Genomic DNA, 58084 nt, shown 5'->3' with positions numbered 1-58084 from the left:
ATAGTCAGTGTGATGTACCTTCCAAATAACCAATGTTTTGGGGATTTTGTTTTGTTTTTCTAAAATTGTTTTTGAAGAGAAGCCATAGTGCATCACATGGACATCAGAGTATCTCAGCTCAAATTCCAGTTTTGCCACCTATGTGCTGTGGGACACTGGACAGGTCTCCTGTTCTCCCAAAGTCTCCCTTTCCCCATTGGAAAAATAAAAGATAACAATCTCTGTCTTCCTTTTAGGAGGTTAAATGTGAAAAAGTGTGTGTGTTTTCTTAGCTAATTACATATATATGTTTGGTCATTCAAGATATGAGTCATGTTAGCTATTTCATGTCTAGGCAGCACACTAAAATATTTTAAAAGGCTTTCATTATCCAGGAAAGTATCTCAGTGTTTGAGGAAGCATTATAGGATCAACATTATTTTATATATAAGGAATACTACTAGGAGTATCATCAAAGTCATAAATTCTAACTGATCATCAATCTAAGAATTCAGAATGTTGAATAATTTTTGATCAAATAATTTACTTCGTTGTTTCTCACATTTGGCTAAACATTGAAAACATGTGGGTTGTTTAAAAAAGCCAAAGCAGTACTAGAGTCCTAGCCCAGACTAGTTAAACCAGAATCTCTAGTGTGGGTCTTAAAAATGAGAGCCAGAAAAAAAAACACGTCGGTTTTATATTTTTCAATGAGCCAAAGTCCATTCAGAAGAGGGAGTAGAGTCTATCTAGCTGACTGGTTATTTATGTGTTAATGAGTCATAAGTGAATTAGCAGGGAGTGTTATAAAAGCCTTGGAGTGCAAGCTCACAGTTCTCTTGGTAAGAAGAGAAGGCTGCAATGGACCCAGCTGTGGTTCTGGTGCTCTGTCTCTCCAGTTTGCTTCTCCTCTTCCTTTGGAGACAGAGCCCTGGGAGAGGGAAGCTTCCTCCTGGCCCCACTCCTCTCCCAATTATTGGAAATATCCTGCAGGTGGATGTTAAGAACATTGGCAAATCCTTAACCAATGTAAGTATGCTTTATGCTCCTTTCATGACTTGCAAAAGGTGAATAATTAACACTTATACTTTTTAAGAAAAATTTTATGTTCAATTAATAAATGATAATAATATATAAAGGGTAAAACACTATGTTTTGAAACACTGGAATGATCAAATCAGGGTAAACACATTCATCATCTCCAACATTTATCATTTCTTTGTAGTGAGAGCAGTTAAAAATCCTCTCTTTTATGTATTTTCAAATATACAATATATTATTATTATTAATTATAGTCACTTTGCTGTCCAGTAGAACGCCAGAACTTATTACTCGTATATAACTGTAACTTTGTACCTGTTGTCCAACATCTTCCCTTTTCTCTTCCACCTCCACCCTTCTGGCCTCTGGTCCCCACCATCCTGATCTCTACTTCTATGAGTGCAACTTTTTAGATGTCACATATAAGTGAGATCATACAGTATTTTTTCTCTCTGTACCTGGTTTATTTACTAAACATAATGTCCTCTAGATTCATCCATGTTGTCACAAATGAAAGAATTTCATTTTTATTTTTTAAGGGTAAAGAGTATTTGTTTATATATACCACATTAAAAAATTGTTTGTTGATAGACACTTAGATTTTTTCCATATCTTGGCTATTGTGAATGATGCTGCAATAAACATGGGCATGCAGACATCTCTTTGACATACTGATTTCAATTCCTTTGGATATACACCCAGTAGTGGGATTGCTAGTTCATCTGGTAGTTCTAATTTTAGGTTTTTTGAGGAAACTTCATACTGTTTGCCCAACTGCATGTACTATTTACATTACCATCAATAGTGTATAAGGGTTCCCTTTTTTTCACATTTGCCAACATCTGTTATCTTTTATCTTTTTTATATATAATAGCCAATCTAAGAGATGTGAGACAATATCTCACTGTGGTTTTAATTTGCATTTCTCTGATGATTAAAGTTTTTGTGCATTTAAAAAATATATCTGTTGGCCATTTGTATGTCTTCTTTTGAGAAATGTCCATTCAAGTCATTTGACTATTTTAAATACGGCCATTTGTTTTCTTTTATAGAATAGTTTTAGTTTCTATATATTTTGAAGATTAGCCCCTTATCTGAAGTGTGATTTACAAATATTTTCTCCCAATGCATTGATTTACTCTATTGTTTCCTTTGCTGTGCAGAAGCTTTTTATCTTGGTGGAATCCCATTTGTATATTTTTGCTTTCATTGCCTGTGCTTTTGGGGTAATCTCTAAAAGATATCTGCACAGACCAATGTCATGGAGTTTTCTCTCTATGTTCCTCTAGTCATTTCTTAGTTTCAGGTCTTATGGTTAAGTCTGGCCTTAAACATAATCTATTTTGTGTTGGTTCTTGTAAAAGGGGTGAATAAGTGTCCATTCTCATACTTTTGCATATGGATATCGAACTTTTTCAATACCATATATTGAAGAGACTGTTCTTTCCTCATTATATGTTCTTGGTACTTTTGTCAAAAACCAATTGACTGAAGAGTTTATTTCAGTGAGTTTATTTCTGGGCCCTCTATTCTATTCTTTTGGTCTATGTGTCTGTTTTTATGCAAAGACCATGTTGTTTGAATCACTATAGCTTTGTAATATATTTTGAAATCCTGTAGAGTGATGCCTCCCTCCAGCTTTATTCTTTTTGGTCAAGATTGCTTTGAATATTTGGGGTCTTTTGTGGTTCTGTACAAATTTTAGGATTTTTTTTTTTCTATTTCTGTGAAGAATAAGATTGGGATTTTCATAGGGATTGCATTGAGTCTGTATGTTGCTTTGGGTAGTGTGGACATTTTAAGAATATTAGTTCTGGCCAGGCACGATGGCTCACGCCTGCAATCCTAGCACTCTGGGAGGCCTAGGAGGGTGAATCACTCAAGGTCAAGAGTTTGAAACCAGCCTGAGCAAGAGCAAGACCCCGTCTCTACTAAAAATAGAAAGAAATTACTGGGACAGCTAAAAGTACATGGAAAAAAATTGCCGGGTATGGTGCTACATGCCTGTATTCCCAGCTACTTGGGAGGCTGAGGCAGAAGGATTGCTTGAGCCCAGGAGTTTGAGGTTGCTGTGAGCGAGGCTGACACCACAGCACTCTAACCAGGGCAACAAAATGAGACTCTGTCTCAAAAAAAAAGAGGGGGGGGATACCTTTGCATTTATTTGTGTCATCTTCAATTTCTTTAATCAATGTTTTATAGTCTTCAGTATACATATCTTTCACTTTCTTAGTTAAATTTATTTCTAAGTATTTTTTGATGTTACTGTAATGTATTGTTTTGTTAATTTCTTTTCAGACAGTTTTTTGTTAGTGTATAGAAATGCTACTGATTTTTGCACCTTTATGTCGATCCTGTAACTTACTGATTTCTTTATCAGTTGAGGCAGCCTTTTGATGGAGTCTTTAGGATTTTCTCTATATAAGATCATGTTGTCAGCAAACAGACAATTTCACTTCATCCTTTCCAATATGGATATATTCAATTTTCTTTCTCTTGTTTAATTGCTCTGGCTAGAACTTCCAGTACTCTGTTTAACAGAAGTATTGAGAGGGGATATCCTTGTCTTCCTGATCTTACAGAAAAAGCTTTTAGGTTTTCACCATTAAGTATGATGTTAGCATGGACTTGTTGTATATGGCTTTTATAGTATAAGGGAACATTCCTTCTATATTGCTAGAGGCAAATTATTAAAATATGTTATGGTAAAGCAAATATCCACTGTGGAGTATTTTTTTGGGGGTATGTCATTGTCATAAATGGTGGAATGAGATAATGCATTTGGCAACAGAGAAGCTTTTGAGTTGTAAGTTAGAGTCAAAATAATAAAGTGCTGCTGCCCTTCTTCGTTTCAGTCATTTGCTATGATTTTTTTTTGCCTGAAGGTAAATAGTAATGGAGGTGTTTTGTGGTTTGAGATTTTATTCAAGAAGTCAGCTACTGTATGTGCTGTATATTTCATTTAGATTATCCATGAAAATTAAACTTCTCCAAGGCATCAAATCATGCCTTATGTCAAGGAAATATCTATGAATTCATGATAAACATATATGAATGAAAGAAAGAATTAATTATTCAGGGATGGCTGGGTAGTACTGGTATACTTTTGGCCTGGTCATAAAGCTGCTGTCTGTGACCTAAGCATGTATATAACGTGGAAGAAATTCTTCTTCCATGAGGTACTACACGTCCTGGGACTGCCTGTGTGGTACCTGCTCTCTTTCTGTGGTGATCATACCAGAGGATCTGAAGTGGGCTTGGCAATAGAATCACTTGAGGTGATTTTTAAAAATGTACATTTGTAGTATTTATCACAGGACTCCTGACTCAGAATCCTTGTGGGAAGAGCTTTGGTATTAGTCCTAAAGCATGTCCCAGCAGCTGAGTACTGGCCCAACTGTGAACAGGGTGATAAATTGATCAGGCATCAGAGGTTGACTAAGCAAGGTTCGAATTTGGATCTTCTATTTATTAGTTTTGGGAAACTGGAAATGAATTTGAAATTCTTTAAAACTCCATCTCTCTTATGTGTAAAACAGAGTAACTAAACCAAGTTTGAGGTGTCGATGTGATGAGTAAGTGTAATAATCTGTGTACTAATTGCCTGGGCCATTGCCTGGCACATCAGAGTTGCTCTATATGTGCAGCTATAACAATCACCATCATATTTATCAATTTATATATTAAAGCCAAAAATATTTACATCTGTGTTGGAGAGAATAAAAATATCAACAATATGCTGATAATATCAATCTGAATCATATACAATATATAGACCAAATACTGACTTCTTTTGTTACTATTTGAATCTCCTTTCCTATTTTCAGTTCTCAAAAGTCTATGGCCCGGTGTTTACTGTGTACTTTGGCATGAAGCCCGCTGTGGTGTTACATGGATATGAAGCAGTGAAGGAAGCCCTGATTGATCATGGAGAGGAGTTTTCTGGAAGAGGCCATTTCCCAGTGGCTGAAAGAATTAATAAAGGGCTTGGTAGGTGGGCCTGTGCCTGAGTCAGCAGTGGTAAAGGGGGTGGGGAGGATGGACAACAGTCTTGTAGAGCTCCTAGGCAGAGCTTGGCCTCCCACATGGCTGTGGAGTGTCAGCTCCCTCTTCCTTACCTGGGAATTCCCTCTTAGTTTCTGTTTCCCATTCTGGTAGGAATCATTTTCAGCAATGGAGATAGATGGAAGGAGATCAGGCGCTTCACCCTCATGACCCTGCGGAATTTCGGGATGGGGAAGAGGAGAATTGAGGAATGTGTTCAAGAGGAGGCCCGCTGCCTTGTCGAGGAGTTGAGAAAAACCAAGGGTGGGTGACTTTTTTTTGCCTATAAAAGTTTTTAAAATTAATTTAAATTTTTTTATTGATACATAGTATTTTTACATATTTGTGGGGGTACATGTGATATTTTGTTACATGCATAGACTGTTTAATAATCTAGTCAGGGTATTTAGGATATCCATCACTGTGAGCATTTATCATTTTATGTGCTGAGAACATCTCAAGACCTTTCTTCTACCCATTTTGAAATATACAATACACTGAACTTAACTGACTGACCCTTGCCCTCTTATCAGGCATGAAACAAATGACATATGCTTTACCTTAATTAGTCTATATTTGCACGGTCAGCTTCACTGACATGTCTAGGGCCTTCTTCCAAGGCCTGTGACTACAATTTCCACCAGTAATGATGCTTATCTATGGTTTTAAGTGCCCGGGCATCTTTAGTGCCGCTCGCATCAATTGTAATTTCCATGTTAAACAATTATTTGAAAACTATCAGCTGGCATTATTTAATGTCACTATTTACTATATTGTTTTATATGTTTTCAGAAAATATATGCCCTAGCATAATCCTGTAAATTACACAAATACCAAGTTATAAAATGATTTATTTCTAAATATCAACTCTTTTTTCTGTTTTTGAGACAACGTCTTGCTCTGTCACCCAAGGTTGGCTGTGGTGACATGACCATAGCTCACTGCAGCCTCGAACTCCTGGGCTCAAGCAGAGACTGGGTCTAGTTATGTTGCCCAGGCTGGTCTTGAACTTCTGGCCTCAAGTAGTCCTCCTGCCTTGGCCTTCTAAAGTGGTAGAATTACAGGCATGTGCCACTATATCTGGATTCAAGTATTATCATAACTCTTTCCCCTGCCTTCCCTAATTGTAAATTGGCTCAGTATTCAGCTTTCGTTATGTTCTTCTCCGTTTTTATTTATGTATATTAATCATGTTTTTTATTTCCTATATTTCATGATGCTTTCACATCTTGGGGACCTTGTGGACCCAGGAAGGGACTTCCCCTGCCAGAGTTAGCTACTTCCTAGATATAGCAAATATCTTGTCTGCAGCATACCTTTGATTTATAAACCAATGTGTTCAGAGGCCACACCCCCATCCACTTCCTTTATCAAACTCTCACACAGCCAGACAATATAATTGTCCCGTGTTATCCATGGCGGATTGGTTCTAGGTCTTCCTGCAGGTACCAAAATCCATGAATGCTGAAGTCCCTTGTATAAAATGATGTAGTATGTGCATATAACTCATGCGTATTCTCTTTGTTAGATCTGGAGACAAGAGGGAGACACATGAAGCATGAGCTGTAGCAAAATGCTGTTTATTTTGAGCATCTGGCTGAAGATGGGTGGAGGCCAAAAGAGTGTCCACCCTGAGGGAGGGGAAAGCCTTGGGTTTGATAGAGGGATTTTCTGGGGGCAGTGAGCAGCACCTGCAGAGATAGGGAAGGAGGCTAGCTTCATCCTTATCAGGAGGAATAGGAAGGCTGCGTTGCTGCAGCTGTCTGTGGTCCTGCAGCTGTCTGTGGTTGAAGTTAGCTTCACAACCTTGGACTCTCCAGACTCCTGCGGCTTTTGTTTCACAGGCTTTAGAGTCACGATCTAAGTATTACGTCCTATGCATACTTTTCAGGTTCCCATTCTAAGTAAACCTAGCACTCTTATATGCTTCAAATCATCTCTAGACTACTTATAATACCTGATAGAATTTAAAAGTTATGTAACTAATTGTTACCCTGTATTGTTTAGAGAATATTGACGGGGAAAAAATGTCTGTGTAGTCTGTACATGTTGAGTACAGATGCTTTTTTATTCCCAAATACTTTTCTTCTACGATTGGTTGAATCCAGAGATGCGGAACTCATAGACAGGAGAGCTGATTGTATTGTCCTTGCCCTAAATTACCCCAGGGCCAGTGCTAGACAGCTAGGGAGGGACTACCCCATGAGTCCATAGCCACTGAAATTATTCAAACTATCCATTCCTAAACTTACTTGAGTACCTACCCTATTTCTCTCGCTCCTTCCCCTGAAAACCTCAATAAAGGCTCCAACCCACAGTTCCTTTTGCTCCTGCATCCTGACCAACCCTGGGGCTTCCCTGTTCCCATGCCCCACAGTGGTGTGGGTGCCTCTCCTCTTGGAACTATGAGAAACACGCTATCTTTTCAAGGGCAGTCTGTTCAAGGGCAGCCTGTTTTGTTGACCTCACCATATCTGAATAAACACAAAATCCTGGGTGAATTTTATTTATTTTTATTTTAAAAATTTTTTTAAATTTCAGAATATTACAGGTGTACAAACACTTTGGTACATATATTGCCTTTGCACCACCCAAGTCAGAGCTACCAATGTGCCCATGTCTCAGATGGTGTGCACTGAACCTATTAGGTGTGAATTTACCCATCTTGTCCTCCCTGCCCCCACTTGCCCAACACTGGATAAATGTTACTTCCATATGTGCATATAAGTGATCAATTAGAACCAATTTAATGGTGAGTACATGTGGTGCTTGTTTTTCCATTCTTGGGGTACTTCATTTAAGAGAATGGGTTCCAGCTCCACACAGGATAATACAAGAGGTGCTAGATCACCATTGTTTTTTGTGGCAGAGTAGTACTCCATGGTATACATATAACACACTTTATTAATCCACTCGTGTATTGATGGGCACTTGGGTTTTTTCCACATCTTTGCAACTGTGAATTGTGCTGCTACAAACATTCAAGTACAGATGTCTTTATTATAGAATGTCTTTTTTTCTTTTGGGTAAATACCTAGGAGTGGGATTGCTGGATCAAATGGTAGTTCTACTTTTAGTTCTTTGAGGTATCTCCATATTACTCTCCCTAGAGTTTGTACTACTTTGCAGTCCCACCAACAGTGTATGAGTGTTCCTATCTCTCCTGTGACTTTTAAAACAATTGAATTTAAAATAAGTTTTATGGCAATTATTAACCTTCCCCTGCAAGTTCAACTCACCTATGAAGTGCTTGTCACAATGAGTCTGATTTCCAGCTTAGATTCCAAATTACTCTGTTTTTATTATCTTTCCCAAGCAAAGAGAAAAGAAAGATGGAAAACCAGGTTTTTCCTATGAGTCATGCACATGCCCATACCCTAAGAAATCTCAAATTTATAATCTCCTACCTTGCTGGCTAGAATAAAAGGTTTTCTGAAAGCCTAGTGCCCTGGCATGTTTTGGCTAAAAAGGGGTCTGGCCTAAGAGCAGTTAACTAAACAGGCTTCCTACTATTTAATTCCCAATAGTTACTATACAACACTTTTGATTCAAGTCAAGTCAGTCTTAATTACATTTATGATACTCTGATACATAAAGTTTATTAAAGATTTGATTATAACAATATGGTTTAAAAATTGCCCATAAATTGCTTATTTTCTTTATCTGTGAAATGATGGAATTGACCTACATGATGATCAAATGTAAAAATTTATAATAACATGGTATTTCTTGATGGCTAGATAGAACAATAACCCAGAATTCAATAAAGGGTAGGTTTTGTCCAGATAAATTAAATGTAGGGCCTGGTAATGCCACTTCTTAGAGCTGAAAATTCTTTTTTTTTTTCTTTCCATATTGAAATAAGGAAATAAAAATTTTCCATTTATCAATTTAACCTATTTTGTTTGTAATTTAAGTCTGAAATGAAGATTGTTTATTTTACTTTGATTTTTGCAAACAAATCTATCTTCTCATTTGTGTTCATTTGTGTTAGCTTTTTTTCTCATATAACATGGATGGCTTTTTCTTTTTTACATTTGTTCCATCAAATACCTGAATTTCTCATATCTTTTTCTCTTTAGTCTTCCCATCTGCTGGTTCTACACAGTTTCTTCAATTATTCATTGTATTAATATATAAAATATTCCCAAGTACTTAAGCATTATATTTCCTTCCTTCCTATATCAATGCTTAATTGTGTACAAGTTTTCTAGATAAACATGATTCTGCACTGAGGACTTGCATTATTAGGTGCTTTTAAACATGGCTTCTTCATTTTTTTTTCTTTTGTCCTCCAAAGTAACAGGCACCTTGGATCAGAATTGTGTATAGAAAGGCAGTAATGGAAATGGAGAATTTGGAAAACCATTATTAAATGGGATAGGAAGGAATGATTAATTCAGGTTCACAGGAAAAGTGATGTGCTAATTTTAAGTATGCTCAAGTTTTTGCTGATAAGGGAATTTCTAGGTAGACATTGCTTTATAGATTCTAAAATTACAATTACCTGTTATTGAAGTGTTTTGTATGTATATTTTAATGGTATTTGAAAAATGTTTTCAATTCTTTAGCCTCACCATGTGATCCTCTATTTATCCTGAGCTTTGCTCCCTGCAATGTGATCTGCTCCATTATATTCCGGAATCGTTTTGATTATGTAGATCAGACTCTTCTTAACATGATGGAAAAATTCGATGAAAACCACAGGATTATGAGCTCCCCATGGTTACAGGTGAGGTCAACAGCCTCTCTTCTGAACACATTACTTACATTTTTCTCTGACAAGTCCAAAATTCTATATGGACCAAGCCATGAAGTAACTGTGTGAAAATTGTACATTTTAGATAATATAATGTGGTGACTCTGTAAATCAGATTCTTCTCACTCCTTAGGGTTTTTTTTCTTTCTTTTTGAAGGCTCTAGCTGTTACTTTAGTTTTCTTTCTGAGCTATTGTTGTAAAGTATGTATTCTTTATTTGTATGGTCTCTGAAGTCTCTTTTTCCTTAGCTTATGGTCAGCTAGTTGTGAAAGAAATTTTCTTGAATGTGAACAGCCAAAATAAAAGGATAGATAGATATAAAGACAGAGAGAGAGAGAGAAAGAAATAGAGATGGAAAGATGTAAGGAAGGAAGTAAAGAAAGAAACAAAAATGGAGTTAGAGAAGGAAGGAAGTGAGGAAGGAAGGAAGGAGGGAGGAAAACACTTCCAGATTAGCTGTGTTCTGGAGCACTCCTTGTTACAGCTTCCACTTGTTGCTGAAGCTGAGTCTGGATTTCAGCCAGAGGTGAAAGTTTACAGTCTTCTCAGGTCTTTTGTTAGCCTAGATCCTGCCCTGGTCATGTCTGTGGCTTTCTAACTTTCTCAGTATATGTGCACACTTTTGAATGTCTCAATTTTGGAAGATACTGTCTCCCCAGCTTTTGTTTCCACGGTTTTAGTGCTCTATGGTGTGTTTCAGTTGTAATCTTTTTTGTTCCAGGTGGGTGTGGGTTGTCCATTTGCATTACAAGGTTTTTGAGAAATGCCCACTGCTTTTCCCTCCTGAGTAAATTCTGAATCAGTTGAAACAAAGGCAAGTGCCTTATATTAGTCCTTCAGGTAGTCCTCAGACATGTTAGACACAAACAGAATTCTTTACAAGTAAGGTCTACTCTGGTTCCTTTGGAACCAGCATGCTAGATCCCACACTGGGACAGGAGTTGCCCTTGTCCAGACCACTTCCAAGCCAGTGAGGGAGGTAGGACAGGGAAAATACAATTATGACCAAACTACCTTACCATTTTTAGGTTTCCTTTTTTATGATTCAGCTTTCTCTTAGTTGCTTAAATCTTTGACTGTTTTCCAGAGTTCTGTCAAAGTTGATTCTATTTTTCCTTGATTTTTTGGGATGTTTTTGTGGAGAAACAGGCTCTTGGAACTTGTATGCTGTGTCTTTTTTGCTGATATCACTCTGTGAAGTGAATGGTTGAATGCCACAGTCCTGTCTAGATCTTCACATCACAAAGTGAACGCCTGTGATAGATAGCAGATGTCTTTATTTTACAGATGAAAAAACAAATGCCTGAGTATAGAGCTGGAATTGGCTAGTGGTTTTTCCTCCAAACCTCAAAACCCGGTTTCCAGGCAGTGCTTTGGTGACTCCCAAAAGCATGCCCATGGTTCTCAATGGAGATCCAAGGCCCTTGTTAAAAAGCTTCCGTTACCCACGGGGTTGTCCCCCAGTCAACACCTAGTGACCTCTTCATCATATTACTGGGCAGAAGTATCCTGACTTAGCGTGTCAAGGGGGGATAATGTTTGGCAGCACAGAGGTAGCCAGGAAACTTTGTGTGGCATAGGGGGTATTTGATGCTTCAGCTAGGATCCTAGTTGACAAGGTAACCAGGGTTAGAATGATAAAATGATTGCATTTGGGGGTTATGAAACATAAAAATTTTCCCTGTGCTGAGCTGGTATGTCTTGTCTTTCTCTCTGCCTGAGAGATAATTATGGGATTTTACAGAAGTAACCTAACTGTTCTGGTACACAGTTACTTATCCACAAAATGCTGAATTGGTGTTTCATAGTATCTTTGCACCCTTTCCAGTTTTAAAATAGTGATTCTCTTACTGAGGCTGCTTGCTAGTAGCAGAAATAGCAGGGAGTGACTTTGTGTTCTATTTCAGGTTACTGAAACTTCTTTAACCTCTGTCCTCACCTATAAAATATGAATCATAGCAATTCATGCCATTCTAAATTTCAAGCTGTAGGGAAGAAATAATGTAAAAAATAAGAGAAGTGACATAAAGATGCTTTAATACTCTAAAAATAGCATATGAATACAGAAAATTATAATCATCTTTGATTCTCTGGTCACAATTTTCTCCTTTAAATCTATCACCATAGAGGATTACTTTTATGTACAATCAAATGCTTCTCCTAAACAGGAAAACCATTTTTTTAATCTCGGTTTTAAACCAGCAGTTAACATATGCTATATATGTCTTCAATATATGTTAATAATTTAATGTTAATAATTTAATAATATGTTAATATGTTAATAATTTTTTTAATCTTTAAGGTCTGCAATAATTTTCCTGCTCTCATTGATTATCTCCCAGGAAGTCATAATAAATTATTTAAAAATTTTGCTTATGTTAAAAGTTATGTTTTGGAGAAAATAAAAGAACATCAAGAATCCCTGGACATGAACAATCCTCAAGACTTCATTGATTATTTCCTGATCAAAATGGAACAGGTGAAATGTTATTTGTTTGCCTGCATTTTGAGGTTCATTGAGCAGTCTATCCTGGTTGGGTATGCTTAAATCATCAGGCAAGAAAGGCTTAACAAGCACTTTGAGTACCTATTGTGTGTATAGGTTTGTACTAAGCATCATGGAAGATTTAAAATTAAATTGTTGAGCAATTAGAATAGATAGGTACTGTTTTTAGGTACTAATTATCTTAAGAAAGACAGAATGCACACCTCAGGTGAAGTGAAAATACAAATAAATTAGCAAATACAAAATATGTAGCCATAAAATGTTCACATCACACAGTGTGTGGGAGAGTGAGAAGGAAGGGTTTAAAGAAGGCAGTAGGTGGGCCTCCTGTACATGCTGAGGTTTGATGTAGATCTTTAGATATTTGCAGTGAACAGCAGGGTAGTGGATTTCAGCTGGGAAGAATGGCGTGATGAGAGGTTCAGGGCTGTGTGGTGGCAAAGAGATGGAGGAGAGAAGCCCCACTGAGTGGAACCAAAGATGAAATTGAGTAGTACGGAGTTGGAGGTTGCATTATAGAGCTATTTCACTTATTTGGTTAAGTTTATTCTTAGGTATTTTATTTTATTTGTAGCTTTTGTAAATGGGATTACTTTCTTGGTTTCTTTTTCAGATTCTTTACTGTTGGCGTGTAGAAATGCTATTGATTTTTGTATCCTGATTTTGTATCCTGCAACTTTACTGAATTTGTTTATTGGTTCTAATAGTTTTTTTGAGGTGTCTTTAGGTTTCTGAAGTTTAGATGGAAGGTCATATCATCTGCAAACAGGAATAATTTGACTTCTTCCTTCTCAATTTGGATGCCCTTTATTTCTCTCTCTTGTCTGATGGATGGCTCTAGCTAAAACTTAGAGTACTATGTTGAATGACAATGGTGAAAGTGATCATCCTGTTTTTTTCTAGATCTTAGAGGAAAGGCTGTCAGTTTTTCTCCATTCAGTATGATACTCTGTGGGTCTGTCATGTAACTTTTATCATGTTCAGGTCAGTTCCTTCTACACCCAGTTTTTTGAGAGTTTTTATCATGAAGGGATGTTGAATTTTAATGAATGCTTTTCCAGCATCAATTGAAATGGTCATATGGTTTTTGTTTTTCTTTCTGTCGATATGATATATCACATCTATTAATTTGTGTATGTTGACTCATCCTTGCATCCCTGGGATGAATACCACTTGATCACGATAAATAATCTTTTTAATGTGTTGTTGAATTCTTTTTGCTAGTATTTTCTTGAGGATTTTTGTGTCTATGTTCCTCAGATATATTGGCCTATAGCTTTCCTTTTTTGTTGTGTCTTTGTCTGGTTTTGGTGTCCTAGTGACACAGGCCTCGAAGAATGAGTTTGGGAGTTTGGGAGTATTCCCTCCTCCTCACTTTTTTGGAATAGTTTAAGTAGGATTGGTACTAGTTCTCTGAATGCTTGGTAGAATCCAGCAGTGAAGCTATCGGGTCTTGGACTTTTCTTCGATTGGAGACTTTTTATTACTGCCTCTATCTCATTACTTGTTACTGGTTTATTCAGGTTTTGGATTTCTTCCTGGTTCAATCTCGGTAGATTGTATATGTCTAGGAATTTATTCATTTCTTCTAGGTTTTCCATATAGTTGCTCGTAGTAGTCTCTAATGATCCTTTTGATTTCTGCAGTATCAGTTGCAATGTCGTCTGTTTATCTCTAATTTTATTTATTTGGGTCTTCTCTCTCTTTTTCTTAGTCTGGCCAAAGGTATGTTTCTTTCTTTTCAAAAAAACAACTTCTTTCATTAATCTTTTGTATTTTTTTAGTTTTAGTTTCATTTATCTGCTCTGATCTTATTTCTTTTCTATAAATTTTGAGTGTGGTTTGCTCTTATTTTTCTAGTTCTTTGAGATATATTGTTACATTGTTTATCTGAAACTTTTCTACTTTTTTCATGCATGCATTTATTGTTATAAACTTTCCTCTATTACTGCCTTTCCTGTATCCCATAGGTTTTGATATATTATGGTTTCATTTTCATTTGTTTTGAGAAATCTTTAAATTTCTTTGTTAATCTCGTCATTGACTCATTTGTCATGCAGGAGTATATTGTTTAATTTCCATGTGTTTGTATAGTTTCCGTTGTTCCTCTTGTTATTGATTTCTGGTTTTATTTCATTGTGGTCAGATAAAATATTTGGTATGACTTCAGTTTTTTTGAATATTTTAACAGTTGTTTTGTGGCCTAACCTATGGTCTGTCCTTGACAATAATCCATGAGCTGAGAAGAAGAACGTGTATTCTGCAGGTGTTGGTTGAAACATTCTCTAAATATCTATTAGGTCCATTTAGTCTACAGTGCAGATTAAGTCCAATGTTTCATTGTTGATTTTCTGTCTGGATGATCTGTTCAATGCTGACAGTGAAGTGTTGAGTTCTCCAACAATTACTATATTGGGGTATATCTCTCTCTTTAACTATAATAATATTTGCTTATATATCTGGGTGCTTCAGTGTTGGGTGCAAATGTATTTAGAATTGTTATATCCCCCTGCTGAATTGACCCCTTTATCACTGTATAATGGCCTTCTCTGTTTCCTCCTAGAGTATTTGTCTTGAAGTCTATTTTATCTGATAGAAGTAGAGCGACTCCTGCTATTTTGTTTCTTTTATGGTTTCCATTTGTATGGAATATCTTTCGATCTCTTATTTTCAATCTATGTGTGTCTTCATATATGAAGTGTGCTTCTTGCAGACAACATATAGGTGGCTTTTTTTTTTTTTTAGTCCATCTGCCACTCTATGTCTTTCTATTGGAAAGTTTAGTTCATTCACATTCAATGTTATTATTGATAGGTAAGGACTTTCTCCTGTCTTATTGTTATTTGATTTCTGGTTGTTTTGTGGTTTCTCTCTTTTTTCCTTCCTTCCTGTTTTCCTTTGTTAAAACTGATTTTCTCTGGTAGTGTGTTTTAATTTCTTACTTTTTATTTTTGTGTATCTGTTGTAGGTATTTTGATTTGAGTTTACCATGAAGCTTGCAAAAAAGACTTTATAACCAATTATTTATTTATTTATTTATTATTTATTTAAACACATGACAACTCTGCTTACAAACAAATAAACAACGAGAAATCTATCAGAAATTCTACCCTTTATGCCACCTTTCCTTTTAATTTTTTCTTCTTCCCATCCATATTTTTTAATACAATCTATCTCTCCAAAAGTTGTTGTAGTTATTTTTGATAGATTTGTCTTTTAGTCTTCCTACTCAAGGTATAGGTTGTTTATACAGCATAATTACAACAATATTCTGTATTTGTATACTTACTGTTACCAGTGAGTTTTATACCTTCAGATGATGTCTTACTGTTCATTAATGTCTTTTTCTTTCAGACTGAAGAACTCATTTTAACATTTCTTGTAGGACACATCTGGTATTGATAAAATTCCTCAGCTTTTGTTTATATGAGAAAGTCTTTATTTTTCCTTCATGTTTCAAGTATATTTTTGCAGGGTGTAATATTCTAGGGTTAAGGTTTTTTTCCTTCATCACTTTGAATATATCATGCCACTCTCTCCTAGCCTGTAGAGTTTCCACTGAGAAATCTGCTGCCAGGTATATTGGAGCTCTTTTACATGTTCTTTCTTTCTTTTCTTATTGCTTTCCTTAGGACTTTTTCTTTATCAAGCTTTGGGAGCTTGATTATTAAATTCCTTGAGGTAGTCTTGTTTGGTTTAAATCTGCTTCATGTTCTGTGATCTTCTTGTACATGAATATTGATATCCTTCTCTAGGTTTGAAAATTTCTCTGTTATCATTTCTTTCAATAAACTTTCTACTATCTCTGTCTACCTCCTCCTTAAGGCCAATTAACTTTTAGATTTGCCCTTTTGAGGGTATTTTCTAGATCTTGTATGCATGCTTCATTCTTTTTTGTTCTTTGTTTTTTCTCTTCTAATTGTATAGTTCCAAACAGCCTGTCTTCAAGCTCACTAATTCTTTCTTCTACTTGGTTAGTTCTGCTGTTGAGAGTCTCTGATTCATTTTTTTTTTTTTTTTTTTTTTGAGACAGAGTCTCACTCTGTTGCCCAGGCTAGAGTGAGTGCCCTGGCGTCAGCCTAGCTCACAGCAACCTCAAACTCCTGGGCTCAAGCGATCCCCCTGCCTCAGCCTCCCAAGTAGCTGGGACTACAGGCATGCACCACCATGCCCGGCTAATTTTTTCTATATATATTAGTTAGCCAATTAATTTCTTTCTATTTATAGTAGAGACGGGGTCTCGCTCTTGCTCAGGCTGGTTTTGAACTCCTGACCTTGAGCGATCCTCCCGCCTTGGCCTCCCAGAGTGCTAGGATTACAGGCATGGGCCACCGCGCCCCGCCTCATTTTTGAGTTTGTCAATTATATTCTTAAGATCCAGAATTTCTGCTTGAGTTTTTAAAAATTATTTCGTTCTCTTTGTTCATTTTCTCTGAGAGACTTCTGAATTCCTTCTCTATGTTGTCTTGAAGATCACTGAGCTTCTCCAGGATAGCTATTTTGAATTCTTCATCTGAACAGACACATATCTCCATCACTCCAGGATTGGTTACTGGTACCTCATTTAGTTCGTTTGGTGAGGTCATATTTTCCTGGATGTTCTTGATGCTTATAGATGTTTGTGTATATCTGGGCATTGAAGAGATAGGTATTTATTTTAATCTTCACAATCTGGGCTTGTTTGAACCTGTCCCTTTTGAAAAGGCTTTCCAGATACTCAAAGGAAATTGAGTGTTGTGATTTAATTCTTTGGTCGCTGCAGCTGTACAAGCACTGGGAATACCCGAAGCCCAGTAATGCTATTACTCTTGTAGACTCCCAGTGGTACCACCTTGGTAGACTTTGGTAAGATACAGGAGAATTCTCTGGATTGGCAGGCAAAGTCTCTCACTCTCTTCCCTCACTCTCTGTGCTGGGCTGCTGGAGTTGGGGGAGGAGTGACATGGCACTCCCCTGTGGCCACCAGCACCAGGTCACACCTAAAGCCAGCTTAGTTTCACCCATCTTTGTATATCTATTACAGGCTTTTGCTTTGTGTTTATCCTAAGCCTTACATAAGACATTGTATACTTAAAATAGACTATTTTAAGGTAAGAAATTAATTTTGGTTATGTTCCCAAATTCTGCACTTTTACTATCCTTCTCTTGTATTTTGTTTTTGGTGTCACTATTTACATTTTTAAATAATTCATATCTTTTCACAAATTATTGTAGCTATTATATTTTTTAACAGTTTTGTCTTTTAGACTTTATACTAGATATATAGTTGATTTATTCACCACTGTTACAGTATGAGAGTGTTTTGAATTTGACAATGTACTTTCTTTTACCAGTGAGTTTTTTTTTTTTTTTTTTTTTTTTTTTGAGACAGAGTCTCACTTTGTTGCCCAGGCTAGAGTGAGTGCCGTGGCGTCAGCCTGGCTCACAGCAACCTCAGTCTCCGGGGCTCAGCCATCCTACTGCCTCAGCCTCCCGAGTAGCTGGGACTACAGGCATGCACCACCATGCCCGGCTAATCTTTTGTATATATATTTTTAGTTGGTCAATTAATTTATTTCTATTTTTGGTAGAGATGAGGTCTCGCTCAGGCTGGTTTCAAACTCCTGACCTTGAGCAATCCGCCCACCTCGGCCTCCCAAAGTGCTAGGATTACAGGTGTGAGCCACCACGCCCGGCCTTACCAGTGAGTTTTATATATTTTTTTAATGTTATTAATTAGCATCCTTTTCCTCCAGCTTAAGGAAATCACTTTAGAATTTATGGTACGGCAAGTCTAGTGGTGATAAACTTTCTCAACTTTGGTTTGTCTGAGAAAGTCTTTATCTTCCCATTATTTTTGAAAGATAGGTTTTCTAGGTAAACTATTTTCAGTTAGCAATTTTTTCTCCTTCAGGATTCTGAATATATTAACCTACTCCCTCTGGCCTATAAGATTTCTGCTGAAAAATATCTGCTTGGAGTCTTTTTGTGGTGCCCTCATATGTAACAAGTCACTCTTCCCTGACTGCCTTCAGAACTCTTTTTTCTCTCTCTCTTTCACTAGGTTTCATTAGAAATTTATCTTATTCTTTTATTTGGTACATATTGCTATTTATTTATTTTCCTTGACTCTCTGTTATGGTTTCTGTGCATTAGATAAGAAAACTATCTCTCCCTGTCTTGTTTCCACTGGCCTGATAGAGGAGAAAGACCTCACCAATATGTCTAGTCAGAAATGCTAAGGTACATCTCAAATCTTTGTGTTTGTCCAAACTGCTGTCTCTGTTTTTGGCGAGTAGGAGAGTAGGATGTGCCATGCCCTGTCAGTACCACAAAACAGTTAAGGCAGAAGCCACACCCTCTAGATGTAGTTTGAAAATTGACATGTGTGTTCCAGTTCATTCTGTCATCATACTGACACTAAGAATGGGTGTTCATTTCCCACTCTCCCTGCACTAGACTGGGGAGAGGATCTGTGGCACATGCCTGTACTCACATTTAGACTGTAACTTTTGGTGCTTGGGAGACAGCTGCTGGAAATAGACCTGCTGTATGTCTACTTTTTTTTTTTTACCTGTATGATCTAAGGATATTCAGGAATGCAGAGCCCTAGCAACTCCCAGAGATAGTTGGTTAAGGATGCAGTCCTTTAGGTGAGAGCTACAGAAATTGTGGCACTCAGTTTATGGACAAACTCCTTCCAAGATCATTGGGTGGACTTGGACTTGTCACTGGGGGGAGCCGAAGGAGAAGTCTCAGGAAGTGACAACCTTTTGCTCAGGCTTCAGGTCTACTGTTTTTTGGTCCAGTTAACTCCCTGACACAGGCTAGTTAGAAGCTCAATTGTCAAAGCAGCAGTTTACAGAGTATGCTAACATGTCTTGTTTGGGGAGAAGCTAGGATCTTTGAGTGTTAGCTCTTTATTTGCCTTGATTTCAGGGGATAAAGTCCATGAAGTGTGTGGACACCTGTATAATATCAGAAATTTTTCTGAGATCTAGAGAGACTGCTTTATACCTAGTTCCTTCTGCTCCCAGAGTTGGTTAATTAAGTGTCTGATTGTGGCGAACCTTACAGTTAGGGCATTATATGTGTGTTCTAAATCATCTTGTTCCCAGGGAGAAGCTGCGTGTTGGAAATCCCTTCACGATTGTATGGTGCAGTGCCCAGAGCTACTTGTGCAGCATCACTGCACAAGAGTGCTGCACCTTTTTATTCCCAGTCAGTGTAGATATTTTATCAGTTTCTCAGTGCATAGGAGTGTCTCACCTCATTTTTGACTTTCTCTCAGAAGAAAATGATCCATGAATTGTTGTTTATTTGGTATATCCATGAGTGGAGGGAAAGACTGGAGCCTCCTGTTCCGCAATGTTACTGTTATTACACTCCTAGAATGGGAACTGTTGATTTTGGCTTATAACATCTTTCAAGATATGTCTTTAATTTACTCATTTCTATCAATCAATTAATATTGTATATGTATACAAACAAGAGAAAAATCAATTAACAATGGATTAAAGAAATAGTGTGTTTATTTATTTCACATTCAAGGAGTTACACGTTAGGCAGTCCAGACTTAGTAATGTAGACCTTAATCATCACGAAACCAAGTGCCTGCCATTTTTCATTTTCACACTTAATATATGAGCATCTTGATGTTTATATACTCATTTTCCAAGGTGATGTCTACACCACCTCTACTTTTACATATGTGTTTTGAGCAAGAAGAAGGAAAGAGAGGAATGCTATCAGTACGTTCCTAATGATGTGTCATTGACAAGAAATATGATTCATGGCCAATATACTGCAAAAGAGACTGGGGAATAGAATTTTTAGGCAAATAGGGGATAAGTAGAAGTGGGAAAATGAAGGCTGGATCAACTAAATTACATTCTCTGTCATAATGATTTTGCCATAATAGTTGTTGGAGTCTTAATTCTGTACTCTGCAGTTTCCAAGTTTGCTTATCTTTGGCACAACTTGATTTATTTTGAAATCATTGTTCTTAAATATGTTGCTAAACTGTTTTGAAGTAATTAAATAATCAAATAATTTTTAGGAAAAGCAAAATCCACAGTCCAAATTTACTATTGAAAACTTGCTAGCCACTGTAATTGATGTGTTTGGAGCTGGAATAGAGACAACGAGTACCACCTTGAGATATGGACTCCTGATCCTGCTGAAGCACCCAGAGGTCACAGGTATGACCATATATAGTGAGGTGAATTTCACAAAAGATGTTGGGAAGACTCTGCTAGTGTCCTTCTCTGAGAAAGTTGTTTTTGTTTTGTTTTGTTTTGTTTTTTAGAGAAGCTTCTTTATTAAAATTTCTGTGACACTGGCTATTGTTCCAATATGATGAAGGTATAAAAATGAGACATATTTACACAACAGGAAAGAGTGACTGACAGAAGTGAAGACAGTGTGGGCAGTAGCAAAAGTGATAAAGCTTTGAATTTTAGTGACAAAATACTCTAGATAAAGTGTCTGGATATCATGGCAGCAGATTTGTAGCAGGGATAGGCATCACAAACTGGACTAAGATTGTATGTCTTTTTTCTTAAGAAGACACCATTTTTTTCTTTTTGAGATGAGCAGAAATTTTATTTCACTTATATTCAGGTATACAAAATGCTGTTTTCAAGTAGAACAGACCACTTTGAATGGTAGGTATGTTCTTACAGATTTTATAGATCTTCCCTAATTCTGAAAATGTAGTGTTTTAATGCTGGGGCAGGAAAGATGGAAAAATCTATTTATTGAAGCTTATATGTTCTAGAAATTTCATGAGATGACCTGAGAAAATTTCCATCATCTGGAAAGAATTTTAAAAGGTTAGATCTATAATAAAGGTGCATGTATTTAGGTAAGAAGATGTGCCTAGGGAATATAATTATTATAGAAATCTGAGTCCAGAAAAATGATATTTGCCAATATAAGAATTTTTCTTAGGGTTGACCATTTTATCTTTTATAAACAGCTCTTTCCCCAATATTTTATATTGATTCACCTATAAGCCGATTCTAGTTCTGCATAGCATATTCGTCACATACATTATATTTTCCTGGGCCAGGATCCTATTGAAATGATGATAAATTAATTATAAATGAAAACCACTCCTGTTTAAGTTGGAGTAGAGGAGTATCGGAAAGAGCCATCAAATCTTTTAACAAACTTCTGAAACACAGAGAGGAGATAGATGGACAATAACCAATTCAGCAGAGAGACTGGGTTATAACCTAATGTCATAAGAAGAAGAGTTATCATGGATCAACAGGCCAGTTTGCATTCCCACAATCCCCATAGGCTCAGTATTTAAAAGAACCAAGAGCTAAAGAAGGTAGAGGGAGAATGAGGCAGAAAACAGGAGGCTCCTCTACACAGTTTCCTTTTCTACAGCTCTATTTATCAAGTACTGGTAATTGTTTTTTAGCCCCTGCAGGAAGGGGAAGCTTACTCTCTTGAGAAACTAAAACTAAAATGTCCTGCACCCAGGGACACCAGAGAGAGACAGAGAAAGGGAGATGGGCAGGGCTAATAAGAAAAGTTAAGAGTCCACTTGAATTCTGAGGCCCTTAGCTCCTTTCTCCATTTTGTTCCTGAATTCAGCAGCCAGATGTAAACTCCAGAGAATGAACAGCACCAGTGGAAAGATCTCCATTTTTTTTTTTTACTATGTGGATAGAAGATTCTCACCAAATGTACAGCAAAATGAATGAAATGAAAGTCAGCATCTGATGCAGATGAGCCTGCATCTATAGGGCTATAGAATTATTTTAGAATGCCAGGAGTAAAGGGAAAATCCTAAAAACTTCCTGAGATAACTCAGGTCATATATGAAATAGGTTTAAGAATCAGTGTGGCATTAGAATTCTCAAGAGCAGCTATCATCTTGTGTATTCATAGAGAATATTTTCATACATGCACGTTGGCAAAAAATGTTACCCTCTGTTTTTACTTTCTTAAAAACCACCCAAATGTTTGAAACCACATCAGGGGAAGTTGTGGCTTCGTGAATCAGGAGTGTTCATGTACGAGGTTAGAAGTGTCAGGTAAGCTGCTGGGCAGCAGGCCTAGAAAACATCTCAGAATGGACCAGGTGGATAGTGCATGTGTGAACAAGAAACACCAGTTACTTTAAGACAATGACAAAGATTAAAGCTTAAGGAAAAAAAAACATAAAGGATAAACAACTGAAAGCAGCACCAGATCCTTCACTTGCAAATAAGGCTAGTCCAGTTTAAGCTTCTTGGTATCCTCTTTACTCTTTTAATATATTCCTCATTAACCCATTAACCTCATTAACTTCATGTAATACTGGATTTAATCAGACTTTATTTTCCTTGTATTACTCATATTTTGGCATTGATATAGATAGATATATAAATATATTTCTACCCCTATCCTGCTTATATTTGATTAAAAAATAAAACCAAAATGGACAATTAAGCAAAAGCATGTTGTATGTGATTCTTTGGTGTTGGTTTTGGGCAAATCCTAAATGATGGTGGGACATCTGACAGTTTTGTTAGGTCTATACTACACTTCTAAGTACAAGAAATCATTTAGTTTGTAATTCCATCTGAAAAGTCAAGATTTTTTCCAGCAATAAACTTAAGAATGATTTTAAGAAATAGGCATTTTTAAGTTGCATGTACAAAAGATGAAACATGATTGTAGTTGTCCTACATTTGATCAATGTTTATGAAGCCATAATGGTGTGAACAATGAATATTGGTATAATAAAACTGTGATATAAATACACTGGGAAACTGGTGTATTTTGTGTTTGTGTTTGTGTGTATGTGTGCGTGGGTGGGTGTGGGTGTGTGTCTATATATTTTGTAGGAGGTGGTTATGGAGATGTAAGTCCTCATTTGTCTTACTACAAAGTTATAGAAATTTTCTAAAAAACAGATAAAATCAAGAAATAGAAATAGAGTCAGTATTTAGAAATGTGAACATAAATTTCAGAAGAAACTTCTAGAATGTTTCAAAGTGGCTGCCTTTGGGGAATGTGATGATAACAGAGGATATCATTGCAAGTTGCAAAGAAACACACACATACACAATACACAAACACATACATACATATAGATCTGTTAGAATTCAATTTTTAAAACATATTATTTAAATACAAAATTAATTTTTGATTTTTTTTCTTTCTGTAAGGACAATAATATTTTTGAGTTTTAAGGTACTAAAATTTATATTTTAAATAATTTCATTTTCATTTGTATTGATTACTCTATATGCTAATATGCAGATAAGTACAGGTTTATCTTAATGCTTAGCTTGTAGGAGAGTTATATATATGTATAATATAGTAATTCTCTCTAAGTCTATGTGTACTTCTGGCCCTATAATTTATATTTATAATGCTGTTAGGACACCTACATAATGCTTCATGTAACCCTCAACTGCTACAACAAATGTGCCATTTTTGTCCATTACCATGATTTATTACTTGCTTCTCTTTTTATTTCAAAATATTAATTAAGAGGGTACAATTGTTTTTGTTACATGGATATCTTGAATAATGCTTCAGTCAGAGCTTGGGGTCTTCCCATCACCAGAATAGTGTTCATTGTACCCAATAGGTAAGTTTTTAACCCACCCTCCCCCTTTCTTTGTTTCTCATGTCCTTTATATTGCCTTGTGCCCATGTGAACCCATTGTTTAGCTCCCACTTATTAATGAGAACATATGATGTTTGAGTTTCCATTCCTGAGATACTTCAGTTGGTCTCCAGTTCCATCTGAGTTGCTGCAAATGACATTATTTCATTCCTTTTTATGGCTGAGTAGTTACTCCATGTGTGTGTGTACACATACATACATACACATTTTCTTTATCCCCTCATTAATTCATGGAAACTTAGGTTGATTCCACATCCTTGCAACTGTGAACTGCTGCAAATGACTTCAAGTGCAGGTGTCTTTTTGATAAAATGACTTCATTTCCTTTGGTTAGATACCCAGCAGTGGGATTGCTGGATCGAATAGTAGATCTACATTTATTTCTTTGAGGCATCTCCATACTGTTTTTCATAGAGGTTGTACTAATTTGCAGTCCTACCAACAGTATATAAGCATTCCTTTCTCTCTGCATCCACACTAGCATCTATTGTTTTTTGACTTTTTAATAATGGCTATTCTGATAGGGGCACGGTGGTCTCTCATGGTAGTTTTAATTTGCATTTCCCTGATTAGTGATGTTGAGCATTTTTTCATATGTTTTTTGGCCATTTGTTTATCTTCTTTCAGAAACTTCTGTTCATGCTTTTTGCTCACTTTTTGATTTCTTTTTTTTTTTTTTTTGCTGCTTTGTTTGAGTTCTTGTAGGTATGGATATTAGACCTATATCGGATATATAGTTTGTGAATACTTCCATTCTGTAGGTTGTCTAGTCACTCTATTTCTCTTTGGAGTCTTAGTCATAAATTCTTTGCCTAGGCCAATGTCTAGAAGAGTTTTTCTTGTTTTCTTCTAGAATTTTTATGGTTTCATGTCTTACATTCATATCTTATATTATGTCTTACATTTCATGTCCATCTTGAATTAATTTTTGTGTATGGTAAGAGATAGGGGTCTTGTCTCATTCTTCTGCATGTAGCTATCTAATTTTCCTATCACCATTTTCTGAATAAAGCTTCCTTTCCCCAGTGTATATTGTCTGCTTTGTTGAAGATCAGTTGGTTTATTACTTGTGTCTTATCAGCTAAAGTTCAGGAAGAGATTGACCGTGTGGTTGGCAGACACCGAAGCCCCTGCATGCAGGACAGGAGCCACATGCCCTACACAGATGCCACGGTGCATGAGATCCAGAGATACATTGACCTTGTCCCCACCAACCTGCCTCATGCAGTGACCTGTGATGTCAAATTCAGAAACTACCTGATCCCCAAGGTAAGCTTGTTTCTCCTCCACTGCACCTCAGTACTCTTTTTTTTTTTTCATTTTTTTTTTATTTTGGCATATTATGGGGGTACAGATTTTAAGGTTTCAATAAATGCCCATTACCCCCCCTCCCCCCAAAAGTCTGAGTCTCCATCATGACCATCCCCCAGATGGTGCACATCTCACTCATTATGTATGTATATACCCACCTCCCTCCCCTCTCCCACCTCCCCACTACCCTATTACTGTAGCACCTATGTGTCCACTTAGGTGCTACTCAGTTAATACCAGTTTGCTGGAGAATATATCTGGTGCTTGTTTTTCCATTCTTGGGATACTTCACTTAGTAGTATGGGTTCCAGCTCTAACCAGGAAAATATAAGATGTGCTATATCACCATTGTTTCTTAGAGCTGAATAGTACTCCATGGTATACATATACCACATTTTATTAATCCATTCTTGGATTGATGGGCACTTGGGCTGTTTCCACAGCCTTCCCATTATGAATTGTGCTGCTATAAACATTCGAGTGCAGGTGTCTTTTTTGTAGAGTGTCACTGGATCATTTGGGTAGATGCCCAGCAATGGGATTGCTGGATCAAATGGTAGATTCACTTGTATCACTTTAAGGTATCTCCATATTGCTTTCCACAGAGGTTGAACTAGTTTGCAGTCCCACCAGCAGTGTAGGAGTGTTCCTCTCTCTCCGCAACCACGCCAGCATTTATTGTTTGGAGATTTTTTGATAAAGGCCATTCTCACTGGGGTTAAGTGATATCTCATTGTGGTTTTGATTTGCATTTCCCTGATGATTAGAGATGTTGAGCATTTCTTCATATGTTTGTTGGCCATTCTTCTGTCTTCTTTAGAAAAATTTCTGTTCAAGTCCTTTGCCCACTTTTTAATGGGGTTATTTGATTTTTTCTTCCTAATTTTTGTGAGTTCTAAGTATATTCTAGTTATCAGTCCCTTATCAGATGCATAGGATGTAAAAATTTTCTCCCATTCTGTAGGTTGTCTGTTTACTTTCATGACTATTTCTTTGGCTGTGCAGCTCAGTACTCTTGACATTCCCAAATTTATAGTATAGTCCCAATTCTCTGCCAATATAAGGTAAGAGAAGTGCAGAACTCATAGGTGTGGCAGCTTGATCGAATTTGCACTGTTTCCAATTTGGAGCTATAAAGCTTTGTAACAGGTCTTGGTATCTGGCAGTGTATGTCTTCCAAGTTGTTTCTGCCTCTTTAATATTGTTTTAGCTCTTAGGCATTTACACTTTCAAATAAATGCTGAAAATATCATTTTGGGGTGGGGCCAGTGGCTTATACCTATAATCCTATCATTTTGGGAGGCCAAGATGGGAGGATTGCTTGAGCCCAGGAGTTCAAGGCCAGCTTGAACAACATACCGAGACCCTCTCTCTACAGAAAAGAAAACAAACAAAAAAAAAGACAAGAAAAATTAGCTGGGAATGGCAGCATGCACCTGTAATTCCAGCTACTCAGGAAGCTTAGGCAGAAGGATCAGTTGAGCCCAGGAATTTGAAGTTGCATTGAGCTAGGATGACACCACTGCATACCATCCTCAAGTAACAGAGCAAGACCCTCTCCCTCTAAAAAAAAAAAAAAAAAAAGTATTAGTTTTTTACTTTCCCAAAACACTGTTTTGGAATTTTTATCAGAGTGACATTAAATCCATAGTTCAATTTGGACAGATTTAACATTTTGACACATTGAATATTTCAATTCAATATATGGTTATGCTCCTAATTTATTTAGGCTTTCTTCTATTTTCTCAGTAATGTTTTGTGTTCAGTGCAATGGCTTGCAAATCTTTTATGTTTTTTTCCTAAATAAAAGACACTCTTGATGCTATTGTGAATAGTATACTTTTAAAAATGCCATTTCCATTTCTTTGTTTCTGAGGCATGAAAATATAATTGACTTTATTATTTTGCTGAACTTACATCTATCACCTTGCTAAATTTACTTATTATTGCTAATTATTTGCTTGTAGATTTGTTTGTAATTTCTATGTACAATTCTGTGATCTTGTTTACTGTTTTTTTTATCTTATTTTTAATTCTTATAAGTTAATTTACTTTTTATTACATTATGTTACTGGTTAGGATTTCCAGGACAGCATTGAATATATCAACATTATGGGAGCCCTTGTTTCATACCTGATCTCTGGGAGGGGGTGGAGGTTTAAGATCTCACCATTGAGAATGATATTTTAAATATATATATACATTTTAAATATCAGATTTATGAAGGTTGCCCCCTTCTTTTTATGACTTTTTTGGGTCATGAATGTGTGTACAATTTAATCAAATGGATTCTCTGCTTCTATTGGTATGGTAATATGTTTTGATCTCTCTCTATATAATATATATGTATTAATTACAATACACACACAATACACAATGCAATACACACGTACACAGATGGGTTTTATTTGTTATGTTTTGTTTAGGATATTTGAATTTATATTTATGAGACATTTTGCATTTTTATTGCATTTTTTTATTCCTGCATTTTTATTCCTTCATATGTTCTTATTCTATTTCTGATATGGAGGTAATATTGGCTTTGTAAAGTAAGGTAGGTAATGTTTCCTACTGTGGGTATATTATTATTGCCTTTTCCTGCTTCTCTATTCTTTTTTTTGTCCATTTAGTTGTGTCTTTGGGGTACTTAATAAACTTTGGTTAAATGCTAGTTATTACATATGAAAAAATGCAGTGTCAGATGAGGTTTATCTTCTTCCAAAAAGGGTTTATTCCTCCTTCACTAGGCATACAGAATTAAATAATGTCTCCTGTCTTGAGTAAGAATTGGATATGAATTCTGTCAAAACTTGACTGCAGCTGTCAGTCATCAGCTGACCTCTCTGAGGTTCCTGATCTCTGGAATTCGGAGATTAATTTTTGTGTCAGCAGTTTTTTAATGCTTTCTCACACATGGTTTCTGTGTTAATTCAGACTTTTTAGTTGCTGCGCTACAAGCTACTCCTTTTCACTTGAAGCCAGCACATATTCCTATTATAAAAAAATAGGATAACTTATAGTTCTACTTTGAGAGAAAAAAGAATTGTACATTTTTTAAGGTTGAAATTACTATTTCCATCTTCTAGAAGAGAGGGAATTCTGAACATCTATGCTGTCCAGTATGGTTGCCATTAGCCACAGGTGCCTATTGAACACCTGAAATATGATCAGTGCAACTGAGGAAATGAATTATGAATTTTGCTTACTTTTAATTACTTTAAATTTAAACATAAATGACCATGAATTACTCGTGGCTACTGTGTCGGACAGTGCAGATCCAAGGGGGTTTGTTTGTTTTGTTTTGTTTTTCCCCGTAATACTGAGTTAGAATTCCCTCATTCTCAATTCTGCAATATTAAAAGCTTGGAAAATTAAAAACAATTTAAGTTGGGTATAATTTCCTTTGGTGGCCAAAACATTATTTGAACTGAATGAATCTATTTACATTCCTTATTTATCACACTTTGTGTAAATATTAATATTTTGCTAAAGAATTATCAATGTATTTGATTACCTGGTACCCCTCATGTTATTGGCAGTATTATAAAATCTACAGCAACTACATTGTAATATATTTCTAAAATAAATATATATGTGTGTATATATAGTATATATATAATAAATATAAATGTATATGTGTCTAAATGTTAATCTATATATTTAGCTGTATCTGTCTAATCTATCACACTTAACACCTAAGTAAATCAGTATGTAACTCCCAAGAACAGACTTTTTGCTACATAACAATAATAGCATTCACCTCAAGGAATTATCATTGATATAATAATATATCTAATAACCTATAACTAAATTTCACAGTTATGCTAAAATACCTTTTATAGCTTTTTTAGGTGGAGTTCCTATAGTTTAGTCAAGTATAGCTTTTAATTTGGTCATCTTGTCCCTGTAGTCCCCCTTAATTAAGATCAGTTTCTTTTCCTTCATTTGTTTCACTTCAATACAGTGATAGTTTTGAAGAGTCCCATCTACTTGTCTATAGACTGGAGTAAAATGTTGCTCAGTTTGGTGTTGTGTGAATGTTTTCTTGAAGATTAGATTCCAGTATATGTTTTTTGGCATGAAAATCGCATAGGTGATGTTATGTATGTCCCACTGCATCGTATGTGTGGTCCACACTTAGTAAGGGGTATTGGCCAGATCTTTCTATTGCTGAGGTTCTGTTTTTCATATGAAACTAATAAAAATATCTATGACAGGGTACTTTAAGACCTTGTGACTATCAGTTTCCTAAATAATTCACCTGGCAGTTTCAACATTAACTGATGACCCTACCTGAATTGTTGCAAAATGATGATTTTTCTAATTTTATTGTCACTTCTGTGTTTTTCTTAGAGAGGATGAATGTATAATGAAGAGTTTCCTCATATTTTTAAATTCAATGAAACACATTGCATCTCAGTGATAAGGACTCAATACATCTTAGTGTATCATTCCCGAAGCCATTTTTTTTTCTATTTTTTTTAATTTCGGCATATTATGGGGGTACAAATTTTAAGGTTTCAAAAAATGCTCTTTCCCCCCCTCCCCCACATGTCTGAGTTTCCAGCGTGACCATCCCCCAGATGGTGCACAACTCACTTATTATGTATGTATATACCCGCCCCTCTCCCCCCTCCCACCTGCCCAATACCCTATTACTGTAATACCTATGTGTCCACTTAGGTGCTGCTTAGTTAATACCAGTTTGCTGGTGGTGCATGTGGTGCTTGTTTTTCCATTCTTGGGATACTTCACTTAGTAGTATGGGTTCCAGCTCTAACCAGGAAAATACAAGATGTGCTGTATCATCGTTGTTTCTTAGAGCTGAATAGTACCCCATGGTATACATATACCACATTTTATTAATCCATTCTTGGATTGATGGGCACTTGGGCTGTTTCCACAGCCTTGCAATTATGAATTGTGCTGCTATAAACATTCGAGTGCAGGTGTCTTTTTTGTAGAGTGTCATTGGATCTTTTGGGTAGATGCCCAGTAATGAGATTGCTGGATCAAATGGTAGATTCACTTGTATTGCTTTAAGGTATCTCCATATTGCTTTCCACAGAGGTTGGACTAATTTGCAGTCCCACCAGCAGTGTAGGAGTGTTCCTCTCTCTCCACATCCATGCCAGCATTTATTGTTTGGAGACTTTTTGATAAAGGCCATTCTCACTGGATTTAAGTGATGTCTCATTGTGGTTTTGATTTACATTTCCCTGATGATTAGAGATGTTGAGCACTTTTTCATATGTTTGTTGGCCATTCTTCTGTCTTCTTTAGAAAAGTTTCTGTTCAAGTCCTTTGCCCATTTTTTAATAGGGTTATTTGATTTTTTCTTGCTGATTTTCGTGAGCTCTAAGTATATTCTAGTTGTCAGCCCCTTATCAGATGCGTAGGATGCAAAAATTTTCTCCCATTCTATAGGTTGTCTGTTTACTTTCATGACTATTTCTTTGCTGTGCAGAAGCTTTTTAGTTTGATTATGTCCCATTTATTTATTTTTGTTGCTGCTATGATTGCCTTTGGGGACTTCTTCATAAACTCTTTGCCTAGGCCGATGTCTAGGAGAGTGTTTCCAACATTTTCCTCTAGAATTCTAATAGTTTCATACCTTAGGTTTAAGTCTGTTATCCAGAATGAGTTGATTTTTGTGAGAGGTGAAAGATATGGGTCCTGCTTTAGCCTTCTGCAGGTGGCTATCCAGTTTTCCCAGCACCATTTATTGAAAAGGGGTTCTTTTCCGCAGCATATGTTTTTGTCTGCGTTGTCAAAAACTAGATGGCTATATGAGGATTGTTTTATATCAGGATTCTCAGATCTGTTCCACTAGTCAATATTCCTATTTTTGTGCCAATACCAAATTGATTTAATTATTATAGCTTTGTAGTATAGATTGATATCTGGTATATTAATGCCTCCCATTTTGTTTTTGTTGCCTAGAATTGCTTTTGATATTCAGGGTCTTCTTTGGTTCCATACGAAGTGTAAAATTATTTTTTCTGTATCTGTGAAGAATGTTGATGGGATTTTAATAGGTATTGCATTGAATCTGTAGATCAGTTTGGGTAGTATACACATTTTAATGATGTTGAGTCTGCCGATCCACGAGCATGGTATGGATTTCCATCTGTTTCCATCCTCTGCTATTTCCTTCCTCAGTGTTTCATAGTTCTCCATGTAGAGGTCTTTTACGTCCTTGGTTAAGTATATTCCTAGGTACTTTAATTTCTTTGTTGCTGTTGTGAAGGGAATTGAGTCTTTGATTTGGTTCTCAATTTGATCGTTGTTGGCGTATACGAATGCCTCTGATTTCTGTGTATCAATTTGTATCCTGAGATTTTACTAAATTCATTGATCAGTTCCAGGAGTTTCTTGGTTGAATTTTTGGGGTTTTCTAGATATAATATCCTATCATCAGCAAATAGTGAAAGTTTAATCTCTTCTGCTCCTATTTGGATACCTTTAATTCCACTTTCCTGTCTGATTGCTGTAGCCAGAACTTCTACCACTATCTAGAGTAGAAGTGGAGATAGTGGGCAGCCTTGTCTGGTTCCAGTTCTAAGTGGGAATGGTTTCAATTTTTCCCCATTAAGTATGATGTTGGCTATAGGTCTGTCATATATGGCTTGTATCATTTTTAGGTATGTCCCTTCTATGCCTATTTTCTGAAGTGTTCGTATCATGAAAGGGTGTTGAATTTTGTCAAAAGCTTTTTCTGCATCTATTGAAAGAATCATGTGGTCTTTGTTTTTGCTTCTGTTTATGTGATGAATTGCATTTATAGATTTACGTATGTTGAACCATCCCTGCATCCCTGGGATGAAGCCCACTTGGTCGTGATGTATTATTTTTTTGATAAGTGTCTGGATTCGGTTAGCTAAGATTTTGTTGAAAATCTTTGCATCTATATTCATTAGGGATATTGGTCTATAGTTTTCTTTTTTTGTTGCATCCTTTCCTGGTTTTGGTATCAGAGTAATATTCGCTTCATAAAAGGTATCAGGGAGGTTTCCGTTCTTCTCGATGTTGTGGAATAGTTTCTGCAAGATAGGTACTAGTTCTTCCTTGTAAGTGTGGTAAAATTCGGGTGTGAAACCATCTGGATCAGGACTTTTCTTTTTAGGGAGATTTTTAATTGCTGTTTCTATTTCAGCTGTTGAGATTGGTCTGTTCAGGGAATCTATTTCGTCCTGGTTGAGCCTAGGGAGGCTGTGTGATTCTAGAAAATTGTCCATTTCCTCCATATTTTCCAGTTTGTGTGAATAAAGTTTTTTGTAGTACTCATAAATTATATCTTGTATCTATTTGGGATCAGTTGTGGTATCTTCTTTTTTGTTCCTGATGGTGCTTATTAGAGATTTCTCTTTTCTGCTTTTTGTTAGCCTAGCCAATGGCATGTCAATTTTGTTTATTTTTTCAGAGAACCAACTTTTTGTTTTATTAATCTTCTGAATAGCTTCCCTGTTTTCAATTTCGTTTAGTTCTGATTTGATCTTGTTGATTTCACTTCTTCTGCTGGGTTTGGGGTTGGTCTGTTCTTCTTTGTCCAGCTCTTTGAGTCATTTCATTAGATTGTCTGTTCGTGATATTTTTGACTTTTGGTTATAGGCATTTATGGAAATAAACTTTCCTCTCAGAACTGCTTTAGCTGTGTCCCAGAGGATTGGATAACTTGTCTCTCCATTGTCATTTTTTCATAGAATTTTTTTATTTCCATCTTGATTTCTTCATTAATGAAGTAATCACTTAGTAGGAGGTTGTTTAATTTCCACGTTTTGTGTAGAAATGTGAGTGTCTGTTAGGGTTGATTTCTACTTTTATTCCACTGTGATCTGAGAAGATATATGGTATGATTTCTATTTTTTAAAATTTCTTGAGGCTTACTTTGTGTCCTAGGATATGGTCAATCTTAGAGAATGTCCCGTGAGCTGATGAGTAGAATGTATATTCAGTGGATTTTGGGTAGAATGTTCTGTAAATGTCAGTCAGACCCAATTGTTCTAGAGTTTTGTTTAAGTCAATTATTTCTTTATTAATTTTCTGTTTGGAGGATCTGTCTTGTGCCGTCAGTGGGATGTTGAAATCTCCAGTGATTATGGAGTTGTTATTAATGAATTTGCTTAGATCCAGTAAGGTTTGCTTTATGAATCTGGGTGTACCGAAGTTGGGTGCATATATATTTAAAATTGTTATCTCTTCTTGTTGAAGTGTGGCCTTCACCATTATATAATGACCCTCTTTGTCTTTCACTACTTTTGTTGATTTAAAAACTAAATTGTCTGAAATTATAACTGCCATGCCAGCCTTCTTTGGGCTTCCACTTGTTTGGAATACTGATCTCCACCCTTTTACTTTTAGTCTATATGCATCCTTGCAGGTTAGATGTGTTTTCTGAAGACAGCATACACTTGGCCTGTATTTTCTTATCCATTCAGCCAGCCTATGTCTCTTGAGTGGAGAGTTTAAGCCATTCACATTTATTGAGAGAACTGATAGGTAAGGTAGATTACTGTTCATTCTGTTGGGTTGGATTTTTTTGCTTTGATTTCTTTCTTGATCCATTGTAATATTTGGCCTTTAATCTTTGGGTTTTGGTTGTTTTTATATTTATGATTTTTTATTATGGTGTTCTGTGCATAACATTGTTTTGAGTACTTCTTGTAGGGCTGGTCTTGTCTTGGTGAATTCTCTGAGACTTTGCTTATCTGAGAATGTCTTAATTTCTCCTTCATATGTAAAGCTTAGTTTTGCAGGGTACAAGATTCTAGGCTGGGCATTATTTTGTTTCAAATGAGTGAGAATGGGTCCCCATTCCCTCCTTGCTCATATTGTTTCAGTTGAGAAATCTGGCGTTATTCAGATCGATTTTCCTTTGTATATAACTTGCTTCTTTCACCTTATAGCTTGTAGGAGGGTCTCTTGTTGATATTTTGGTCAGTCTGATGACTATATGGTGTGGTGTTTTCCTGTTTGCATTGTATCTCCCTGGAGTCCTTTTGGCCTCTTGTATTTCCAATTCTAGGTTACTGGTTAGACCTGGGAAGTTTTCCTCAATTATTTCTTCAAAAAGCTTATCCAACCCTTGGGTTTTTTCTTCCTCCTTCTCTGGAATCCAGTGGACCCGCAGGTTATTTTTCTTCGTATAATCCCACAATTCTTGTAAGCTTTGTTCATGACTCTTATTTTTCTGCTCTAACTCTGTGATTAACTTATTTGATTTGAATGAGTTGTCTTCAACCTCTGAGATTCTTTCTTCTGTTTGATCGACCCTATTTTTGATGCTTTCCACTGTGTTTTGAATTTCCCTGAATAAATTCTTCATATCAAGGATGTCTGCTTGATTCTTCTTCAAGATGTCAATCTCCTTAGTGAATCTTTGTTCCAATTCTTGTATCTTCTTTGTAGTTTCTTTGTGTTGGTTATCCATTTTTTCTTGCATATCATTTAGCTTTCTTACAATCCAATTTTGGAATTCTTCTGTCATTTTAGTGTTTTGGGTTTGTTCAGACTCCGTTTCTTGAGAGGTGGTGTATCTCCTAGGGGGAGTATTTTCGGTTTGATTTTTTGAATTGCGTTGGGCCCTCCCCATCTGGGGTCAATTCTAGAGCTCAGTCGTCCACTTTTTGTAGTTTCTTTATCAACCACTGGGGGGAGCTCTTCCACCACACTTGGAAGGTTCCCCTGACGGGGGTAGTTTCAGTGGTTTCTCCCTAGATTTGGGGGAGAGTGTGTTTTCTTGTTTTGCCCCGCCTCCAGGGGTGGAGCCTACCACTTTTAGCAAGAGAGATGCTGGCTGAGGGGAGGAGGTATCTCCCCAGTCTGCCCTGCCCCCCGGCACCCCAGAGGCTATAACTCTCCTAGGCTGTTAGACTTGTCAGTAGTTCATTGATGGAGCCAGGCCTGGCAAGCCGATGGCAGATTGTGTAGGGGTGGGATTTGCCTGGAGAGACTCTAGGCCAGGTAGGGGAGGGGGACTTGCCCACTGACGGCTGGGCTGTGGACCCCCTCAGTGGTGACTGCTAGCCCACTCGCAGGGCACCAGTACTGGGGGTGACTGATTAGGGTGCAGCCGGTGCCGGGTTGGGAGCCTGGGACAATAGGACGCCTCGTAGCTTCCTCCATGCTGCCTGCCCAACTGTCTGTTCAGCCAGAGCCCTCACTTTTACTGACCCGCCCTGTGCAGTTTTATTCATCCAGGGCAGTTCCAGCTTAGAGCCCCCGCTTAGTCTTGCTGGTTGCCAGAGGCAAGACCTCTAACCACCTCCCCAGTCTGCACTGTTCAGTTTCCTCCTGTCTTGGAGCCATCCTAGCATGGGGTTCATGGGAAACCACGCCGCCTTTCACCATCAACCGCACCCTCTTCTTCTGCCACAATTTCGCACCAGTTTCAGACAGGTCTCTGGCTGGGTGGGTGTGGAGGTCAATGGAGAAGCAAGGAGTTCTCCTGTGGGTCTGATTGTACTTCACCCCCGGCTGGCACGGTGCCCTCCCACGTTCCCTATTGTTTGCTTTGCACTCTCCAGAGAATGCGATCTTATCTCCTGATCACCTTATTTTTCCCCCTTTTGAGAGAGTCCTGCGCTGCACCTCTGTGGATCTTCGATGCTGTCCTTGTAGTGGGGAGATCCACTCACGTGTAGGAGACCGAGATCTGTGTCTCCTTCTCTGGGAGCAGGAGTCCGGAGGGTTACCTCTACTCCGCCATTTTTTCAAAAAAGGGAAGTCATTTTTAATTAAATAAGACTTCCATTTTAAAAAGGCTTATGAGGCCGGGCGTGGGGCTCACACCTGTAATCCTAGCTCTCTGGGAGGCCGAGATGGGCAGATTGCTCAAGGTCAGGAGTTCGAAACCAGCCTGAGCAAGAGTGAGACCTCGTCTCTACTATAAATAGAAAGAAATTAATTTGCCAACTAATATATATAGAAAAAATTAGCCGGGCATGGTGGCGCATGCCTGTAGTCCCAGCTACTCGGGAGGCTGAGGCAGGAGGATGGCTTGAGCCCAGGAGTTTGAGGTTGCTGTGAGCTAGGCTGACGCCATGGCACTCACTCTAGCCTGGGCAACAAGTGAGACTCTGTCTCAAAAAAAAAAAAAATAAATAAATAAATAAAAATAAAAAGGCTTATGAACAGATTCCAAATGCTCTTGATGCTTGAAGAGCCAGCAGAAGCTTCCACTTTAAACCATAATTCACATGTGAAATATGTGAGAACTGAAGTGATGTAATAGAGCAGCAACTGGGATTGACAACAGTGTACAAGCTTGGTGATAAACGGGGGGTGCTGAAAGCTTTGCACCCATGTAACTAAGCACTCAGGACTTCAAGTTCACTTTAGCGAAATCACTGATCCTGGGCTTAAATTCATCCCTGCTTGTTACTAGGACTGTCTGTCTGGATATGTCACTATTATTTGGATTTGGATTTCCTAAATATCAAATAGATTGCACTAGGTGATTTCCATCATTTCTTTCTACTTTTTGATTTCTTTATAACTCATTTTATTTGCTCTGTTATTTCCAGGGCACAACCGTATTAACTTCACTGACTTCTGCACTGCATGATGACAGAGAATTCCCCAACCCAGAGAGGTTTGACCCAGGCCACTTTCTGGATGAGAGTGGCAACTTTAAGAAAAGTGACTACTTCATGCCTTTCTCAATAGGTAATAAAAATTCATTTATATTTGTACTTCAGGGGACAAGATAACTTTTGGAAATCAATCACGTGATATTTCCTCTGGGGCTGATGGAATTCCATTGTACATGATCAATAGCACCATTTCCAATGGCCATTCAATTTCCCTAATATAACACATCCTCATTATTGGGCCAGATTAGTGGGACTTTGAGGAGTTGCTCCAGTTTTTCAAATTGATAAATCTAGATTATAGGTTGATTGAATTCTGCCTCTAGGAATATTGCCGAGCTACCCAAGAGCTCCTCTTAGAGGGTAAAAATCATTTAGACTTTCCTCAGCCACCATGAGAAAGGTTTCTAACCCCACAACTTTGAGTATTTTCTCTGTAGTGTTCCTTACTCCCCAGATTGAGGTCTGGTGGTACAATTGTCCACAAGCACAGAATGGGCTCTTAAGAGATTCACTCTGGATATAGGGAAGCAGGTGAATTAAGAGAGCACTGTGAACCACTATGACAAGTGCTGTGAGACAGGAAAGCACAGGCTGGTGGGGAGGCCAGAGGGAGCATTGCCTTCTTCCTGCTCATTTATGGGCCATAACATTCCACAGGAACAAGTAAATTTGAGCTGCCTCGATGGAGGCAGGGAGCAAGACAAGAATAGAAGGCAAGGCTCTTTTTCAGAGGTAATGGACCAGAGGATCAGGAAATTTTCTATAGATCCAGGGTCTCATACCTTCCAACCAACTGTGGGATCAGGAAAACCTTGGGAATGTGGCAGGATACTCTTCAGTGATTCCAGAGCACATTGATATTTCTCCATTCATGATCATACATTTTGGATATTTGGTCTGCACAGCTAAAGTCTGTGTGCTGAGTCTCTGGACGTAGATTTAACTTCATTTTTCTGTTATGACTTTTGGTGGCTTCTTTGGTTCTGTCCCTCTACCTACCAAGATGTTAAGGGCTGAAACTTCACATTTTATCAGGATAGAAAAAGATATAAACAGAATAGAACTGAAATTGATCCATGTTCCAGTGGAGGCAATATATGAAGGGGAACCCTAGAGAGAGCAAGATTCTACTGTCTGAGGAGATCACAGAGATCATAAAGAGAAAATGATGTGGGACATAGGTCTTGAAGGAAGTATAAGGGAAGTGCTTCTTAGACAAATGAGACAGCATGAGATAAAGCTAGAAGCTTCAGGGTGTTTTGGAGATTGATGAAGAGTTGATATGCCTAGAGCTGAGATTAGAGGATGTGGGGAATGGAAGAAATGGTATAAAGTGTCAGACTTGAAACAGAATGTGAAGGATCAGGTCAATGCCATTTGGACCTTATCTCATAGGAGAGACCATGGAGCCATTTAAGGTTTTAAAGTGAGGGAGTGATATGTTTGGATTGGACATGTGGATTAGAAAGTATGCTAGGGAGAAAAATCCTTGGCTAAATCTTGTGCCAGAGGTGCAAAGGGAAATGCAGTTTGTGAGCCTGCTCCTCTTAGTCCTTCTCTTTTCAATCCCTTGGACAAGAAATGTGACTGGGTCTCTAGAAAAAGATTGATAGAAACTTGAAATGTCCCCAAAGCAGTTATAATGTGACAGTATTCAGTGAAGTACACAGCATAGACTGATCCTCCATAAATATTTGCTGACTGAAGGGTCAAATAAGGTATGAAGTGGATGGTACATGCATCCATCCTTCTGTCCTTCTGTGTGTCTAACCATCCTTCTGGCCATCCTGTCTTTGACCCAACCATCTATCTGGTCATTCCTCAGTTACTGCATACTTTTTGTGCCAGTTCACAATACAGTGTTAAAGGATCAAATCCTCTATGTTTTTTATTTTCAGGAAAACGAATGTGTGTGGGAGAGGGCCTGGCACGCATGGAGCTATTTTTATTCCTCACCACGATTTTACAGAACTTTACCCTGAAATCGCTGGCTGACCCAAAGGACATTGACATCACCCCCATTGCTAGTGGGTTGGCCCATGTGCCACCCTCATACCAGCTCTGCTTCATTCCTGTCTGAGAAAGGGCAGACCATCGGGCAGATGATGGGTTGCCTGCAACTCCCCTCTGGGCATCATTCTCCTTTTTCCCACTTCAGGCATACCTTCTCTGACCTCTCCTCTCACATCTCCCCATTCCCTTAAGATCCATTGAACATCTATCCTCCTTCAATGTAAGGAGAGTTTGCTGAGTTACTGCACCAATATATCTGCTATTCCCCAAACTCTGTAACACTTGTGTTGACCACCACATATGCTAATAATTATGTAGTACTGAGCTGTTAATATGATATCACTATAAAACAGAGAAACATGATTAGTGTATGACAGTTCAGAGACATTTCTCCTCAATATGTTCTAAATAAAAATCATTATTATTTGCTGGATCAGTTATCAGATTTCTTTCTTTTGTGTATAATGTAAGTAATAGAGTCCCAAGAGGCCTTGCTGGTCCTTATAATGATAAGCACAAAGAGGGACAAAGGGGAAATGGGCAAGGAAGTCTTTTGGCTGAGGGTCACCAAGAGTTACTGGACGGTTGGATTCAAAACTGAAAAACTATGTCCAGGAGCAGCTACAACCTGTAGGGTTATAGTGAGATGATCAGCCATAGGGAGGAATGAACATTAAGTGTTAGAATTCATGCTCTGATTTTGTGTTACTGTGAACATAAGATAAATATTTGGAATATTCTTTTTACTTTGTGTTTCCAAGGTAGATTAAGTTGAATATATGCTTTCATACTGCTAATCATGTTCATGATTGTTATTTCTCTTCGTTGAACAACAATAAAATCCCTATTAATCTCACTAAGTTTTATTATTTCTCTATTTTCTACCACATAGTTTTTCACTTAACAAAAATGCAATAGTAAATTAATGCTATGGTCCTGAAATCACTAGCATTATGTCATCTCTAAAGCCTAGGCAACTGAACATCTCGTACACATCAAATTTTAGTCATCTTTTGTCCTTTCTTGAGTATATGAAATGAGAAGTGACATCACCCATTAACCTTTTTCCAGCTCATCTTTAAAAGAAAGCCATTTGTACTTGGCATGCATTTGTAAGTAACACATATGTTTAAGTGTATGTATGGACATTTATATGTGTACGGAGATATATAGTCACACAAAACATACAATATACACACATAAACCTAAGATTAAAAATGGTTCTTTAGGCCCAGTGCTGTGGCTGATGCCTATAATTTTAGCACTTTGGGAGGCCAAGGTGGGAGGATTACTTGAGGCCAGGAGTTCAAGAGCAGCCTGGGAAACATAGCAAGACTCTGTCTCTACAAAAAATTTCAAAAATTAGCCAAATGTGGTTGTGCATGTCTGCAATCCCAGCTGCAGGTGGGAGGCTGAGGTGGGACGATCACTTGAGCCCAGGAATTGGGGGCTGCAGTGAGCTATGATTGTGCCACTTTAGCTTGGGTGACAGACAGAGACCCTGTCTCAAAAAACAAGGTTCTTTAATATGACGGGCACAAGTTATTATATAACTTGCTATTTTGTACTAAACAATATGCCAGAGAAACTTCCATGGTAGTAGAAACACGGGCAAATGATTTTGTTAGATGGTTTACAGAAGAGGATATCGGAATGGCTATTGAACATTTGAAAATAGCTTAAAAATAAAAAATACTAATTAAAACTATAGTACATGTAGTATTAACAATAAAACAGACATTTCCTTATTTAACCAACAGATAATATAGAGCAATTGCTCATCTAGTGTCCCATGACTATGTTGAGTTTAAAGGAGAGAATGAGCAACAGTTACATTAGAGATGTTGCCAAAGTCACCCACCAGCTGGGCTGAAGATTCTCTCAGGTCAGATTTTGGTCAAGATACTTGGAGAAGCTACTGATTGTGAAATTTCAATTACACCGTTATCCTGCTAAGTGAAAAATGTAGCCATTAATAGAACTAAGATTCTTATTATAATATGGAGTCTTCTTCCAGAATCTTGTGAAAAGCTGTCTACAGCCATCAACTTCTCATCCTGGTTTGAATATCTCTGGTTATGGTAGTGGATGGTTTGGTAAATTGTCTGTGTGACTCATATGTCAGGCATGAAACCTGTCCCTTAAAATTAATCCCATCTCAGCTTATAGGGATTTAGGAACAGAGAAGTTCTTATTTTTCTATGGAAGTAATTCTATGGAAGAAAATTAGATTGAAGAAATCTAGAAGAATTCAGATACTAGTCTAGTTTATAGGCAGATAACAAGAACTAGGAAACAATGCATAGGGTTACAATGCAATCTAATAATAGGTGTTTTATAACTTCTTTAGAAGCATAATTTTTTCTCTCAAATTGATCACATAGCAATCTCAGATTTAAAAACCTGCCAAATTAATGCAAAATTTGGATTTTACTTAGAGTCTTAAGGTAAAGTCTTGGGCCTGTCAGGAAGTGACAATTTTTATGCTATCATTGTAACATTGGGAACCCTTGAAGCCAGGAAGCGTATGCACATTCTCAAATATGATACTCCAATCAATGCCTTGGGAATATAACTCATGTTCTCAATTGCATCCTGTTATAGGAGGGAGAATATTTTCATTGCACTTATGGAATAACCATATTGCCATCAGAGTATCCATGAATAGTTTCTAAATTTTGGAGAAACAAAATAGGAAGAGAAAGTAAAAATTTTGACCTTTATTCAGAAAAGTATACTTTATCAAATTGCTGTAAGCTATAAATAGCACAAAGTTTCCTTAAATCAGGAAAACAAAACATTTAAGTAAAGAACCAACAGTATTCCAAATAAAAGTCATAAAACATTATCCATTACTTAATTTGGTGGAATTAATTTTTGTTCTGCTTGATTTTGATTAGTAGTTTTACAAACTAATTGGTTGCTTCATTAGAGAAATGATTGTGCTATTGGTAATACTATATGTTGTAGCTGAATAAATTCGTCTGGGAAAATAGAGACCCTCATACAGAAAATTAGAAAAGAGGTCACATGGTTACAAGAAGCCTTACCTATCTTCTGTAGTCAGATGTGCTACCATGCACCACAAGGTTTCCTTTTACATAACTCCTAATGGTCACTTGATTGTTCAATTGATTGCCTTCAAGCCTAGTTTCATGGCTTAAAACTATTATGCAAACTGAGATTATTATATTACTGTTAATTTTACTTTGTATTTTCCTTTTTAAGCTTTGTACTTGTTACTTGTTAAATTTTTGAGGAACTACAACTCCTAACAGAATAATGCTAGCCCATCACTTTGAGATGATAGCTAACACCTATGGAACAGACAAAATTGAACTAACAGTAGAATCCAGGTAGATTTAGCCTGAGAATAACTCCCTCCAAACCTCCCTTTTTGCTCAAATGTGGCTAAAAGAATTTTGACACTTACTCCTCATTTCCAATTACTTCCCACCAATGTGGGCTCAGGCCAGACTAAACTGGGCTAGGTCCATTCCAGCACCAAGGGACAGTAGGATTAGCTATCTGAACCTGGGTACACCTGCTAAATATTTATGTTAGGTGCATAAATATTTAGAATTGTTATGTCTTCTGCTTGAATTGTGCCCTTCACCATTAATAGTGACCATCTTTGTCTTTCATTACTTTTATTAATTTGAAGACTAAGTTATCTGAATTCAGAACTGCTACACCAGCTTGCTTTTGGCTTCCATTTGCTTGAAATATTGTTTTCCATCCCTCCACCTTGAGTCTGAATGCATCCTTGTGGGTTAGATGTGTTTCCTAAAGACAGCAGGTACTTGGCCGATGTATATTTATCCATTCGGCCAGCCTGTGTTTCTTTAGTGGTCAGTTCACAACATTCACATTTATTGAAAGAACTGTTAAGTGCAGCAGATTTCTGTTCATGCAGTTGAGTTGAAGTTTGTTGCTTTGTTTTCTCTCTTGAGTCATTGTGGTATCTGGTCTTTGATGTTTAGCTTTTGGATGATTTTACATTGGTGAGTTTTTATTGTGCTGATCCATGTGTAACACTGTTTTGAGCACTTCCTGGAGGGCAGGTCTTGTCTTCATGAATTGTCTCAGTCTTTACTTGTCTGAGAAGGTCTTTATTTCTCCTTTGTATAAGACACTTAGTTTTGAAGAGTACAAGATTCTAGGCTGGGAATTGTTCTGTTTGAGTACAGTGAGAATGGCGCCCCACTCTCTTCTTGCTTGTAAGGTCTCAGTTGAGAATTCTGCCATTATTTGGATGGGTTTTCCTTTGTAGTCTACCTGCTTCTTTTGCCTGACAGCTTGTAGGAGGGCCTCTCTGGTAGTTATTTTGGTCAGTCTGATGACTGTGTGTCCTGGTGTCTTCCTGTTTGCAATGAATCTCCCAGAAGTTCTTTGAGCTTCTTGTACCTGGATATCTAGATTTTTAGCAAGGTCTGGGACATTTTCCTCAATTATATGCTCAAATAGCTTATTCAACCCTTGGGTATTTTCTTCTTCACCCTCATAGATGCCAATAATTCTCATGTTGGCCTGTTCACACAATCCCACATTTCTTGTAGGCTTTGCTCTATTATTTGTCTGCAACTGACTTATGTAATTGGAAGGTGTTATCTTCAATCTCTGAGAGTCTTTCTTTTGTCTGATCTATCCTATTCTTGAGGTTTTCCACAGTGTTTTGTAATTCCTTGAATAAGTTCTTCATTTCTAGGAGTTTGGTTTGATTTTTCTTTAATATTTCAATTTCTTTAGTGTATATTTCTTCCAAGTGCTAGATTTTTTTTGTGGTTTCCTTGTGTTGGGTATCCATTTTATCTTGCATATTATTGTGTTTTCTTACAATCTATGTCCAAAATTCTTCTTTTGTCATTTTATTGTTCTGAGTTTGGTCAATATCCATTGCTAGAGAGCTGGTGATACCCTTTGTGGGTGTGCTTTCCATTTGATTCTTCATACTTCCAGAGTTTTTTTTTGTTGATTCCTTCCCATCTGGAGCAGCTCTTGCTGCTTACATTGAGATGTTTGTTTAGATAATGACACACCCAGTTTAGTCTCTGAGCCAGTAGTTGCTGGTTGAGATTTGACCACACCCTGTATGATGATGAGTCAGTAGATGCAGTAAAAGAGTGTGCAAATTGACCTACCTGTCAGTAGGTGGCACTTGCTGGGAAGAGCAAGCTGCTTTGTTTTTGAGTTCTGTAACCAACTCTTGTTCCTCTGGAGACGCACTGTAGTGCCTCAGGTGGTGGATAGGGCCCTGGGACTTCCAGAGGTGTCCTTATTCTCCACTTCAGCAAGTGCAAGTTGGGGAGTGAGACTGAGCAGGGCTTGGTTGGGTGAGCCTCCCCTCAAGCTCCACAAATGCTGTAGCAGGGGTCAAAGGTCTCTTCTCTGCTTCTGGGAAAAGCTGCCAGGGAGGGGCTGAAATACTCCCACTCAGCCAAAAAGTCTGTGTGTGGTGGTGGGGCTGTTGGAGACCTGCAGTCTGGTGCAGGCCTTGCTCCTATCCACTCTCCTCTATTCTGCAGTTTCTCTGATGCCACTGCCAGCAGGCAGGACGTCAATCCAGTGGATCTCTCCTGACTGTGATGTGAGCTGGGAAGTTCCCTATCCAGGATCGCAGCCTGAGCTGGGAGTACAGCCCTCCTATGGAAGGAGGATTGCCCCTCAAGAATATCACAGCTAGGACCCACTCTTATCTGCTCCTGAAGGTTCGTGCATGCACACACACACACACACACACACACACACACACACCCCTCCATAGACTCATTCACAAATATCCCTTTTGTGCCCCAAGGCAATGCAATGGAGACCTGGGTGTATGGGATTCTGCCTGTAGGCCTGTTCCCCAAGCACTAGATATCAATCCTTGACCCTGCAAGGGAGAAGAATGCTGGCCTCAAGTCACCCATGTGGTGCCAAGCTGGATCAATGTCTCTCCACCTCGGGATTTTTCCCTGCTCAGCTGGAGTCACTGGGCAAGCAGCACCTAGGAGGGATGGTGGCTAAGGAGCTCATAGTCCAAGTACCTGCAGGGCTGCAGGGCCCCAAAAGGAAAGGTCCTATTCCCTGTGGATGCCTATGGGTGTTGGCTAAACTGACTTTCTTGGCAGCAGCAGCTAGGGAAGGGGATGGGGAGGATGAAGTAATATGGTGCATGCTGATGGGCTTGGGTCTGCAAGGTGGGAGGTGCCCCAAGGGAGCTGGGAGCCTAGTGCCCTGTCTGCAAGAGGCTCACTGCTCACTGGTGGCAGCCATCTCAGGGCTGGTATTAGCAGGACTCTCCAGCAGCTCAGGAGAGTACCGGCAGTCTGAGATGCAAGGGAGGGGAAATTTAATCACTCTATCTACCCTTGTCACTGGTCTCCAAGACTCTCGGGCTTTAGACCCTGCCAATGCCTTTCTCCTTGTAGTTATTCTTCACAGTGTCTTCCTGTGAAGTCTCCTGTAGTTTCAGGTACCCTTGCTTACGACCCTCATCTGATCTATGTTTTTATGCCCGTTTATTTTTTCAACTTTTATCTAAAATCTATCTTTATTGCAGAGACACTCTGGCTGGTAGTTTTTCTCATCTGCCATCTTGCCTGAACCATCAAAAATTGGATTCTCATTAGGTTGTTTATTTGCGTTCTTTCAGTCTTTTGCATGTAGTCATTTATGGCTATGAATTTTCCTCTCAGGAATGCATTAGCTGTGTCCCACAGATTTTGATAACTTGTGTGTCCATTATCATTTAGTTAAAAAAGTCTTTTGATTTTCATATTAATTTCCTCCTTAATTTGCCAATCATTCAGCAGTACATTGTTTAGTTTCCATGACTTTGTGTAGAGATGAGTGTTTCTGTTGGAGTTGATTTCTACTTTTATTCCACTGTGGTCTGAGAAAATGCATGGTATAATTTAGTTTTAAAAAAATTTATTGAAACATAATATGTGACCTAGGATTTGATCAATCTTAGAGAATGTCCCATGAGTTGAAGAGAAGACTGTATACTTGGTAGTTTTCAAGTAGAATGTTCTGAAAATATGTTAGATCCATAAGTTCTAGGGTTTTATTTAAGTCCCTCATTTCCTATTTAATTCCTGTTTAGAGGATCTATCCAGTTCTGTCAGTGGGGTGTTGAAGTCCCCAGCTATTATGGTGCTGCTGTTTATATTTTGTTTAGATCAAGTAGAATTTGCTTTATGAATCTGGACAATCCTGAGTTAGGTGCATAAATATTTAAGACTCTTATGTCTTCTTGTTAAATTGTTCCCTTTACCACTATATAATGACTGCTTTTGTCTTTTACTTTTGTTGATAACTGGGTCAATGAAGAAATAAAGACAGAAATTTTTAAAAAATTGAAATGAATGAAAATGAAAACCTGTAAGACAGAGTAAAAGTAGTGCCAACAGGAAAGTTTATAAAATTAAAGGCCTACATTAAGAAAATAGAGATATCACAAATTAACAACCTAACATCGCACCTTAATGAACTAGAAAAATAAGAAGACTCCAAACCCAGAGTTAGAAAAAGAAAAGAGATAATTAAGGTCAGAACAGAACTAACTGAAATAAAGACGCCCCCCCCCCAAAGAAAAAAACAAGACAAAGGGTAAATGATATGAAAAGTTGATTCTCAAAACTGATACAGAAAATTGATAAGACACTAGCTAGACTAACCAAGAAAAAAGAAAGAAGATCAAAATAAACACAATCAGAAATGAAAAAGGAGACATTACAACTGATACCACACAAAAGATCATCAGAGATTATTATAGACACCTATATACTCACAAACTAGAAGATCTAGGAGAAAATGGATGAATTCCTGAAAGCTTACAACCTCCCAAGATTAAATCAGGAAGAAATGGAACTACTGAATAGACCAATAACAAGCAGCAAGATAAATCATTAATAAAAAATCTCTCAACAAAAATAAGCTCAGGACTAGATGAATTAACAACCAAAATTCTACCTGATATATAAAGAAGAACTGGTGCCAATCCCACTGAAACTATTCCAAAAGATTGAGAAGGAGGAATTTCTCCCTAACTCATTCTATGAAGCCAGTATCACCCTGATATCAAAGTCAGGAAAGAATATAATAAAAAAAGAAAACTACAGACCTGTATCTCTGATGAACAGAGATGCAAAAATTCTCAACAAAATACTAGTGAACTGAATTTAACATCATGTCAAAAAGATAATTCACCACAATCAATTGAGTTTTATACCAGGAATGGAAGGATGGCTCAACAAAGCCAAAGCAACCATATGCAAAAAGAACAAAACTGGCGGCATCACATTGCCTGACTAAATTATACTACAAGGTATATGAAACAAAACAGCATAGCACTGATATAAAAATAGACACATAGATCAATAAAACAGAATAGAGAACTGAAATAAAGCCACATACTTACAGCCAACTGGTATTTTATAAAGTCTACAGAAACATATTGTGAGGTAAGGACACCCTTTTCAATAAATGCTTCTGGGAAAATTGGATAGCCACATACAGAAGAATGATACAAGATCCCTATCTCTCACCATATACGAAAACTAACTTCAAGATGAATTAAAGACTAATATGTAAGACCGGAAACAATAAAAATTCTAGAGGAAAACCTAGGAAAAACTTAAACAGATATTGGATAGGCAAAGAACTTATAACTAAGACCCCCAAAACAAATGCAATAAAACAAAAATAGACAAAGAGGGCTTAAACTAAAAAGCACTGGCATAGCAAAAGAAATGATCAGAAAAGTAAATAAACAACCTAAAGAAGGGGAGAAAATACTGAAAAAGTGTATATCCAATATATATACAGAATCTGTAAGAAACTCAAACAAATCTGGAAGAAAAAACAAACAAACCCCTGTAACATTGGGCAAATGACATGAACAGGCATTTTGCAAAAGAAGATATACAAATGACAAAATAAAAATATGAAAAAATGCTCAACATCACTAATTATCAGGGAAATACAAATTAAAACCACAATGAGATACCATCATACTTCAATTAGAATGGCTATTATATAAAAGCCGATAAAAAATAGGTATTGGCATGGATGTTGAGAAAAGGGAACACTTAATACATTGTGGGAATGTAAATTAGTAGAATCACTGTGGAGATTTCTTAAAGTACTGAAAGTAGATCTAGCATTTGATATTGCAACCCCACTGCTGTGTATTTAGCCAAAGGAAAAGAAATTATTACATCAAAAAGATACCTGCACTCATATGTTAATTGTAGCAGAGTCCACAATCACAATGATATGAAATCAATTTAAGTGTCCATCATTGATGAGTGGGTTAACAAAATGTAGTAGCTATATACCATGGAGTACTACTTAGTGATAATAGAGAATGAAATAATGACTTCAGCAGCATTTTGGATGGAACTGGAGGCCAGTACCTTAAGTGACATAACTCAGGAACATAAAAATAAATGCCACATGTTCTCACTTATATGTGGGAGCTAAATTGTAGATACTCAAGGGCACAAAGAGTGGTATCATGGCCACTGGAGATAAAATAGGGGAGAGTGGGAGGTAGTGAGGAATGAAAAATTATCTATGGGTACAATGTATATTATTCAAGTGATGGGTACACCAAACACCCAGAGTCCATCACTATACAATAAATACATGTAGCAGAATTCAACTTGTAACTCCTAAATTTATTATAATAAAAACAAATTTTAAAAATTAAGGTGAAGTGTGTGATTAAAGATTTTCTAAATCTTTGGCTTGGTTTAAATAAATAAATAAATAAAATAACAAGAGCTGGTGAGCTTGTTTTATCTAAAATAAGCTGGTGTGGTTCTTTTAGAGTTTAGAATTATGTAAGTCAGGCAGTAAATTATTGCTTCTCTTTGCCCAGGACAAAGGGTTCAAATGAGTCCAAGACCTGGAGTCACTCAATTACTAAAGGTTATGAAACAAACTGTTCTGATCTCTATTTCAGTCAACTGCTGCTATAATCATTAACAAAATAAATATTTATTTTGAAAATCACTGAGTAATCATGAGATATTACATTATATTACACAGTCAGTCAATGTCAGTGGACCTGGTTAGGCTGGATGTTTTGCTTGCAGGGTATGGTGCAAGATGCAGGAGATATGGATTCTGGCTTCAGCTCTACCATCAGCAGACACTATATTCTTTGCCAAGGTACTGAATCTCTGAGGTCCAGCTTCCTCATCTCTAAAATTGGAATTATTTCACCTTAGGCAAAGCTAATTAAAAGAATCAAAAGATATATGATAGGTGTGGAAATTCTCTGTAATGGTTTCCCCAGGAATTAGAAAGCTGTAGTGGATCAGACGAGCAGCAGACCACCAAACAGTGACCATGACTTTCTTTTGATGCTAGTGTGTGTTTGGGAAGCACTTTGGAGCTTCTTCTCAGTCCCACCACTGAGCTGGTCATCACTGGTTGTGGTCTAAGATCCACTTTTCATCACACATCATAATCCGATCAAGAAATGGTTTGTTGTTGTTGCATATTATAAGAGAAGATGACACTTCAAAATGACAATTTTTTTGATCTTTGGTCAGCTCATGAGGCACCCACTTATTGAGCTTTTTCATCTTTTCAATTGGCTTCAAATGCCAAATGACCATTGAATTTTTAGGCAACTTCTTTTCGGCAACTTTAGTTGTAAGAGGATCAGCTTTGGTGATTGCTCTCAGTTGCTCATTGTCAACTTCTGATGGCCAGCCACTGTGCTCCTCACTTCAAGTCTCTTGTCTTCTTTCCAAACCTTCTTGAACAACCACTGCACTATACATTCATTAGCAGTTCCTGGGCCAAATGTATTGTTGATGTTGTGAGTTGTCTTTGCTACTTTACAACCTACTTTGAACTCGAATAAGAAAATCACTCAAATTTGCTTTTTGTCTAACATCATTTCTGTAGTGTAAAATAAATATAAACAGCAAGTAATAAGTCCTTAGCAAAAACACATAAAGCGATAAATGTGCATTAAGATGATGTATAAGATAACCACATTTATTTAAGAATGTATTCCAATATCAAATCGCAAAATTCAATAATGCCAAAACATAATTACTTTTATACCAAACAAATAACTGTGTCTGGAAGTGACTGGCCTCCAACATATTATAACTAAAATAGAATCTCCAGGTTGGGCACTGGAAAGAGAGAGAATACGACTAGAAAACATTCTATTTTATCTCCATCAGTGGGGCAAATTTTACCCTGTGGGAGTATAAAGTTGATATAGCTGATTGGTCACTTTCTCAATCAAAGAGTCACAAGTGAATTGAGATTGTCACCTCATAAGATGAAATGAGAAGTGAAAACATCTTCTGTGATATTTGTGCTAAAGCTGCATACATAGAGTCCAATAACAAGGCAACATCAGAAATCCCAAATTTAGAGACATTTTACCAAATCCCACTCTATACTCAAAACAACCACAACAAAAACAAAACAAATAAACAAACAAGAAAAACAAGGTCTGGAGATCAAGGAAAGACTGAAAAATTGTTCCAAAGAGACTTGACAGCTAGTTGCAAAATGTGATGCTGAATTCAATATAAAAGACTTATGGGGAAACATGAATGGAAATAAGGATTAGATGGCCCTAATGCATCAATATTAATATACTGATTCTGAAGGTTATACTGTGGGTATATAGGAGAGTTTTCTGGTATTTAGGAAATACATACTAATGTGTTTCAGGTATGTAACTTCAGGTTAGCAGTTTACTCTCAATGTTCAAAATAAAATTCTTGGTAGGTACTTCTGTAGTATAGTGTAAGAGACATATTGTGGCTATATATTAATAATAAATGGCAGCCTTAAGGCCCACTCAAACATCTTGAAGAGTCAACACTATGTATTATTTAGCAATACAGTGCAACCCATCTGGAGATTTTTAACCCTGATCCAGAGATTTCCAAGAGACAAGAGCATCTCCGCACAGATGTAACTCTCAACAACCTTAAAATTTGGAACTTTGTACTAAGTAGCATACCTTAAACTTACTTTTTTAGAAAACACTTGGTAACTGACTCAGACTGAACACAGATATAAGGAAGAAGGAAGGATTTTTTGACTCCAAGAATAGTCTCCTGGTCGGTGGTCATCAGGGCCCTGCATATGTTGGGCTCATGCTACCAGCCTGATGCCTCATAAGAGTGCTGCCGGAATACACTGCTTGAACATCAGAATGTGTCTGAGACTCATATCTGAGACAAATTGGATGACGTGAGAAGTGGCCCCTGGAGAAGGTAGTTAACTTGGACCACTGGAACCCACAGACATGATAACCTCTAACTTTTGTCCATATTTATAAGTGTAAAAAATTTATATATGAACAAATAAATGAAATAAAATGAAAATATATGCATTTTATGCATATATGTGTATATATGTAGAACATAAATTATATACATAAAACAAACAATGGGTTTATATTAAAACTATATAAGCCTTTCACAAAAGATTTGATATTCCCAAAGGACATTTGAAAAAATTATCATCATCATGAAGCTTAATGGAAATGCAAATTGAAATACAAGGAGAGGCCAGGTGTGGTGGCTCACACCTGTAATCCTAGCACTCTGGGAGGCCGAGGCGGGTGGATTGTTCGAGGTCAGAAGTTCAAAATCAGCCTGAGCAAGAATGAGACCCCGTCTCTACTATAAAAGAAATTAATTGGTCAAATAATATATATAGAAAAAAAAATTAGCCAGGCATGGTGGCAAATGCCTGTATTCCCAGCTACCTGGGAGGCTGAGTAAGCAGGATTGCTTGAGCCCAGGAGTTTGAGATTGCTGTGAGCTAGGCTGAAGCCACGGCACTCACTCTAGCCTGGGCAACAAAGCAAGACTCTGTCTCAAAAAAAAAAAAGGGGGGGGGTGGAGCAAGATGGCAGACGAGAAACACCGCCAGACAGAGTGTCTTTGCAGAAAAGACAGATTCTAGCAGAAAATAGAAAAAAGAAGCAAGAAGACGAGCATACAGCAGATGAGGGCCGGAAGGAGGGGTACCTGAGACCCCAGCAGACTCCATGGGAGGAGGCTGCGGAGGAGAACTGGAGGCTGAGACCAATGGAGCAGCCTGGAGACCAGCGGCAAGGGTAGGTGGATTTGCTGTTTCCCCTCCCCTGCATTTGGGACTGCTGATGGGCTCCCCAGTGGGTGGAGGGACCTGCGGACACCTGCCCAGAGACGGCTGCCGCCAGCCAGCGGTGAGCCTGTACCAGACGTGGCACAAGGTTCCCAACTTCCTCCGGGCACCTACGTGTGCACAGACCCGAGCCACGCGGCAGGCGCCATATTGCCTCCTCCTCCCCTCTGCGACCCTACCCGTGGCTGCTCAGAGAGACAATACAGCCACCAGCCAGAGGCACCTCCAGGGAACGGGACCTTCCCTTTTGGGACCCTACAGCTAACTCAGGGGAACTCGGACTGTGAGCTCCCTACCCGCCAGCTCTCCCAGGTGCTGCTGGCGTGGTGTTCTCAGGAGAACGGTGCCAACTCAGAGGCTGAGAGACATAGACCCAGCTTGGGCTCCCTGTGGGTGAATTGGGACTGGAAATCCTCTCCCTGGTGGGGATACAGTTTGAACTCCGGGACCCAAAGGTCACACCTGCAGACCAGATCCCCTGCACCGAGGGCTAGCATTGCCCAGGGCACAGAAGGGTTATACATGAACAGCCTACTGAGGTGTGTGTGCCTCCAGGGGTGGATCAGCATCCTAGAGGGCAACCCTTCTCCCAGGAGGAGGCCGTGCTCCCAGTCCAGGTGGTGTTCCTGTGCAGGGAACCTCCCTGCCGGCATCACAGTCGGGGGAGGCCTGGTGGTTTGTGGTCTGGCCTGCTGGCAGAGGCTCAGGAGTAGCTGCGGACCTGGGGAGGGTAGAAAGAAGTGAGGCCCGCTCCAGACTGCAGGTCTCAGACAGCCCCACCCCCACACGCAGACTTTCTGGCTGAGCGGGACCATTCCAGCCCCACCCTGACAGCTCTTACTGGAAGCAGAGAAGAGAACTTTGACCCCTGCTAACAGCATTGGTGGTGCCTGAGGGCAGGCTTACCCAACCCAGCTCCGCCCAGAACAATAGCTGATAACAGGACACAAAATCAACAGCATAGTCTGTTCCTCCAAGCAAACGCCACCTACTGACAGGGACGGCATCTTGCACAGCCTTTCCATGGCACCCACTGACTCAATATACAGGGAGTGGCCCATTCTCACCCACAGACACCACCTAACGCCTCAGAAACTAAACAAGGTGTGTGAATACCCAAACAATAACCTAAAGGAAAGAAACTGATCGACATGGGAAGAAATCAACGAAAGAACTCAGGAAATATGAAGAAACAAACGGAAAACACACCCCCAAAGAGGAACACCAGCCCCCTAGAAACGGACACCAACGAAAATCAGGCAACCAATATGACAGAAGAGGAATTTCGTATGTGGATCATAAGAACACTCACCGAGCTGAAACAACAACTCAATAACCAACACAAAGAAAACACAAAAAGCCTCCAGGATATGGAAAAAGAAATAGACACAATGAAGAAAAGTTTAACTGAACTCCTGGAAATGAAGAATCAATTCAAGGAACTACAAAATACAGTGGAAAGTCTCAAGAACAGGGTAGATCAAACAGAAGAAAGAATCTCAGAGATTGAAGATAACACCCTCTAACTAAATAAAACCATCACAGAGATAGAGCAGAGAAACAAGAGAAAAGAGCAAAGCCTACAAGAGCTGTGGGATTATGTGAAGAAACCTAATGTGAGGGTCATAGGGTTACCAGAAGGGGGAGAAGACAACACTCAAGGGTTGGACAAGCTGTTTGAAGATATAATAGAGGAAAATTTCCCAGGCCTTGCTCAAAATCTTAATATACAAGTTCAAGAAGCTCAGAGGACCCTTGGGAGATTCAATGCAAACAGGAAGACGTCACGACATGCAGTCATCAGACTGACCAAAATATCAACTAAAGCGGCCCTTCTAAGAGCTGTAAGACAAAAGAGGCAAGTGACATACAAGGGAAAGCCAATTTGAATAACACCAGACTTCTCTAATGAGACTTTACAAGCAAGGAGAGACTGGGGCCCCATTCTCACTCTTTTGAAACAAAACAATGGCCAGCCTAGAATATTATTCCCTGCAAAACTAAGCTTCATATATGAAGGAGAAATAAAAACATTCTCAGACAAGCAAAGGCTCAGAGAATTCACCAAGACGAGACCAGCCCTACAAGAAGTACTTAAAACAGCGTTACGCACGGAACATCATAATAATAACCCACGAATATCAAAACAACCAAAACCCAAAGATATTAAAGGCCAGATATTACAATGGCTCAAGACAGAAATCATAGCAACAAAATCCAACCCAACAGAGTGATCAGTAATCTACCTTACCTATCAGTTCTCTCAATAAATGTGAATGGCTTAAACTCTCCACTCAAGAGACATAGGCTGGCTGAATGGATAAGAAAATACAGGCCAAGTATATGCTGTCTTCAGGAAACACATCTAACCTGCAAGGATGCATATAGACTAAAAATAAAAGGGTGGAGATCAATATTCCAAGCAAATAGAAGCCAAAAGAAGGCTGGTGTGGCAGTTCTAATTTCAGACGATTTAGTTTTTAAACCAACAAAAGTAGTGAAGGACAAAGAGGGTCATTATATAATGGTGAAGGGGACACTTAAACAAGAAGAGATAACAATTTTAAATGTATTTGCACCCAACTTAGGTGCACCTAGATTCCTAAAGCAAACCTTACTGGAGCTAAGTAAATGGATTAATAGCAACTCCATAATCACTGGAAATTGCAACACCCCACTTATGGCACGAGACAGATCTTCCAAACAGAAAATTAATAAAGAAATAATGGACTTAAACAAAACTCTAGAACAATTGGGTCTGACTGACATTTACAGAACATTCTACCCAAAATCCACTGAATATATGTTCTTCTCATCAGCTCACGGGACATTCTCTAAGATTGACCATATCCTAGGACACAAAGTAAATCTCCAGAAATTTAAAAAAATAGAAATCATACCATGTACCTTCTCAGATCACAGTGGAATAGAAGTAGAAATCAACCCTAACAGAAACTCACATTTCTACACAAAAACGTGGAAATTAAACAACATCCTACTAAATGATTACTTCATAAATGAAGAAATCAAGACGGATATAAAAAAATTCTATGAAGAAAATGACAATGGAGAGACAAGTTATCAAATCCTCTGGGACACAGCTAAAGCAGTTCTGAGAGGAAAGTTTATCTCCATAAATGCCTATAACCAAAAGACAAGAAGATCACAAATAGACAACCTAATGAAACGACTCAAAGAGCTGGAAAAAGAAGAACAGATCAACCCCAAACCCAGCAGAAGAAGTGAAATCAACAAGATCAAATCAGAAATAAACGAAATTGAAAACAGGGAAGCTATTCAGAAGATTAATAAAACAAAAAGTTGGTTCTTTGAAAAAATAAACAAAATTGACACACCATTGGCTAAGCTAACGAAAAGCAGAAAAGAGAAATTTCTAATAAGCTCCATCAGGAATAAAAAAGGAGATATCACAAGTGATCCCAAAGAGATACAAGATACAATTTATGAATACTACAAAAATTTTTATTCACACAAACTGGTAAATGTGGAGGAAATGGACAAATTTCTAGAAACACACAGCCTCCCTAGGCTCAACAAGGAAGAAATAGATTCCCTGAACAGTCCAATCTCAACAGCTGAAATAGAAACAGCAATTAAAAATCTCCCTAAAAAGAAAAGTCCCAGTCCAGATGGCTTCACACTTGAATTTTACCACACTTAAAAAGAAGAACTAGTACCTATCTTGCAGAAACTATTCCACAACATCAAGAATAATGGAAACCTCCCCGACACCTTTTATGAAGCGAATATTACTCGGATACCAAAACCAGGAAAGGATGCAACAAAAAAAGAAAACTACAGACCAATATCCCTAATGAATATAGATTCAAAAATTTTCAACAAAATCTTAGCTAACCGAATCCAGACACTTATCAAAAAAATAATCCACCATGACCAAGTGGGCTTCATCCCAGGGATGCAGGGATGGTTCAACATATGTAAATCTATAAATGCAATTCACCACATAAACAGAAGCAAAAACAAAGACCACATGATTCTTTCAATAGATGCAGAAAAAGCTTTTGACAAAATTCAACACCCTTTCATGATACGAACACTTAAGAAAATAGGCATAGAAGGGACATACCTAAAAATGATACAAGCCATATATGACAGACCCATAGCCAACATCATACTGAATGGGGAAAAAATGAAATAATTCCCACTTAGAACTGGAACCAGAGAAGGCTGCCCACTATCTCCACTTCTGTTCAACATAGTACTGGAAGTCTTGGCTACAGCAATCAGACAGGAAAATGGAATCAAAGGTATCCAAATAGGGGCAGAAGAGATCAAACTTTCACTGTTTGCTGATGATATGATATTGTATCTAGAAAACCCCAAAGATTCAACCAAGAAACTCCTGGAACTTATCAATGAATTTAGTAAAGTCTCAGGATACAAAATCAATACACAGCAATCAGAGGCATTCATATACGCCAACAACAGTCTAATTGAGAACCAAATCAAAGACTCAATTCCCTTCACAATAGCAACAAATAAATTTAAGTACCTAGGAATATACTTAACCAAGGACGTAAAAGACCTCTACATGGAGAACTATGAAACACTGAGGAAGGAAATAACAGAGGATGTAAACAGATGGAAATCCATACCATGCTTGTGGATCGGCAGACTCAATATCATCAAAATGTCTATACTACCCAAACTGATCTACAGATTCAATGCAATACCTATTAAAATCCCATCAGCATTCTTCACAGATATAGAAAAAATAATTTTACGCTTCGTATGGAACCAAAGAAGACCCCGAATATCAAGAGCAATTCTAGGCAACAAAAACAAAATGGGAGGCATTAATATGCCAGATATCAAACTATACTACAAAGCTGTAGTAATTAAATCAATATGGTATTGGCACAAAAATAGGAATATTGACCAGTGGAACAGATATGAGAATCCTGATATAAAACCATCCTCATATAGCCATCTAATCTTTGACAAAGCAGTCAAAAACATACGCTGGGGAAAAGAATCCCTTTTCAATAAATGGTGCTGGGAAAACTGGATAGCCACCTGCAGAAGGCTAAAACAGGACCGACACCTTTCACCTCTCACAAAAACCAACTCACGCTGGATAACAGACTTAAACTTAAGGTATGAAACTATTAGAACTCTAGAGGAAAACGTTGGAAACACTCTCCTAGACATTGGCCTGGGCAAAGAGTTTATGAAGAAGTCTCCAAAGGCAATCACAGCAGCAACAAAAATAAATAAATGGGACATGATCAAACTACAAAGCTTCTGCACAGCCAAAGAAATAGTCATGAAAGTAAACAGACAACCTACAGAATGGGAGAAAATTTTTGCATCCTATGCATCCGATAAGGGACTGATAACTAGAATATACTTAGAACTCACGAAAATCAGGAAGAAAAAATCAAATAACCCCATTAAAAAGTGGGCAAAGGACTTGAACAGAAACTTTTCTAAAGAAGACAGAAGAATGGGCAACAAACATATGAAAAAATGCTCACCATCCCTAATCATCAGGGAAATGCAAATCAAAACCACAATGAGATATCACTTAACCCCAGTGAGAATGGCCTTTATCAAAAAATCTCCAAACAATAAATGCTGGCGTGGTTGTGGAGAGAGAGGAACACTCCTACACTGCTGGTGGGACTGCAAACTAGTTCAACCTCTGTGGAAAGCAATATGGAGATACCTTAAAGCAATACAAGTGAATCTACCATTTGATCCAGCAATCCCACTCCTAGGCATCTACCCAAAAGATCCAATGACACTCTACAAGAAAGACACCTGTACTCAAATGTCTATAGCAACACAATTCATAATTGCAAGGCTGTGGAAACAGCCCTAGTGTCCATCAATCCAAGAATGGATTAATAAAATGTGGTATATGTATACAATGGAGTACTATTCAGCTCTAAGAAACAATGGTGACATAGCACATCTTATATTTTCCTGGTTAGAGCTGGAACCTATACCATTAAGTGAAGTTTCCCAAGAATGGAAAAACAAGCACCACATATACTCACCAGAAAATTGGTATTAACTGAAT

At 37.8% G+C, this 58084-nt stretch overlaps 1 protein-coding gene across 1 annotated transcript; it reads left to right on the top strand.

The window, feature by feature from the left end:
• Positions 1 to 812: 812 nt before the first annotated feature.
• On the top strand, positions 813 to 39708 carry CYP2C18 (cytochrome P450 family 2 subfamily C member 18). Its single transcript, XM_012766380.3, has 9 exons — positions 813 to 1008; positions 4848 to 5010; positions 5179 to 5328; positions 9636 to 9796; positions 12127 to 12303; positions 20369 to 20510; positions 25029 to 25216; positions 36784 to 36925; positions 38751 to 39708. Exons 1-9 carry the CDS (start codon positions 841 to 843, stop codon positions 38930 to 38932), a joined length of 1473 nt encoding a protein of 490 aa, XP_012621834.1. The 5' UTR covers positions 813 to 840; the 3' UTR covers positions 38933 to 39708.
• Positions 39709 to 58084: the final 18376 nt, after the last annotated feature.

This window comes from Microcebus murinus, chromosome 14, assembly GCF_040939455.1.
Source record: "Microcebus murinus isolate Inina chromosome 14, M.murinus_Inina_mat1.0, whole genome shotgun sequence".
Lineage (NCBI taxonomy): Eukaryota > Metazoa > Chordata > Mammalia > Primates > Cheirogaleidae > Microcebus > Microcebus murinus.
Note: the sequence above shows the minus strand (reverse complement) of the source record. Positions and strands in the feature narration are given on the sequence as shown.

Bases quoted from the DNA above. Each gene is read 5' to 3' on its own strand.
- CYP2C18 (XM_012766380.3), top strand. From the start codon at position 841: ATGGACCCAGCTGTGGTTCTGGTGCTCTGTCTCTCCAGTTTGCTTCTC. The intron at 1,009-4,847 runs GTAAGTATGCTT...TCCTATTTTCAG, and splicing joins TTGGCAAATCCTTAACCAAT to TTCTCAAAAGTCTATGGCCC. The intron at 5,329-9,635 runs GTGGGTGACTTT...TCAATTCTTTAG, and splicing joins GGAGTTGAGAAAAACCAAGG to CCTCACCATGTGATCCTCTA.